Source organism: Rhopalosiphum padi, chromosome 2, assembly GCF_020882245.1.
Source record: "Rhopalosiphum padi isolate XX-2018 chromosome 2, ASM2088224v1, whole genome shotgun sequence".
NCBI classification, from domain to species: Eukaryota; Metazoa; Arthropoda; class Insecta; order Hemiptera; family Aphididae; genus Rhopalosiphum; species Rhopalosiphum padi.
The window spans coordinates 42,879,156-42,930,697 of NC_083598.1; the positions used below are offsets into that span (position 1 = coordinate 42,879,156).

A 51,542-nucleotide genomic window follows, 5' to 3' on the forward strand; every position below is an offset into this window, starting at 1 on the left:
ATTATATTTAACCAATATGTTTCATTAATTAGATTAATTTATTTTTATTACCAGATGGAAAATATACTACCTACATAAATATAAGCAATATCATTGAAATATAGGTATGAACATATGAAATATACATACATTATGTTGGTAAATAATTCCTAATAATTATACATGGCTAAAATGCTATTTATTATAAATTATTTTTAATAGTATATAATATCCATGTTTTATTATATACATACAATTGTACATACTATAATAGTCCAATATGTGTTTCGTGCAGATTGATTGGACAAGATTGTCGGTTGTATATAAGACACTCTGGAGCAAAAGACCGTCTACCTAGTTATGGCTTTGTTCGAGTTTTTCTCTCGTAGCGCGATAAGGCGTGTGTGATAACGGCGAACACGAATCCGTTTAGTGATTGACAATTGTTTTCGTTTACAGAAATTCGGTTTTTCGTTGATAGTTTGATTAATCCAACTTCAACTGAATAATCTGAGAAGCCGACTTCCGTTGATTTGTAGATAGGCTCTGTCTAGTCTGTCCGTCTGTCCATACTCTGTCGTGGGTCAACCGACGTACTAACAGCTCAAAATGGTAAGACTTACTAGTTTGATAAAGAATTTATTTCGTTTTCCCGAGGTGTAAAATAGTAATAGTGAACACCCGTAAATCGTAAAACTACGCACAATTATAATTTTCTATTATTTTCAGTGTTCGGTGTTAGTGATTGGAGATATGCACGTGCCGTTTCGTAGCAGTGGACTACCAGCCCAATTCAAGAAACTGTTAACTCCAGGTAAAATACAACACGTATTGTGTACGGGCAACCTGTGCACGAAAGAGATGTATGAGTTCTTAAAGTCTATTGCCAATGATGTGCACATTGTGCGTGGTGATTTTGATGAGGTAATGTATTTGAAAACGGTGTGCATTGACATTTTAACATATTTGATTCAATTTAATATTCTTAGAATCTCAATTATCCAGACCAAAAAGTAGTTAATGTTGGACAGTTTAAGGTGGGCTTATGCCATGGCCATCAAGTGATACCGTGGGGCGATCCAGAATCCCTTGCATTACTACAGAGACAGCTAGATGTAGATGTACTGGTGTTCGGTCACACTCATAAGTTTGACGCGTTCGAACTTGGAAATAAATTTTTCTTAAATCCAGGATCAGCTACTGGAGCTTTTAATCCATTAAACCCGTAAGATCTTTTAACTTAAACATATTAGTTTTCTGTAATAAATAAAAATTGATATTTAATTATTATATATGTCTTATTGAGCACAATGTTTTTATGTCAAACAAAGTATTATTGGATGGATAATTTCTACTTATAATATAATATAGTACATACTTTAAAAGTCTAGGTATTTTATGATATTATTAGTTCCCAAAAATAATAAATTGCAATAGGGTAGTGCTGTCAAAAAATATATAAAATTAAAATACATTAAATTGTAGTTAATTAAAATTGTACTTAAAATTATTAATTCTGAAAAATAAATATATTTTTTTGTTTTTAAAAATTAATTATTATTTGTTATAATTTATTATAATAATTTTAAAGCGTGCGAAAAAATTCAAAACATTTTAACAGTTATCCTAGCACTCGCTATTAACTTAACCAATACTTTCTTTGTATATAAAAAAAAAATAGAAGCCTATATTGATTTATCTAACCAGTATTATAAAATATGTAGTAGATAGAAATGTATAAGCTTATAACAATTGATAAAATTAATCTTATAGATATGTAGCAATCGCTTGGTGTTAAAGTAAATACAGTCAATTACAAATTAAAATTATTACAGATGTATGTATAATGTTTTAAATGATACCATTTTTGAGATAGGTTTAAGGGTTTAATATTTTTAATTTATAAAATATTATGGTATTAGATTGGTTTAAAATATTTTCAAACAATACTTATGACAGCTTCACACATTTTTATAATTATTTTATTTTGTTTTATTTTATTTTAATTAATTATACGGGCTGAGCCCTTTTACTAATCATAGTGTTTTATTAATTTGTATAATATAAAAACTACCTTTGAGGTATGGTGAGGCGCAGTGTTTGATTGCAGTCATATTATAGTGCTGTGGTCAAGCACTACCCAGCTTTATTTACTCTTGGATGGGTCATGGGTGACCATTCCTAACCAGATTTTTTAGGAACAAAGTCATGTTCATCATGCGAAAATACGTGTTTCAAAAACCTATTGTACTTTACCTTATAATAATAAACATACTAATCCCATAGCTAATGGCCTGAGTTTTTGAAGTTTTTAAACATAAATAATAAAAATATTATTATATTATACTAATTAGCCGTTTTTTGATTTCTGGATGGTTTTTTACTGAATAGTGAAGGTCTTTTTTTACTATCAATATTATACTAAACTAAAAACTTTTGCTCAATGTTAGGTATTGTATATAATAATTATTTATTACATTAAATAAAAAAAAAATATTTTAAATTATTCATAATGTAATTTTTATTTTTTTTAGTGACATTATTCCCTCCTTTGTGGTGATGGATATCCAAAGTTCAACAGTGGTATCATATGTTTACAGGTTGGTTGATGATGAAGTAAAGATTGAAAAAATTCAGTACACAAAAAAATAAACTGTGATATTTTGTACCAATAATTTTCACATAATATATTATTTTTATAATGGCTACAAATTGTTATCATCCATATTATTACTTTTGTTTGTACACTTATTTATTTATTGCAATTTTTATAAACTATATTATAATATAGCTTTAACTAAAACATATATAATTATACTATAAACATCTTCTCATTATACAATTATATTATATTTCCAAAATTACACTATTTTAGTTTGTAAAATTGTGTGTAAATATTAAAAACATAAATTGAATCTATAAAAGATATGTTTTCTGATTATTATCTAAGAATTGACTTTAAACTTCATACCTCAGGGTTACAGTTGTATTTCACCTTGTCCTTTAAAATCATATTTTTTTAATTTAATAACCGGTTTTTAGAAGAAAACAAGTTGGAATTGACTGCCACATTATTTGATTTGTTAGTTTTACATTTTACAATAACGCCTATTAAACACGTTTTTGTTGAATTAAAATTATATCGAAAATAGATCAAGTAGTTACTTATGAGATCGACGCCCAAGAAAAATTTGTAGTAAATTTGTTAAAACAAAATATATAAACTACGGTATTTCATAGATTTCTATGTATATTTTTTTAATTTTTATTACCGACTTGGAGGCAAAATAAAGTAAATATTTTGTGACTCTTCATAAAAAATTGTTTTCATCACTGATTTATAACTATCGTCGTCCGTCCGAAGCGCCGATTTACATAAATTCGATCAGTGGTCGTTCGTTGATGTAATGGGTGGAGACATGGAGTATTTGGTGCACGTGGTCTTCCTACCTCCATAATCGAGGCGTGGCGAGGTGCCTCTGTACATAAATACGCTTAACCCCACGTACCCCAAAATAATAAAATTATTATAATGACTGACGAACACAATACTACAGTCACGACGACGGTGCACTATTTATGTCACATGTGACCTGTATTAGAATAATATTATGTTGTTGTCGTCGAACGGCGCTGAAAACGAAAGTCTATCGTCACAAATCGAATGCTGTTGCCCGCGACAACAATATTATATTCCGCGCGGCGGAAGATCGTGACGTCGCGCAAACGCCGATCCGAGATCACCTTCGAAAACCCGGTCTAACCGGATAGATTTTATTTTTATTCACGCATTTAATATAACGTAAGTACAGGTATATAATATACATTTTTGTGTTATTGAATTTTGGCGGAGGGACAATTATAGCCGCTCGCGTCCAAGGCCTACCGCAATCCAACAGCTCTGGCGCGATCGTGAGTCAGAGTGCAGCGGCGACCACGGTGCAACAGGTTTTCTGCCGGTATAGTTTTCGTCGTGGACTCGAATGCAACGCGATAGTGTAAAATGACTACTGCGTACGTTGGTTCATTGTGATTGCTTGAGCAGCTCCGTTGTCGCAATTCGATCGACTCGGGCTTTTCGGGCTATCCAATATCGCTTTTCCCGTCTTGCTATCGATCGCCCTCATCAATCCTCCCGATAGAAGCGATTCCGTTTCTTGCACATCGTTGTCCTCGGGTCTTCCGCGGCCGGGGAGGATGTCCGAGCTTTTCGGAAGCGCGGGCAACTGTAGTTGTTCGTAAAATTGATATAGTGATCGTGGCATCGTCGTTATAATACAATAGCAGCAGCTCCAATATGAACCGGATGGGTAAAGACCGGAAGTCGGCGAAATCCCTTTCGCTGGAAGAAAAGAAGTATCTGTTGGCGGTACAGCGGGGAGACGTGGCCAACGTGCAGAGGTAAGTTTTCACGTGTCCGATACCGTTAAAATAAGACTCGCAAGGACTTCTCGTCGACGGTATAAAATATATAATGCTCTCTTTCTCTACCTAAACCCGTATAAAAACTCTAATTGATAATATTTGGTCACGGAGACCGTAATCTCTGTATCATCTGTACAGTTCTTAACAATATCGTAGGTAGATTTTTCAGGCGAAATATCCTCAACGCCAATAAGAGAAAAATAATTTAGCATCTCCTGTGGCGGATTTAAAAAACAGCCGGCAAACAATCTATTTGTTCTAAGATTGTAAACGAATAGAAAGCATTGCTGATAGAGCCATGGAGGATAAACTCAAGATAAACGGGGGCCCGCCGAGTCTCGTGCCTCCCGTCTCACTAATCCTCCCCTCAAATAGTTATGTGACCAAGTGGATCCATCTGTAGGCGTTCCGATGACAGGCGCAAAAATCCTTATAATTATTAATTATTATCTAGACGATGAGATCTACAAAAACACAATGTAACGCGATAAAATCGTTATTTTTACGGATGGCTTACCATATGGTCCATATGACATTAATACACCCGAACGAGGATCGAACGCAGCGTTTTATCGAGGAGAAATTACGTAAGTAAAGTATAATGACACAATGTTTTATTAAGGGGCTGACACACGCCCACTGGACCCAACTCATCCATGTTTTCGAACGTATATACAAATCGTAAAGCACAATTGCACATTTGCGTATAGCAAAACCAATATTTTGTTTAGCGATAGCCTTATATATACGTAGATTATAGTTTTAAATTTTAATATTAATGTGATTTTATCTAATATTATCAAACTTAAAAGTAAGAACATTATCTGTGTTTGAACGACTATTTTTTAAGCGAGTTACCAGCTAAGATAAACAATGATTTAAATACATATATTAAATTCTTACTACTTAACAGGTATATACATTTGCTAAAATACGTATTATAAAGCTAATAACACAAAATTGGATCTGGTTTAAATTTGCTATATTGTACGTTATTTAACACTTTCGGGAAATCGATGTGATGTCCTGTCTTAATACCATCGAACGCGGGGTAACGTTATGACGAAGCACGAAGGACGTGTTTGTATCGCATGTATAGATTATTAGAATGACCTAGCATATTTAATTTTATAATTAAGTAGGTATACCTAGTAGGTACATAGTGTTTACTTGATGGTGAAAACTGAACTATATATCTTTATTTAAGCTAAGCAGTAAACCTATACAGTAAACATTTTATAATTTCGATGTTATAAAGAATAAAAATCAATAAAAAAACCTTAAAAAGCCTTTATATTTTTTCGAATAGACAGTTGCCTTATTTTGTGTTCTTTTTCCTCCATAGAAATTCGGAAAGATAGGAGTAGAGTATGACCTACGAGTTCAAGAGTGTTTTTTTTTTCATTTTTTTCGCCGATTTCCGTACAATTACTCGACGATGTGGTGTAATTTAAAGATATTTTAGCTAAGATAAATATATTTTTATGACCTATTAATTTGTTTATGGTTTTAATAAACATGAAACACGATATTTGCGATTTTTTAAAATAGGATAATTCACAACTATACCTAATAAATAAGTATCCATTTAGGCAATATTTTTTACTATAGCGCACGCAACTCACGCAAACATGGTGTTGATGTTTCTTTATAGTTGTTTAACAGTTTAAGTTTAAATATTCTGTGTTGATACACTTTTGTGGATGTACTTCCTATTCATTAATGTATATATGATATTGTATATTATATATTTGATTTGTACATTCACTCGTTTTAAATTATCAACGAGGCCAAACAATAATAATATATTGAGTGCTATATTATACAATTGTCTATAGACGTTATTTTATCGGCACCTAAATTTACGAATTTACATCTTTAATACGCATACATAAGGTAAATTATCATAAAATCAAATCATTGCCGATACGATAATGATATGCAAGTAGTTTATACCTATTGGTTTTTATTGAATTATTTATGATGTCAATGTGGCATTTATTTAAGTCTACATTGTACGGACATATTTTTTTATAAATTTATAACTTTGAATTGCGAAGATTTGTGTTCGTGTCCAACGAATTTATATGAATACGAATCGTCGCGATCAAAACATGTTATTGAAATTGATAATAAATTCGTATGGAATAATATAATTTTAAAATAGTACCTACCTATATTACATTACACAATATTATAAATATTAATGGCATAGCATTTAAATATAAAAGCCGAGACGTGTAAACGTTTTGATAACAATAAAAATCATCAGCCGTTATTCGTAATCGGTTATACATATATATAGTAATTATAGCATGAGTTAGACATAACTATTTTAAAATATATCTGCAACTTACTCTAAAAGTAAATACATATGTTATATAATATCAAATGGTGATATTGGAAACCGCAGTGAGAAAAGAAAACAATTGTTTACATTTCGATAAACTATTATATTATTTATCGTATACGTTCGACCTCTTGCGAATTATGCTCGAGGTCGTGAGTAGGTACATATCAAGTATATTATACATTCTGTCGGTGAGATATAGGTACTCGCAGCAATAAATTATAATTTATTTAACACCACTTAACCACTGTAGAAAACCCCGTTCGCCTATATAATTCATGTTTAAAGTTTGGAAGCTGTACGATTCTACTTAACGTTCCTTCGTTCCCATATACATATTAGCATATGCATTACATATTATTATTATATTTAATAACACGCCCACTCACACAGATAGGCATGTACATATTCCTATGTTGTGTTCAGGATCAGTGACGTGTGCGTCCGTCGACTCCGTCGGTTGTTTAATTAATTGGATTATGCCTTTGGTCGTACCTAATGACCGCGGCTAGTGATATCCGATCCCAATATTGTGGGATAAATTAAAACTACTCGTCAGTGTCTAACGAGTCAAGGTTACGTGCACGCGCTATAAATTACGTTAAGTTATATATACAATAATAATAATTAATAACATTTTATAATATGTAACAAATGCGCACTTATAGAAACAGATTGCAGCCATCGACAATATGTCTACGGACTGCCGTACCATCACAATATTATACCACACTTGTGTTCTATGGCATACATAATTGGCAACGGGTTAACAGATAAAATAATCCTGTTAAAATGTTAGAAAACATTATAGTATTTAAAAAAAAAATGTATTCAATCGTTTAGAATAAATTTGTCTGCTAGATAGTAGCACGTGAATACATAATTTGTGCAATTCTAGAAGCCTAGAACTAGCTGCAGGTATTTAAACAATTAATATTAGTATTTAGTACCAGATAGCCCAAAAATATAAATACAGTTATTAATATTAAATAGGTAGATTAATTTAAATATTTCAATTATAAAAAAAAAAAAATCCTTTTGGGAAAATCATTAGATTATTAATGACATTATGGCAGGACATAAAACATATTACTGATGTTAGATATGTCCTAATTTTGAGGTTTATTTATTATATCAACAGAAAACAAGTAATATTGTAAAGTAATGGTTTATTATAGGAAAAGTACGAAATATAATTGTATGTTTGTATTACATATTTAACATGGGAATGTTCGAATGTATATTTGGGAACATATCACTTCGTTAGTTTTCACCTCGCTAAATAATTCGTTGCTACGTTCTCAAAACGTTCTATTTTTTCGTTATCTACTCAATTTTTTCTTGGATCCCAGACATAAGGCATTTTATTGTCAATAATTGCTATTTAAAATTTGAAAATGGCCTAATATTTTCATGTAGATTTCTCATTATATGAAATTCATGATTACTGGTCTCATTAAAATTTAGGCGATGTACGACAAATGACAATGTGTAAGAGAGTAAGACTATCATTTGTGCATTGCAAAAAGGACATAATGGAGTTTCAGTTCATGCGATGACTACTTGATGATACTTACCCGTATGAATATTTCAAGTAACTGAGAATTCAGTATTAATAATATTAAATAACTATTAAAATGGACGTATCACCATTATTACTAAATATACTAAATTTTATTATTAAAAAAATAAAAATAAACCGTGTTTTGAACAGCTTTTCTAACGTTATACACCTTACATATTTACTTTCGACTTGTAAAATCTATACACACCAATGAAATTCGATCTATAAACGGTTATTAATTATACTTACTTATACAAGCGGTAATTACGTCCGCTATATTATACGTTTATTATTACGTCTACAGTCAGGCAAACATAATGTCTTTAGCTGTAAAAGTGAATTTAGATTCGGGAAAGAAATTTTTGTTTTTTCTCAAATTAAACTCATCCAAACATCGCTATGATAAAATGATCAATTATTTTTTACGTCTAAGTTGTTATTACGGCTTTAAAATATTATTATATATACACCCGTTGAGTTAAAAATCGTGTAACACAATTAAAAGTCCTTCAAAATATGCATATAGGTAGAAATTTAAAAGCTGATCTTACCTATATGATTATTTAATATTGAAAAATATTTCACCGGCCTTCATTATAGCGAAATTAAATCAAATATGTTTATTGATTTGTTAGTTTGTTACACAAACGTATGTTCTAATTTTATAAAAGAAATTTTAATAAATTGTACACATAATTTTTCAATTTAAATTCATCTTATCTTTGTTGTAGGTTTTATTATTTCGTTGGGCTAAGTCGCTAAGTTATTACTTATTGCACACGGTGATTTACCGAGCATGATCACTTCCATTTTCATTTAATAATGAATTTATTCAAATTTTGATCTTAGGACTTTTTAAGTATACTTAATGACTGTATTTTCCAATTTTTGAGATTTGTCGTACTAATTATTATAAGGAATGACCTGTGGAGATATAAATTTATGTTTAAAACGACAACCCCATTTCCATTTTGTAAATTATTTAGCAGATCATTTTTATAAAAATGTCAATGTGTCAAAAGTTTTTGAGTTGTTTAACTTTATGTACTAAGGATAATATAGGTCTACGATAATGAGTTATGGGGTTAAGGTAATATGAAAATTTTAGTAATTTATATTATTATATTGATTTATTAATATTTATTATTTATTAAAATATGTTTAAGTATAATAAGTATTAAATCCAATATTTCATCTATATTTTTTTTTGGCAAATCATTTATTTATTAAAAAATCCTTACTATAATCTATAATCAAAATAGTACAAAATGTAATGGTAAAAACAATAATAAATAATAGTAAGTAATGATATTTATATACAAATCCTCCAATACTAAGTGCATATAAATATATTAATATATATATATATTGTCATTTTGATACTTAAATCTGTTGGATAACTATTGATTATCTTGAAAATTGAAATAAGTATAGTAAAATTTTAAAAACTACAAGTTCATTTCAATGTGCCCCTGTACTACAAATTCAACCACATCCTTTTGAAGGGACTTTGGGTAGTTTATATCACTTAAACAATTCAAAAACCTTTGATAAATGATGTATTTTATCACTATATTATATTATATAGAGACGTAACACTGCTACTGTTATTTTATGAACGAAATGAAATCACGTGTTATTGGTTCCCAATATCACTGTAATTTATACAAAAACAAATATAATTACTTGTAAGATTGATAAAATAATTAATTGAGGTATGGATTCAACCGTAAAGGATTGGATGGACATCGATTATGCAAAAGGTATAATCATAGCACCTGCGGCGGCATTAATAACGAAGCCGTCAAATATGATACGTATTATGATAAAGTTATAAATCGTGTGTTTACAGAAGGAATTGGAATAATTAACAATTATTCATTATCATAGCTAAAACATTGTTCATGCGTCTGCTTCAGTTATATATGTGCTATATACAGGAATTTGTTATAGAAAATTTATTTTTTAAATTAAGTTCAAAGGTATTAGAGAATAAACAATTCTCCAATTAAGGCGGTGTACTATCATAAGTTAGCGATACAATTATTAAGAGAGATATAATTTTACTACACATTTTATTTATAACCCAGTAATGATTATAGCTGATAATTGGTATACCTAGTGTAGTTAAAGAGTAGTTAATAGTAGGTAGGTACTATACCTATCATGTTATAGATGATTATATTTGTATAAAGCTTAAGTCCAATGAGATATGTAATAATTAGATATGTCTAGATAAATTTTGTTTCTATTAAAAAAATTATAATCTTTTTAGTTTAATTTTAGTATAGTTGCTTTTTAGTTTAATATGTACGATTTCACTCATCAACGTCGTTAAAATCTAGAAGCTAACGAATAAAACTAATAATGTTTGACTAAAAATAAAGTTATAGTATTTGAGCAAAGAAAAAATAATAATATGTATACAAATTTGTTTAATCCTGGAAATCCTATACAATTTAAAACTGTACAATTAACAAAATATATTGAATAATGAAATGAAAACTAAAACAAATAGTGAAATGTATTACGCTGAATAATCTACAAAAAAACAAGTTGCACAACATATAAAATATCTATTATTATAATTATTGACAATCAAGTTTTAAAATATAGTTTATAATTTAATAAAAATGATAACCTATCAGCAACGGGTTTAATATCTAAACACTTCAACAAATGTCGACTAAATGAATAACAAATAGTTTACGAACCGTATTTCAATCATGCGTATAATTTTATAATAACATTTAATAATTATTTTAACGTACTTTTGCACTTATTCCTAAAGTATATTTGGTGAATAAACATAAGATGGCAACCTGTCTTTTATGTTGTTCTTTGTAAGATATGAAGACCAGATATGGATCACAAAATAATTACAGTATTATATAACTATTTTCATTGTAAATCACAAAACAAATCATTATGTAGATTGTAAATTATTGTTTAAAAGTGGCAACACATTAATAAATTATATTAATATTTATCTACACATAATTTTAATGACATGTATAAATATTAAATGTGAAAATATTATATAGTAATATTTTAAATATAATTATCAAAATTCAAATAATGAATACCTAATAATTATTATATCCAATTAGCCCCCATATCTTCAAAGCTAATTATCTTTAGTACACAAAGTTAAATAACTCATTAACTACTGGTACGAATTTTGATTTTGATATGTCAAAATTTTCAGAAAAATTATTTGTTAAATAATTCACTATAGAAAATAAAAAGGTCTCGGAGTCGCCATTCAAAACAAAAAATTGTATTTCCACAGAACACTCCATTAAAGTAGTTTGAAAAATCTTAAGAATTTGAGAATGTGGTATTTAAGTATTTTTGAAAATTCCAAAGACTAGAATTTGAATAGAATACATTTATTATTAAATGAAAAATGTGAGTGATCATGTTTGATGAATCATCGTACACAATAACTGAGTCCAAAAAAATAATTAAACATTTTACAAAGATGTTTGGGTAATTTAAATTTATAAATAATTTGTTCTGTATTTTCTTTTATACAATTAGAGTATACGTTTGTGCATTAAATCAACTAAGATTTTTGATTCAAATTCGTTGAAAATAAGTTTTTACAATTTGTAATACCCGTATTATTATTGTGATATAATTTTTAATATTAAATAGTCGAAAGTAAGAGTTTTTAAATTCTGATTGTATGCATATTTGTAAAGGATACTATGATATACTGTTTTCGTTTCCGATGAGTGTATATTATAATGATTTAAAATTATATATGAATAATATGTATATTAAACGAAGAATGTTTATGGGAAAGATAGTACACTGTATATTATTTATAAGGATTTTTATCATCCCTGTCGTCCGGGCGGCGCCAATTATCAAAGTATCCAAGATATAATATGACTGATTATATTACAGCATATTATTATATTACGTTGACGTCACAGTTCATATAGCAGATAACAGTATATATTATAATATTATCATCCCCAAACACATGCCACACATCGACTATCTGTTGAATAATTATCTGTACTTGTATTAGGTATATCGTGTATAATATAATAATAATATATTATATTACGTATATTATAGTCAACGAGTATACGCAATAACCGCCGACGAAAACGTGCACCTGTAGTTACACGTCGATTACGCAATACGGATTTTAGTCCGGTGCGCACGTTTTCATTTGGTGTAGTATAGACGTATAGTGAATGTGAGTATATCTTAAAATGATATAGGTAACCTAACCGATATACGTACAATTAAATTAAATCATTAGATACATACGTTATTAAAGACAAAAAAAAGTAAAATATATTGGGATAGGTGTAGTACCTATACGAATAAACGTTTAAATCGTAAAGTCAATACATTCATCTAAACATTATACTTATACATATTAAATGGACGTACATAAAACTTACGATAGAACGTCTGATTTTATATAAAACAAGAATGTTAATAATTTAGATTTCTGTCAATAATTCAACAACATATTATAATATTTTATTTATTACCTAATATTATGTGGATCACGGAATCGAATAATTGACAATCGTGTGACCAACAATGGCGTTGATATATTTTTAATAGCGATTCTTATATAAGCGATCCATCTAAATTATGTTATTTTCAAGCAATGATCTCTCGAATATCGACACGATGCAAAACATTATAAATTATAATTATATTTTATACAATACAATTTTAACCAATGGCATGTACTAAATCACGCTTACGATGCACTGGTAGTGCACATGATGCACATTTCGCATTAAATTGGCTATTGAGCGTAATAATTGATTGTAAACACGTTTCGTATTTTATTGTTTTTAATAATGATAATTATATTTTATAATTATTTACAAACTAAATCAGCCATACCTATATCAAAAGAATTGTTTTTGCGTATGTACTAGATACTCCTACTTAGTCATTAGTATGTTCTTAATCTTAAAATATTTTATTTGATATTTAAATCACGAGTCTAGTTTTATTAAGAAAAACAAACTTGACAGAAACTCGATTGTAAACCTTTATTCTTATTGATTTAAAATTAAATGAAAGTAAAGTATATTGTTCACGTGGTTATGTGTACAACTTTTAAAATCTTGCATATCGGATAATTTTGGTCTTGAGATTATGGTCACACCGAAACCAGTTTAGCTTGCAATTTATTATAAATTCTGAAATTCCAATAAATCAACGATATCAAAATATTAAATGCATAAAATATAATATGGTTTGTTTATTTACCAACTACCGAGTGAATACGTTTATATTTGATTTGTGTACCTATTTATAGTATAAAGAGATTTATTTTACTTTCTAAAAACTATATTTTAGGGAAATAAAAAATTAATTAGTTACCAACCTATGATAATTATGAATTATTTTAACACAATATTTTTCCAGTTTAAAAATTCAATCATAATATTAAATTAATAGATTATTCTAATCTCATACTTGAAACTACTAAATATTTATATAATTTTATTATATATTTTTGTAGTATAAATTTTGGTTTAAGCTATGTAATATGAAAACAAGCAAAGACAATATCTTTAATGTTGTAAAAAAAATTAATTTGCATCCAAAGTAAAATTTTGAACACAATAAATTATACATTTTTACACAAAAATAGTTCCTATTTATACTCTGATAATTATTATTTCACTAGATTTGTAATGTATTACTTCTTATGAGTAAATACTCATAGGTATACCTATTATTTATTTTTATAAAGAAAACACAGAAACAATTTTTACATTTATCCTTAATATAATAAACTTAAGCTAAAAATTGTAAATAATAGTAAATACTGTTAATATTTTAGTTTCAATTTATATATAATTGTATAAGTTGTATTTAATATTTTAATTTTATAGTAGGTTAGTAACCATCACAATCTTTTGTTAAAGCCTTAATAGCTGTATAATAAAAATATGTATTTTTCTTTTTCATGTTTTTATTATTAATTTCCCAAATTTACATTAAATGAAGTGTTATTAGGTTAATAATATAGTTAGGTTGGTTTTTAATTTTTAATAATACAAATAATAAATTCAATGAAAAATAATTAAGATTTATTATTCGAATGGTAGAAAATTATAATACATATTATTATGATACAAACAATGCTAACTAAAAAGAAATATTTGAATAATATCTTTTGTAGTACTTATTCAATTTAACGCACATAATAATATATACTAAATTATCCAATTATTCAAACTATTTATTTTTCTTATAATCTTTATAATTTTTCAATCGTTAGTGTTTTTTTTCAACTAATTAGGTTTACATATTATTATATACGATGAACTTTAACACTGACATGCAATTTATAATACTATTATTTGTAATTTATTTAAAACACAATTCGTTCGTGGTCTAAAGTTTCCAATAATTTAAATTAGGTACACTGTATATTCCAATTACCAGCAGCTGGGATAAATCAATTAATTTACTACGGGACCAATAAAAATATCATTAAGTATAATTATTTTTGAGTATTCATGTTATAATTGTTTTATTTAGATACTTCTTTAAACATATTATGTAATTTATATAAATTACTGGTTTGGTTTGTTGGAATATTGTTATCGTCATTAAGACATGTCCGACCTAATCATTAAATCAAAATGTTCAAACTACGCTCAATCCGATAACTCTATAGAACTTTATTTTATATTAAAATTGCATATGTGTTTCGATTAGCTTAGTATCGCAATGGCGTTATTAAAAAATATAAAAATAAATATAAATACGTATTTTTATATTATAAATTTGTGTAGTGTTTAAATTTGTAACTATTTATTCACTTGGAAAATATCTTATTTTCATATTATAGTTATTTACTTTAAAAAATTAAATATTTTTTTATTATGTATTATAATTTTAGCTATATGTCAGTATGTAACTATTTGAATAAAAATTATAAATTGTATATATTAAAAAAAATAATTATTCTCATGACCATTGACTGATATTATAATTATTAAATAGAAGCTATATAATGATCGGTATGAGTGCAATCCGAACATTACTTTTTTTTGTCTTGAGTGCAATTCTACCCTCACTCGTTCACCCACACGAGCTTATTATATTTTTATCAACTATATTTACCACACTTGCGTTACACAACAGTAGTATGTTGCATCATGTCACAATGAAACATTACAGATAGGTTGAAACTTAAGCTTAACAGTATGGTATACAATCCAGTATTGCGCTCAATTTCCTTTTTGCTTTAAGTTGAGACTCGTCGAGTGTCGACACCTATAACTACTAAGTCTTGGCTTAGAATTTATTTATTAGAAGGATGTTTTATAATACATTTATTTTATACGACGCAGATTAGACACGTTTAAGGTTTATGCACAAAGATATCTACAATTTTATAGCAATCATACAAACAAAATTGTTAAAAAAAATATAACAATAATAAAGAAATATGATATTTACTATACCTGAACGTAATGGGGTTAAATATTTATTTATTTTTAAATGTGAAAATATTAATATACCTACATCAAAAATTTAAAAATATATTATTTAATTATGAAGATTTTTCAAAGAATTTTCATTAATTAATTAATTAATAAAGGAAAAAGTAGGAAGGAGTATACTTGATGAATTATTTTTAATACGTCATGCATAGTTTTAAGGAAAATAATTTTGTTCATTCTTGTTTTTTAAAATTGGTTAGGTGTCTATTTATAGAGCGGAATATAAAAATATATAGATAAATTTAATGATACTTTATTGGTTTTGTTATAAGGATAGTCCTTGATAATTTGTAACTACCCTCTAAATGTGTAATAATAGATCATAAAATAAGGCCAAGTTACCTAACGGTATTTATTTTGTCATAAAAAGTAAAATATCACAACTAAGGTTGATCGTAACGAAATCGGTTTCTAAACAGTATTAATTTCACAGAAAATTGTTTTTTTTTTGTGTATAGGATGATTCAACGAGCCTTTCGATCAGGGCACATAGACATCAACTGCGTTGATTCTTTTGGTCGAGGTGCCATCAACCTAGCGATCGAAGGTGAAAATTTGGAAATGCTCGAAATGCTGGTGGTAATGGGTGTGGGACCCAAGGACAATCTGTTGCATGCCATTAATGCAGAGTTTGTCGAGGCTGTGGAGCTTCTTCTCCAGTACGAAGAGCTGGTGCACACGGAAGGTGAACCATACGTGAGTGATTGTAGATCGTCTAATTGTATTCAATAATAAATTGTTGTATATAACAATTGTCATTTTTAATCTGTTAAGTATTAAAAGTCGATCAAGGTCAAAATTATTATTATCCGCTTGGAAACATAACCATTTATTTAAAATAATATTTTTCAATCGCTTTAAAATTATATAAATCATATATCATATATCATATATTCATATGTCTACATAATTATTGCGAAATACCTTAAATAATATTTTGATTACTCTATGCACACTATGCACAAATTGTAGATGCTCATATACTAAACATATTATTATTTATATGGTAATTAATATTTTATCTTATATATTTAAATATTTAATCTTGTCACTATTAATACGTTCATTTATAATAATAAAATAATAACATTGCAGTTATTTATATTAACACTAATTATAATTTATAATATGTATTTATTATTTATAAACGATGTATAATATATACTTCTATTATTACGGTTCTTCTCAATTACTAAATTATTTATTGGCACAATTAGTACATAGAACTTAAGACAAAAACATTAAAAACATAAATTCATTGTAATAATAAATACTTGACACTTAGCAGTCGTTTTTGTTCACCCCCCCCACCGATTTTTTTTGTATACGTGCCTGATATACACAATATACCACACTAACACCCACATTCTTTTGAAAATTCAAAAGCATCCGCCCTTACAATAACTCTTTAGAGTTTCTTCTCGCTACCACGAGTTTGACCCACTGACCAGTTAGACCAGTATAGTATTAAGTAGGTATTTTATAATATATATTTGAACTGGTAACTACGTCCGATAATAAAGTGTAACCAATATTGTTTTTACCGAATGTATGTCGATTATGCATTTTAATATTTCCTGTAGATATTCTTCAATACACATTACATATAATAATATATCGGATCATGAATTGTTTTAATAATCACCTTCAGTTAGTTAATTAATCATAATAATATTTTAATAGAGTTGGGAAAAAGTCGACTGGAACACCGCTTATTTCACTCCTGATATTACACCACTCATTTTGGCTGCACACAAGAATAACTATGAGATCATTAAAATGTTGCTGGACCGAGGAGCAACACTTCCGATGCCACATACGATCAAGTAAACTTATATTATTTATCGCGGTCGTCTTAAGAGGACACCATGCCCGCATATTATATATTGTCTCCGTCCAAAAACATAATACAATAACATGGCGAATACTAGCGTTTAGGTTCAGCAGTTCCGATTTTGTTGTTTGTTATATACCAGAGTAAATGATCTGTGTTGTCTTGCTGGGTTTTACGAAATTTATTTTTAAAGAAGTTATGTACCTAGTTAAAGTATTAAAATTTAAAATCTCTTTTAAAAATTAAAATATCGTAAAAAGTTAATGATAAAACATAAATAATGTTCTTAGCTTTGAGGTTGATAATATGTCAATTAACTCTAATAATATTTAACTAACAATATAAAATTAAAACAGTTAAACGAAAATTGTACTCGTTATCCGTTTTAGAGACAGAGACAGTATAATATACAGGTGTGGCTTCTCTTTTAAACATTATTTTGTTTTATATTAAATCATGTTTTCTAAAAATTCGCGTGCTTAGTCCAACAACACTGTCCGATATATTATTTTTATTCTTTCTCCCTTTTTTTTTGTGTTGCCTTATTAATATAGTATTATAATATACTATCAAATAATTTTTTTCTAGATAAATTCTCTTATCTTCAATTATCCGCGTCTTTAAATTGTTTGAACTACATCCCAGGCTTACTAAACGTTTACTACATATATTGTACAATTACGTCATAAATACTACGAGTATAATCTCGGCGTAGTCAGTAACTACCATAACTGTTTAAACGTATAGAACTATAGACAGTTATAATATTATACGCATACAGAGTGGCTCATTAAAAATTGACTAAGTAATATTATGAGAATAAGGGTACTTTATATATACAATGTATTATGGATAAGATTCAAGGATCTTAACTTTGGTGGCTGACAAAACTTGAATTACAGAAAAACTTCATCATTAAATTATCATTCATATGAGCTCAATAGTTATGAATACTGTATGATAGTGAAAAAATTGTGATCAAGAAATTACGTACACGACATTTTGCTAATTATTCAATTTTTAAATATATTATAAAAACTTTGACACTATTCTTGTCATCGACCGATTCATTACGCTATAACAGTTACACTTAAAAGAACGCCATACCCGCATGTGTTGTCTCTGTTTTACTAACGTACATCATAACAAATTTTCGTTCAGCAGAATACATTTCGTGAAGTTAGCTTTAATATTAGAGTAAATTTACTTATTATCAAATTTAAAGATAAGAATATTATCTAGACAATTACATATGATTTTATTGATATTATCATTTTAAAATGAGTTATGAACATGTTAAAGTTGTTATATTTTACATAGCTGTAACTCACTTTAAAATAATAATATCATTAAAAGCATATGTCATTGTCTAGATAATATTCTTACCTTTAAATTTGATAATAAGTAAATTTACTCTAGTATTAAAGCTAACGTCACAAAATGTATTCTGCTAAACGAAAATTTGTTATGATGTACGTTAGTAAGACAGAGACAACACATGCGGGTATAGCGTCCTCTTAATAAGATATAGATATATGCATAGTATATATATATATTCCATAACATTTAAAAAATATGATTTTCTATAGTTTCAAGTATGATATAGTCATCACATTCAATAATGCATGCGTTGTTGTATATAGTTATAGAGTGAGTATCATAGTTGTACAATTTAAAGGTCAAACTAATCTGAGCTAATGATTTTAAAGTTACCTGCCATTTGGATTGTTAACCTTTTAAATACTACTTACGTTAAGTAATTATACGATACGTGAATGAGTTAAAATTGAATTGGTGTTTATAATCAATCGATATATTATTAAACTTAATATAGTTTCTCAAAAATCGGAATAAAATTATCTTTTAATTCGCTTGTTAATATTATTATATAATTATGCAGTGATTAGCCCGTAAAAATTGTATACACATTTTAGTCTATACGTTGAATAGACTAAATATTTAATTATAATATGTATTAATTATTTTTCGTGCAAACATTTCCTACTATGCCGATAGAAATATTGCTTATTTACGTAAATAAATAAATAATGTAGATTTTATTGTTTTTGCCCATACCGAATTTCACCATTATTTAAATATGAGTAAAATAATATTATAGTCTCGAATTAATGAACCTTAGTTCGAAGAGCACATTAATTATTTATATTAGTAATAAACCAAACAACGGCTCACACCCAATGCCATAGGTTTCTTCCTTGAAATGTATATTAATTATAAGTACCTATTACCCACAACCCGTTCGTCAAAATACAAGTTATATAATATTTATCAATTTTTTTTCCTATTTTATCTAACAGTTCATTTCTTATATTTATTACGTTTAAATTGTTATTATTATACATGCTAAATCACCAATTTAAAGGCCTATAACTTTAATATACACACCATATATAAACATGTTATCGTTTTCATGTACGTCACAAGTAGAGCACGGGAGAAGATGACTTTTTTTATTTTTTGAATATCTCAAATAATACTTTCATAGCTAAAAAATATGTTCAATATTATTTGAATCTAAATAACGATTTTTCAATTTGCATTTTCCGACTCTAAGTTAATATATGTTTGTAATTTTATATTATTTTTAAATAATTTTCAGTAATTTAAAAAAAGATAGTGAACTTTTTAAATGTATTATTTATGTCAAATTTCATGGTTAATTTTTTTTTAAATCAAATAATTTTTATACATTTTAAAACATATCATATTTTTTAAACAAAGAATTTTTAATTGTTTTTTCATAAAAAAATTTAAGCATACTTTGAAGTATAAAACTAAATGTATTTAAGTAAGTTTTAAAAAAAGTGTTTTTCATGACTTTTTAGAAATTTTTATTGAAGTTAGGTTATAATTGACTGTTTTTTAATTTATGAACTAAAAAACCCTATAATTATTATTTATTACCAAAAGTATAATATTAGAGTTGTAGGTACCTATTATATTATTGATATTATTACTATTATTTTAATTTTATTTTTATATAGCTACGGGCGTTCGATATTTAAACGATGTTTAAATTTTTTTTATGTAAATTTATTTTAAGATCATGATATTATGGTAACGGAAGTAAGAAAATAAACGACGATAATAACAATAACGTTTTATTCAGGTGTGGATGTGATAAGTGTATTACATCTTCGAAAACAGATTCGTTGCGATACTCGATGTGTCGAGTGAACGAATATAGAGCACTGGCTAGTCCGTCACTGATTGCACTTTCATCAGCTGATCCAATACTTACTGCGTTCCAGTTATCCTGGGAGCTGAGAAGATTGGCTAGAATCGAGAAAGAATTCAAAAACGAATACATGGTAAACACATTTCCGATTCATAAAATCGCAAGCACAGTGGTATTTTGTTAGATTTCACATAAAAAAACTGCATGAATAAACGACTTTAGTTATCGCCGATAGACGCTTACGTTTTATTTTTTTAAGATTCTGAGTTGAGCAATAAATGTATTTATATTACAATGATTTGTTGTTTTTTTTCATATATGTTTACAAAATGTATAATTTAAAAAAAATGCATTGATTTTTAACTTAAGTATTATTTTTATCTGTTAGAAAAGTGAATCTAGTTGGTGCTTTAGGAGAGGGGAAGGGGGAATTAAAAATTCTCAGAAGTTTTAAGTAATTAAGTAGTAAAAATAAATAAATGAAAGCTTAAATTTTGATACAAAACTAGCTTTCAACAAAATTGATTTTCTTATTTTGTAGTAATTCAAAAATGAATAACTTTGGATTCTTGATATTTTTAGCAAATGTATATGTATTATGTTAGCATACTTAATACATGTTAATTTCATGTATTAAAGGTTTCCCATAGTAATAAAGATATTAAAGATAAATAAGAAATAATTTTTTTTATAAACATTTAAATTTCAAATTTTGTCAAAATTCAACGAATTCACAAAAACTTACAAAATATTTTATATATTCAACTTTACTATACTACAACTATACTATAGGAACTCCGACAACAATGTGAACAATTCGCCGTTGATCTGCTTCGACAAACACGAAGTTCCCACGAATTAGATGTGATTTTAAAACATGACTCGGAAAATGCTCCTAGCATAGGATCGATGAAACTAAGACTCATTGAACTTGCCATAAAATACAAGCAAAAAAACGTAAGTTGGTAATTTTTCAATTTAAACATCAAAAATCATTTGATATTTTTCGATTTGTAATATTATATTTAATAAAATATAATATATATAATATATTTTTATGCATTGTAACTATTAACATTTTAATATTTTAAGAAATAAATAATAACAATAATATAGATTATAACTTATTGATACTATTTTGAAGGTATAATAATAGATTAGCTCGAACATTGAAAGTAATTCATGTATACAAAATAATACGAGTATAATATAGGTAACATTTTTTTTTTAAATTGTTCTTATAGTTTGTAGCACATCCATATATACAACAACTTTTGGCAACTGTCTGGTACGAAGGTCTTCCAGGATTTCGTCGTTTACGACTTTATAAGCAAATAATTGAAATCATCAAAATCGTTTACTTTTTTCCATTCTATTGTCTTGTGTACTTATACGCACCTAGCGCTCAGATTGGAAAAGTAATGGAAAAACCATTTATGAAATTTTTAATTCATTCATCTTCCTATCTTTCATATTTAGGTAAGTAAATATATTATATCATAATATGCATTATGCATATTACAATATTAAAAGTTGATAACAGTATGTACGTTTCAATCATACATTTAGAATTTTTAGATAAGCAAACTATTACGACGTAGGTTAGGTACTACACTCGTTATATTAGTTATATTACGTATTTTAATTATTTGACATTTTTTTTAAAATTATGTTGGTGAATTTTTTCCCGTAAACGATAAGTTCTATGTCTCCAATCGCGATATTTCCGGTAGTTTAGAATGTACTTTGAAATATTTTTTTAAATTACAAGACTTAACTATATTTATTAAATTTATTATTTTTCATCGTAGTAATATTTTAGATTTTACTTTTTAAATTTATTTTGTAAACACTTGTTTAAAGTTTTTTTTATCATTAATTGTATACCTATAGATATATCTAGGTATCATATCTAGGTATTAATTTCAAAATTCTTAGTATTTTTTTGTTTAATCATTTAATATTTTTATGATCGAAGAAGTACTGTGAAAATGTCTTAAAACTATATTAGCTCAACTGCCACAATATCACACTTCTCTTGCTCTTTTATGAATATACGGAGCCTAATAGCCTATATAAATAATTAATCATTAGTTCTATGTTCGATATTTTAAGATTATAACCTTATTGCTTATATTTGAAAATGTCTATCACTATATCTATGTATAAAAAATTGAAACCTTAAATAAGTAAAATGACTGTAAACATTAAATTTGGAAAAACAGAAGACAATACCAACAATATATGACTTTAATAGTACTATACGAATATTATCAAATATTATACATTAAATTTTATCAGTAAGTACAATAAGTACATAGTTACTTACAGTTTTATAGTCGTTATAAGAAACAAAAATATTATACAAACATTTAATTTATGAGACTTGGATCATTATGAAGATACCGGTCAATTTTTGTATCGTTTTATAACGTCAATACCTATTGCTAATTTTCCTGGTTAATTAATCTATGCGTTGTTCTTCATTGCGTCTACATATTTATAAAGATAATTATAATATTATAGTCATACAACTAGTGAACGACCTGTTTATCGTATTATATGGTCCAATTGCGTATTTGTTATTGTTTAGTAAATATTTTGAATAATAAATTCATGTTTTTTTTTTAATAATTTTAGTTATAACTTATATTACCAATGTATAACCTACATCTTATGTTTAAATATAATGTTTTAATAGTAGTTTGTTTACAAGTTTTAACTAATAAATTGATAAAAATTATAGCCAATACTTTTATACATTTTTTATAACAAAAATTAATAATGGATGAAATAAAAATAAAGTCATTAATTAAAACATTCATAGAGGATTATTATTATCACATCCCATTATTGTCCGTAGAATGAAAACTTAACATCTATCTATGTTTAAAAAATATTATATAGGTCAAAACAATAAATAGTAAAATATTATGTAAATTTGAATTTTTTAAATATTCAAATATGACGTTTTATATCATACAATGTTTATTAACAAAATGATTTTTCACTAAAATAGAACAATATAAACACTGTGAAATTCATTTACTTTCGGATAGTCAATAGTATACTTAGATCTCGCTAACTGTTTTTGTCATTATTATTTTTTTTACAACCCATGCTTCATGTTTATTGTTTATATGTGTAAAACAAAATTTTTAAAATCAAGTTATTGCTGTTGTTATTATTATGTTAATTTTATTTGTTTTGCACAATTGGAAAAATACATTCTTTTTAACTATTTAATATAAAATAGTTGCCCTCGATGATTAACCATCAGGTAGTTCATAATTCAAAAAAAATTTCACACTACTATAGTTACATACACAAAATATAGTAAATACTAGGTACAAAAATAATTATAAAAATAATTTTTTTTCTGTGATAATCAAGATACTTAAAAATTATAATTTTAAGTGTATGACTAACTAATAAAATAATCGTTTAATATAATTCGATTTAGAATAACAGTTCAAAAACTAATTACCATACTGTAATATTATATTGTTAGATATTAAATATTTGAGTATGTTTCCATCATATTATGCACAATTAAAAGACCAAAAACCGATATTGTATAACATTCATCCATATAGAAAGTCGTATTTATAGCTCTAATCAAAGACAGATTGCGTATTTAATTTTTTTTTTTTACCTTTTTGTGATTATTTTTGATACCTATTTTAGAAAAAAAACGTAACATATGTTACGACTAATAATACGTACGAAGAAGATTTACAATAGTTGCTCACGTGGTTGCCGCACGAAAATTCTAGAACGTTCAATGACGGTATACCATAATATTCAACTATAGCATAGAGAGATATTTAAAATGAGATAAAGCTCTACGGTATTATTATCTTTTTTTTTTTTGGGGGGGGGGGGTATTTGTACATTAGGTGATTTATTACGGTAAAATAATCTATAATAATTGTATAAATAATTGAATGGTCTACCGACACCAAGTATAAACTACACCGCTTCGTTATACTTGCAGTAAAATGTTATTAAAACATGATAATTTATTATTAACTATTATTGCTATTATGCATGCACCGATTATAATTTAGAAAACATTTTATGAATTTTTATTCCGATAAAAAGAACTTTTTGAATATGTCTGTTAAAATAATACCTACATAAAACAATATCAATTATTTGCTGTTCATGATGCTTTAAAAAAATAGTAATATAACAAGCTAAATGTTTAAAATCCATGCATTTTTGAAAAATAAGAAAATATTCTAAAATATATGCATTACGCATAGTTTTCTGAATAACTCTTTGTTCATACGTATTAAAATAATAAAATGTATCATAACTGATGACTAGTTATAATAAATTAATAAATAATAAATACGTATAATTATAAATTTTAACACAAAACAAGTATAAAATGTCTATAGTCTTACAAATTTTACCACAAAATGTAGTCCCCACTACTTATACAATAATTAACTATTAAGTTATGTATAATTATAAGTACACATTGTTTCCAAATACCAATAATAATCAGGAAGGAAAAGTATGAACTCACTTCGATAAAAGTGCCGCATGAAATATATAATAATAATAATAATTCGTCATGATTTAAATTTCAAACCATATATTGTATCGTATTATATCTATGATTAAGTGCGTACATATGTTAGGAATTTATTTAGTATATTTTCAAACTTAAAAATTAAAAATTAAATTAAATTAAAAATAAAAATACACTTAATATTAATATGCACAAGAGCTTAACCATTAACCTTATATACACTTGTTATGTTTTACTATAGGTCTATTGGTACTTGTGTCGCAGCGGGCTGAAACGCAGTTTATAGAGCTCTTCGGGTCTGAATCAATGAATAAAAGTCTGCAATTGCGACAACTTCGGCAACGCGGCAACGGACCGTCGTACATAGAGCTCTTGATCTTGCATTTTGTCATAGGTAAGATGAGTGGATCTATATATAAATGCGTGTCGCGTAGAGTATAATATAAGGCTACAATTACATAGTAGTTTAGGACAAATTTTTGCTACCAGTCAGTGATCGTTATTTTTGATAAAATATGACGTATGTTGCAAAAACCACGGGCTTTGATTTAAAGAAACTAATTCTGGACGTAAAATCGGGGAAAACGTCAGTTTCGCCGCCAGACCTTTTATAATAGAAGGAAAAGTACATCATTTCCGATAGTATAGATATATTTAAGACAATCTATCATTTTTACCAATTTGAAAATTTAAGTTTAGGCTAATTAGAAAAATATATGGAGAAAATAAAAATTTCCCGAACAAAAATTACAGTTTGATTTTACTTATATAATGTTTAATGTATATTATACTAAAATGACTTTTTATAACGTATAATATATATAATTTAGGGTGGCTCTTATTTTACGATATTGGATTTTTTTCAGTCTTACCCCCTAAATTAGTTTCAATATATGTACAATTTAAGTATACAACATTTCAAGTCGATCGGTATATATGTAAATTTTGATTATATGTATAATATCTATTTTGTACGTTATTACTTGTAAGTAAATAAATTAATCATTTTCGAAAATGCAAATTTACATTTGATATTTCATTATAATAGTTTCCACTGGAATGCAATATGTATGGAAATAAACAATTATATTATCATATTTTATACTGATTAATTAACTAGTTATATAATTAAGTCAATTTTAAATTCATTTTTTTTAATAAATTTAAGAAGGATACAGAATGAACACAGGAAAAAATTGATTGGTGGTTAAATGGTCTCTATGAATCAATATAAATTATTTTATCATTTGTGTTTGATATCAATCATTCAGATAGACTCATTGAACATTTTTTTGATAAGACTTTAATCGTTGATCATATTATGTGTTATTTTTAAAAATTAAAAATGTCTTCATTTATTATTTATAGTATATTACTGCACACCTATCATATTGAAGATTACGACTGTTTATTTGCAAGATAGAAATTTTTTTAATCAAACCATATAATTTAATACAATTTAAGTACTAGAGTAGCTTATGCTGTATAGTTATCCTATACTTATAAGTCCTAAAAAAGTGGCAAGAGACATTTAATATTTATGTCCACGATATTTGTATACCACGATAAAAAACACATGGTTTTCAAATAACTTTTGCTGCAATTAAGAAACACAGTAATATAATATAGTTAGGATATCAATTGACCTATTATCCCAATTATAGGTAGTATTTACCGTATTTGTAATTCTGACTGACGACTCAGATGGGGGTTCTTATTATTGCTGCAGGATACATATGGCAGGAGATACTGGACGTGCGCAGGGATGGTCTGAAGAGATATCTGGCGCACAACGCATGGAACTACGTAGAATTTGCCAGGAACAAGATGTATGTGACAGTGATCGCGCTGCGAGTTTACGCATACGTGACCGAAAACTCACAAATATCCAACGATCCCTCTTCGGCGTTCATTCCCAGGGAGAAATGGGAAACTTTCGACCCTCAACTCGTAGCCGACGCCCTTTTTGCTGCTTCCAACATACTGAGGTGAGCATTTTTTCAGTGTTTACAAAAATATAGAGCTATTGAATAAATCGTTGTTTTATTTCATCGTTAGTACTGCAATTTCAACACAACAAATATTTTCACTCAAAATCAATTTATATTATATTATGTTTTGTTTACAGCGCTTTAAAGCTGATCCATATGTGTTCAATAAGTTCACACTTAGGACCGTTACAACTGTCATTGAAACGCATTCTGATCGATATACTCAAGTTTTTCAGTATTTATAGTTTGGTTTTATTTTCATTCGCATGCGGTCTTAATCAGTTAATGTGGTATTTTGCCGATCTAGAACGAAAAAAATGTTACAGTTTAATAGAAGCGGGATCGGGCGAGTCATGCTCGAAATGGAAGAATTTTGGGAAGTGAGTCTTTAAATAAAAATACATTTTAAACAGCTAACCAGCGTCAGATTAAAAGTCATTAGATTAAATGGTAAATTTATATTGTTAAAAAATATTTCTTTTATAGCAAATTGTAGTTCTATAATAGTTGGTTGTAACGAATTTATTAGAAATGAATTAGTCCTCGATTTTGGAATAAAATAATGAACACAATTATAAATTTCTAAAATGTATTCAAAACTCAAGGTTACCAAGTACACAATACAAATAAAAAAAATAAAACCGGGAAGTAATTATTAGCCTATTGACCCAAGTATAGTAACAAGTTTGTTTGGTATATGTTTTTAGATTAAGCTATAATAATATAATCAAAACATTGATAGCATAAAAAAACATATTTGTGTTAAAACTATGATATTCTTACAATCATACATTTTTTTTTTTTTTTTTATTAAGATTAAGTATAAAATGATATATTTATTGCTAAATAATTAGTACTTTGTAAACTTATTGAAAATCAATTATAATAACATTCAATAACAATAGTTTTTGATAATATTTAATATTTAGTTCTTTAATACTTACTATTATAGACTTCTACATAACTATTACTTTAAACATAGAAACAATGGTACTGTTAGCATCATAAGTTTTAATACGATCCAAATGACCAATTGATATCTAAACGGTTTATATGATTCTACTATCAAATGGTTAAACTGATTTTAGAGGTGTTTACAATCAATATTTTTCCATGGTCAGTTCAAGATTCAGGCCAAATATCTTAATTATAAAGTATGTACGTATATTATACGCACACTTATTAAATGGATTATTATAAAAACAGTCGAACTGACACCTCTTCTCTAAACTGAAATTACCTTTTCATATTGTAATCCATGAAAATTGTACATCGAACTAGTTAAAAGGCTTTTAAAATGATTAATTATTTTCCAATACCTATTGTTCATACCTACATACCGATATGGTACCAGCTATAAAGTCAACCCCAATTTCGCTTTGTTAATTTATTATTCATTAGAATCGTTTCATTTTAAAAACGCCATTAGTAATTACGTCTTTTTTTTAGAACAAGGTCAAATATGATGTTTACGTATATCGCGTGATAAAGATAATATTATAATAAGATGGCCTTATTAATTTCTAATTATGACTTTAATAAAAACAATAACTACGTAGTAATTATATTATTGATTGTTAAAAAATATAATTGGTTTTATATCCGAACGAATAGGGGTTTTTTAAATTCACTGTAATACCATGTAATTTAATATAGTGGAGATTTCGTTTTAAAAAGTATAAAAAATGAATATTTTTAAATAAAATTTTGTTAAACAGCGCTGCAGAAATAATATAACTTATTAGTTCTTAGACAGTAAGTAAATGTGATAGAACTTAAATAATATTATTTTAACTTGGTAGTTGGTAAGAAAAACAAATATACTGATATGAAATCAAAATTCGTACATCAACGACACTTGACAGTTGCTGTATTTCTTCACAGCAACTATTTTAAAAATAAATACACTAACAATAATATTTCTCTTTACGTTCATACTCTAAAATCCGTTAAAATTAAAAAAAACTACAAGTGATATTTAATCAGATTCTATGTATTTGATGTTAAAAATAGTTAAAGCAGAAAGTTAATAAATGATTTGAGCACATTTTAAAAATAATAAAAACAATGTTGAATGATGGTAGTTTATACATTTTATACAATAAGAAATAACTATAATTTCCTCGCGAGATGCGTACATATCACGTTCAGACATTTCAGGACTCGTGATGTTATGCCAGAATATATCAAAATTCATATTTTGATAATTATAGCAAATCATTGAGTGCCCGAGTATAATAACAATGAACTAATTATAAATCTCAGCTTGTGTAACTCCAACAATTTTTACGAGTAATGGTTAGAAATAAACATAATATTTTTGTATAATTGCAGATATTATATCACTCAATTTTTTTTTTGTGAATTAATTTGGTCTGTGGTTAAACACAAATAAAATATATTATTATAGATTCTAATTTTTAATAGGATTCATTCATTATTTTGATTAATATGGATTATACTGGTCCACGGTATGTTATAAACCCTGAAGTATTTAACAAAATACATAATATACTGCTAACATCATAGATTTAAAAAAAAAAAAATATTTTACTTTAGCATAATGGTTATTCAGTTAATTTTTGTTGAACAATTATGATGTACAGTGTATTTATTACAGAATCTATATGCGTCTGATTTTAATATTTTGTTATACTGTAATCTATGTATTAATGATTTATTCTTTGAGTTCTCTATTGTTATCTACGTGATTTATATTCCGTTGGATTTAATTTTTTATACTTATTTACTTTATTAATTATTGCATACTTAAAAAAAAAAAAAAATTAGCCAACACAACATAAATAAATATACGTGACAAGCAAATATGTTAAATTTTTTTTAATTTATTAATGGATTTCAAATGTATAAGAATAAAAACATAACATTAATTAATTTGTTTTTACAATTATGTAGAAACATTATAACTGTTACTAAAACAAATTAATACAACAATTATTATACATTGTGTTAATTTTAGACGTAATAAAATTATATACATCCCTATATGTTTTGTTAAATACCATAATTAAAAAATTAAAATTAAATTAAAATTGTAACGTTTGCAGTGTGTTTGAATCTATACACACTCTGTTTTGGACGGGTTTTGGCGAGGTCGATCTTGAAACCTTTGATCTACCAGGAATGAAACCTTACACGAAATTCTGGGCACTTTTTATGTTTGCTACTTACTCGGTAATTAATGTTACGATTATGTTGAACCTGCTCATTGCTATGATGTCTAATTCCTATTCTGTCATTGAGGTATACATTTTTTGTTGTCATAACTCATTAATAATATTAATATTGCTTTACAACCATAATGCTGATACATTACATGATAAACTGCAGGGTCAATCAGACGTGGAATGGAAATTTTCCAGATCGAAACTGTGGTTAAGCTGTTTTGAAGAAACACCGACTCTCCCCTCGCCGTACAACGTGTATCCAACGCTGAAACACTTCAAAAAGCTTTATCGTTATATATGGAAGTCTAAGAAAACTGATTCTTGGCCTCAGGTAAAAATGTTTAATTTCGTAATTGAAAAAAAAAAGATTTTCACAAAGTAGTACTGTATTGAATCTATATCGATAAAATATATTTTTTTACTCGGAAATGGGGAAATCCGTTTTCTCTTATCCAGTATTGCAGCTGATGAGTCATATTTAAAGAAGACAACTTAAATATTTGTATAAATATTAACTTTATTTTGAATTGATAAAAATGTACAATTATTGCAGTGTAATGTGTAACTACCTATTATACCTACTATAATAGTTCAAAACGTTTTTCGAACTTTAATCAATTGATTGTATATAATAATTATATGGATATTATTACAATTATATTAGATACCTATATTATAATAAAACTATTATACTTTATAGAACTATGTTTATATCGATTAAAAGTTGGCGTGGCAATTATCTATGTTTTTGCAAAACATTCGTACAATAATAATAATTGTATTATTTGTTGTTGTATGCAAAATTTATTCTTAAAAAAAAAAAAATGAATTCTGATATTATAATGGACTAAAATAAATATAACCTAACCTTGTATGCTGTTTAATGTATGTCTGTGCAGCATATATGAATCATAATAAATGTTATATTATATAGATATGATAATAATAATATTATAAAGTACATTATCTCAGACAAATTGATCTTTGAGTATTTTTTTTTTAACCCATTAAAGTGTCTATGATTTCTGGGGCATTAGCTATGACTTAATATATTATTTTATTGAATACGTAATGAAAAACAATTTGTAATACTGCTCTAAAACCATCTTCGATGTGCACTCATATGCGATCATAACAATGAAATTGAACATTTTAAATTAAAATATTATGTATATTTATTTTTGGAATATTACGTCGTTATAAAATTATTATTTACCTATTGCAAGAGATATCATTTTGAATTAAAAGGTACAACCTATCCTATCTACTGTTATTTATTTTACCAATTTTGTGCACTAATTATAATGGAAATTAAAAACTAGCTTCTTTTTTTTAAATTTTTTTTCCCAACATTGCCCCGTCACAGAAACACTTCACTAAACATTCATATATTTTTATATCTGGATAAAAAGCTATTAAAAGTCAATCATTCAGAAAATATAGTGCATAGCTTTGTTGCAATCTTTATTGAAAATTCTATGTAAGTACTTCCAACCACTTACAAATTATTATCATGATTTGTGATTACATACAATCATGTACTATTAAAAATTATAACTAATTAAACATACCCATTACTATAGGCGATTTTTATTTACCTCCACGTCATAATATTTTCAATGCAACGTTTCTTGATTAGTAAGTGCCCTTAGTGGTGACTCTAATGCTAAACCAAGATTTTGGGGATATCGTTGAAATAATCCTCATCATCGTTTTATATAATATTTTCGACATAAATAATTGTAATGTACCTACCTACTCTCATCACCAAACCCTTCTTCTTTATACATTATCCCCGGTAATTAAATCACATCTCACAGACCAACATTTCTAAATGCGTAAGGGTTCTTCCATTTTAAATATAACTACAATTAATGTTGGATTTATAAACAAGGTGATTCTTTCATCAAACAATATTATTTCAAAATCTATTAACTTTTTTGAAAATATTTTTTACACAGTATGCAGTCAAAATAAAAATAAAACATTTTTTAAAAAGATTATATTTTTTAATATTTTTTATATCGTTATAATTTGTTGAATGATTTTATACATTTTTAATTTCATATTCTAAAGCAAAATATTTTTCGGAGCATTTTGATACATAAAATTTGAAATCCAGAAGAGTACTTTACTACTTAGTAGTAGTTATAACTTATAAATATTTAAAGTTTAGGACAGCGTAGTAGAACAGGGTTACTCAGCAAAATGTTGGTCTACTACTCCAAGGAAAAAAAAATTTATTAGGGTCTGGTAATGAAAGTAGGTAAATTAAAATTATTAGTTTCGACAACATTATATAAAACAATGCATGGGGGTTATTTCAGCGACATCCCCAAAAAATGTACTTAGCATTAAAGTCACCACTAAGTAATCAGTAACCTATTTAAAATGATGATCAAATATTTTTTTAAAGGTCAACTTTAAAGAAAAAAAATGAAATCAAGCGATTTTTTTTTAATTTTCAGAATGATAAAACCAACAGTTTCATTAATCGAAGTCAAAGAGAGAGTGAGTTTGCCACTGTGATGCGAGCTCTCATCTGGCGATATATTTCCATGAAACATCGAGAAATGGAAAACGTAGGCGTGACTGAGGAAGATGTAAACGAAATAAAATCTGAGCTCAGCACGATGAAATACGACTTTTTAGAAGTACTACGAAAGAACGGTATGGAAGTGCCTAGTGATCATCGTAAAAAGACCAGTAAGTACACTGAATAGTTATTCATTATAAGAATTTTTAAAAATATCCAAATCAATTTTCATTTTTATTAGAACAATAATTAATTTCAAGTATAAATCATACACAATTCTACTAAAATGTCAAATTTTTCCCTCACTCTAAGAGTATGAACTAAATTGTTTAGTATCAGTTCATGATAAAAAAAAAATCGTTCAGTCTGTATCTAAATAGGTTTGATTAAAATATACGGATAATAATTACTACCTATTAGAATAACAACTAACAACATGAACTACAGTGTATGTTGTTAAACCTTAATAACGAGTATAGTATCTGACTAGTATTTTGTGCGTGTGGTATTAAAACACACGCATATATATATAAATTATTCAATTTTTACGAGCCAAAATGGAATTCATATGTTAGTAATCTGTACCATATCAACCTATAGAGATTGAAAAACGAAGCAAATAACACTCCCCGGGTATTATTTGTATGTGCAAAATTCAATATAACCTTACATTTATTTTCATACTTGTATATATATTATATATAAATTAAATTTATGTGATACAAAACTAGGTACTTGGTTATAATCAATACAAATAAAAACGTAGAATTATACATTTTTATTTGTGATGATTCAGTTTAGTTTAAATTGTGATTAGACATTTGTACATCTATTTTAGTATTTTCAACTATCTACAGAGTGTAATTACAAATTTAAAATACGAACTTCAAAACTGTTTCTACATTCTACATTAATTGGTTTTAAAATAAACACTTTGCTTATACTGCTTAAAAATATAGATATAGATATATAAATAACTACTGAAAACGAAATATTAATCGATCTTCTTAATTTGAAATTTCAACCATATGATGCATAACTTATAAAATAAAAACAATATCAAAAGTAAATCACTCATTACCTATTATTTTAAAACATGATTTAATTTATATTGTTTACACTCTTAAATAATCATTTAATCGAAAGTATTAATACTTGATAATTTAATATTTTATAATTTTATGATAAATATATAAAATCTATCCATCTTTCTCAATGCCATATTATAAATAATTTAGAACAATTATAAAACCATTTATTTGCAAAATACAATTCTTTGAAACAAATTCAAATATTTACATATATTTTAATATTTATTTAATTTATACGAAAATTGTTGATATAATACTCTATTTTAATCACTCTATATAAATTTATATAATATTATTAGACAAGTAAAGAGGAAAGGTAATGAAAAATTATCATTTTTGTATTATCTTTTACAAAAAAAAAAATATATACATTTTATCTCAAACAAAAATAATTAATTGAAATTATATTCTTTAATTTTTTTTATTTATTTCAACACCTTATTATGTATAACAGTAATAAAAAAGTGTACTTATCTCGATTCATTTTAGCTTATCGTATATTTGTCTTATACGTACCTATATATTGTATTTAAATAATTGTTTTGCTACCTGCTTAATTGTTTACCCTTAAATAATATTTATTATGTTTAAATATAAATATTAAATATGCTCAAAAGTATCATAATATGTTGTGTAGTTTTGATTACCACCTACCTATTAAATAATATGTTTGTTTATTAATCAATTAATTTATATATATATCAAAAGTAACTGTTTACAGTTCAAATTTTACGCGTTATTAAATTGTCAACAGTCATAATTTGATATTTTTTTTACGTGTATTTAAATTTAAAATTTACATTTTTTACCGATGACATTATTCGAAATAATAATAATATACCTATTACATACATTATATTTTTCTTCCTATCTTCGAGTAATAAAGTGTTTAATTATAATATGAAAATGCAAGTTAAGTTTAATTTTTTTGAATTAATAGTACATGTAGAATATTATTTAACATATTATTACATAACTATATGTGAAACATGAAATAAAGTAAACAAAAACATTCCTAAATTTGTTGATTGAAGTAGCGCTTCATGCACCCTAACTAGTGACAATAGAATACAAAGGTTTATAGTATTATTTTTGATATTAATTATTTTAAATTTAAGCACGATTCATATTAGAACAGAAACATAATTTTGAATGTAGCTAAGTCATCACAAAATAGTATAAGCATTATATTTTCTTCTCCGTGTTAAGTAAATTATTTTATCAATTTTAAATAGGATATTATTTAAAACTAAAAATAAAATATATATTTTCATAGGATGTATGTAAGATTATTTATACATACGTATTTCTTTTTTTTATCGATTATTAACGCATTTTAGCATATTATAATTTATAATATAGTGTTGTAGCTTCAATAAAATAAATGAGTAGACCAAATAACCCTACTCTCCCACCATTAATACACACACACCATTCATAGATTAATTTAGACCACTTGAAATCTTGACAATAGATACTAATATTATAGTATATGAGTGTATGTAGGTGGTCTACAATACGATATTAATTTTTTATTAAATAAAAAATTATTTAAAAAATGCATTAATATACGTTTATGGCCAACATTATTAATGAGAATTTCATTATTTTTCTTCATAATCCTATCACTGTAATATTTCTAACAAGAATACAAAAAATAAATCTGAACGTTATTACATAATATAATTTAAAACTATGATAAGAAAACGAAAACACGAGGAAACAGGAGATGTGGTTCCAGTGGTTAACGGAGATTAATTAATTAATTAATGTTAATTAACCATGGTCTTAGCTATTAATACTATTATATTTAACTATTTAAAGTTCAATTAAAAAAGAGTTACAACATTAAAAAGTTATCATTGAAAAAAAAACGATTTGAACCTATAGGTACTTAAATATTTATGCTGGTATACCTATAGTATATAGAGAGCCGATATCGACTGTAGGTACGACAATCGACGAGTTTATCAATTCTTTCTAAACATTAGCGCCGAGTATAAATAATAGGGTGATGAACTATAAATCTATTAACTAAAATATTTAATTAATATACATGGTTGATGAATATAATTTTATTTAACGTTTTAGTGATTTATTGAATTGTTTATTGTATCATTCGTATAAATTAGTCCGCTCAGGTCCTAAGAAATTGTAGATATCATATATGATGAACTTATTAATTCACTGTTAAAAATGTATATATATATATTTAATGATATATCATAAACTATAGCACTAGAATTATAACGTCATTTACCTATACTAATTTTAAGAATAAATTTAAGTATAAAATCAAATCATTTTAAAGCATTTTTACTATAGCCAATAGTCACGTATAACATTATTATAAGTGCGTGCATTTGAAACACGTCTTGTACTTACTCTTGTCACCTAAAGATATTAACAATAAAATCACTAAAAAAATTAATACACGTTATTAATTATTATGAAGTATTGAATTGAAATAAGGGATTCAATTTTAAAAATATAAGGTATTATAATATACTTATATATGTACTATTATCGTTAAATTCTTATAATACATGTTTAATCAAAATATTTCATGAATGGTCAATACAATTTATTTATAAGTATCTAATTTGTTTTTATTATCATAAATTAAAACAGTCTAGATGTTCCATATAAATCACATTTAGTATTTTTGGTTAATGTAGAAAAGTGTTTAGTTGAAAGTTACATTTGATTGTCTATACTCTATATCAACATTTTTTAAACTGTGGTCCATGGTCATTGGAAGATCCGTGACACTCGTATCGGATGTCCGCATGGGCCCTATTGGTGGTTCCTGTCTGAACTGTTGAGTAAAAAAAAAAAGTATTCGAAAGAATATTGGTAGAGGGGAGTGATCCGTGATTTCTAAATGTCTTTCATCAGAGGTTTGTGTTTAACAAAAATTTAAGAACCACTGATTTATATATTTATCAGCCATGTCTGGTGTATATACATATACTTATGATACATATACATATATTTTAACATATATATATAATATATATGTTAAAAAACGACTCATATGTTGCACAAATAATTTTTTTCGTCTACATCATTCTAGACATTTGTTGTCTTAAGACGTAACATCCACAATCATTCTGTAAGGTTCTTTCTTACTTGAAACATAATTTTTTTATTATTATTATTATTATTATTATTATTATTAATACAAAATCATTCTTCTGGTCAGACGATAATTCAAAATCCAATTATAGATACCCCTCTAAACCCATCCCCTTTATTGTCTGAAAATCGTATTAATAAAACATAATTATTAGTTATTATACTGTTGTAGATATTATATTATTATATTTCGTTTTCTCTCACAGTGGATAAAAAGTCAAAAATCTGGGAACGGCGGTTGATGTCAGACTTTTACGTAGCACCAGTGTTTCCTGGTGGCAGTGCTTGCAGTAGTAGCAGTAGCATTGATAATTCACTTGAACATCGATTGCGGCCGATCGATCGGTTCCGTAAGGCTGTCCGAATGGTGGCAGCCAACTCGGCGTCCGGCAGATGGCGGACTACCATATGTGGCGTGTATCAAAAGTAAGTATAATATTATATTATGAAAATTATTCGATTTATTGCCACTTAATGTTCTTTTGCGGGTGATATTAATGTCTAAGTAATTCTTATTTGTTATAATTTTTTATGATCAGTGTCCGGTAGGTTAGGAACTATTGGATATATTGGAATTATATTATATATGCACTAAAATCATAATAGAATTAACATGATCATTTATTTATTACAACAAATAGATTTCTAATTGACATTAGATGATGTTTTTGTATGCGGAAAAATCATTTTTAATCAGTCAATAAAAATTTAAATTGTTTAATTTTGACAAATTTTCTTAAATAATACGTAAAAAGTGAACATTTTTTTAAAAAAAATACCTTGATTTAACAAAATCCATAACGTATTAAATAAAATATCATAGTTGAATAATGCTTAAAGCCATATAGATTTTTGTATACTAACTTACTTAATATGTCTTATTACAACCAATTCAGTTATATGAAATTTCTATAAATCCCTATATTATGACAATATCCAAAGTGTTCGGATAGAACAAATCACCAATCCATATGAAAATTGAATAATATGGATCTTATAATATAAATTTATGAGATTATATAGCTTTTGCACATCCATTCGATATTATTGAGTTATAATTAATATTAAAATTAAAAATTATTGTTAAATCATATCAGTTTTGTTTTTTAATATTCATATTTGGAAACTTAAGTAACTTTTTAAAGTGTTTTTAATTCACTTCCAAATTCAAAACCATCAGGGTTCTAAATTGTTCATGATTTTTATTAAGGTATATTGTGTATATTAGATTATTATCTATTTTTGAAACGTTCGAGATGGTTTTTACTTACAAGATTTTCATTGTATTAATTGTAAATTGTAATACAATTATTTGATGATTATGTTTTTCAGAATAACGTTGCGTAACTAGGTATATGATTTGATAATATGATTATCTAAAAAAAAAATTATTATTATTATTATTATTATTATTCAATAATTAGTTATTACTCATTATACATTTATCTTAATTACCAATATTAAACAACGATTTTCCTGTATAATTATGATTGGCCGCAAAGAATAATTACATTTTTTAAATATGATCATTGCTTCTGAGAGATCAAAACGCGTGTTACTCATTTTTTATATAATATATATATATATATATGTGTATATATGACTATTTAAAATGAATATAACATTTTTTATTACATTTAAATAATATAATAAAAGTTGTTTAACATTATCCATGATCATCAAGAATCTAAAAGACGTAAAAAACAACTATAGCTAAAGTTGTCCAGCTGTATTTTTTTAAATATAATAATTTTATAAATACTGTCGTTGTCGTACTATTATATTCGTATAATATAGGTGAATGAATTCATCATATTACACGTACCTATGACAATAGTGTGTGCGGTCGTTGAATTTTGCAGTTCCCCGAAAACCCTATGTAATGCCTATTTTTCGCATCGTGATAGTATCATCATAAATATACACGAGACGGTATTGTTTATTGTTCTTGCAAATATTATAATAGTGTCTATCTCCGTGGGCATGCTATTTTCGCTCACGCGTAAGTACATGTACTATTATTAATATAGTACCTATATGATCTATTATGTATAAGTACTGAAGTCACCCGATCTAATGTTCGTATTATTAAAACAAAACATTAATACAGTAATATCACAAGACAATTATAATTATTAATTTTATAATACAGTGAAACTTCCATATAACAAAGTCGACTAAGCAACAAAAAAAAATTCGTAATGTGGAGGAATTCGTTAAATAGAATTACGTATTTATTAACAATGGAGGTCATAGTTCTTAAAAATATTTCGTTAAACAGAAAATTTCGTAAAATGGAAGTTTGTTATATGGAAGTTTCACTGTATTACTAATAAGCAATTTAAAAAGATGTAATTCATCATAGTTGTTTTCCGCCGATTTCGTGAACGATTTTTAGCAGTTTTTGGGAATAAAATATTACAGCAAGTAACATATAGGTGAATTTTCGTGGGAGCAAGATCGTTGATATTTTTTAAATCGTGTAAAATATTGCTGCAATGTCAGATCAAAAGTATTTTCCATTGTGATAAGATAATTAGGTACGTTTTTCCGACATAAACAACATACACAGCTTCTGTCTGTCAGTCAGCTGATAAGTTAATGGCGTTAATGGGCCTAATTTATATTATTAATTTTAAACTAATTTAAGTATAACTATTGAAGAGCACGTTATTTTGGTAGAAAATTCAAAAGATCCTCGTGAAGTTATACAAATAATAATTGTGAATAATTTTAAGCATGTAAAATTATTTTCTAGGAAAAGTTTTTAGTAGACGCAATGTTTAGTTTTAATGCGATTTAATGAAATTATGACTATGACAAGTCAGACAAGTACTATAATATTATAATATATGCTACCATTTTTGTTTACATTATTTCGATGCAATTATTAGGTTTTGGGGTATAATTATATTTATGTGACCAATCGTTATTAATCGTTATGGTATAATATAATATTTTTCAGTTTTCAATCTAAACTAATTTAGGCACTAAGTAGGCTCAAAACTGAGAATCTTATCTGGATTGAATAACAAAAATTCAAAAGAAATCTTTATCTCCGTGGTACAATCAATGACATGTGATAAAATAAATAATTGAGTAATAATCAAAATTAAAAAAATTCAATACTTTTTCTTAAAAAATGTATAAAGATTTGATCAGAGTATTTATAATAATGACTTATTTGGGAGTTGGAAATTTTGTATTTTTAAAAATTCGATTAAAAGTCGATTAAAGAAACCGCCTGAATCAAGAGTTAAGCAATTTCAATCTCCCCCTTGATTAAGCTTTAGATACACCACAGTAACTTCAGAGTGTCACCGAATCTAATCTAAACGTGGATCTGATGCCGAAATATAGGATCCTATATAGTATATACAATACATATATTATATCATAATCCCGAACACGATAACATTAATAAATATCAAATTATTACTTTTTTAATAAACACACTAACTTGGTTATTAACTATAATTTAAATTATATTAACTAAACTAACATTCTCTCTTTATATTATTTTTATCAAAAACTAAGCATTATCTATGTTTGATCTTATTAATTTTTCCTCTTTTAGCGACACTTTCTCCTTTAAATGTATTTTCATTTCCATTGTCGGGTCTCATTTAGAATATGCTTCAGTTATTTGGGACTTCTGACTGAGGATATTGTTTTTTCTACAGCTCACAGATAGGCACCACAGCTGGGCTTGGGTCTTTCGTCAACAAGCAGAATTTGCAATGGGCTATGAACGAGGTGTGGGCTCTGCGTGAAAAACGGCCATCGATGATTTCCACGCCGACAACGAAAGCGCAAACGGTGATTACGTCCGCGTCGTCTACTTCGTACCCGTTCGAACTACCGGAGCGCCGGAGCACTCTGCGCACGCTCATCGACGAGTTCCGCCGCGGTGAGCACCAACTCCACCGCGGGCCCGGTGGGGACGCTACATCGTGGGCGGCCCCCGCGCCGGTCCGCGGGCAACTGCTGAAAGCGCCTCCGCCGTCACACCAACAACCTCAGCAGTCCGCAATGAAGAAGTCCGCGTCCGTCTGGTACGCCGCACCACCCGCGCCCGACCGACCGCTAGTCACCCGAATGAGCATGCCAAACTTGCAATCTGGAACCACCTTCGACCGTCGACAGCACCCGCAGCAATCCTCTGGATCCATACCCGAAGAACACTAACGTATTGTATGTATATACCGCTGCAGTGTTGTCGGTCCTTAGATTTTTCCAACTTTAAAGGGCTTATTATTTGACCTAGACGTTTTAAAAATACCTTTAATCCGTTAATTTGTGTTTTTAACAACGTTCCATAGATTGCAATGATAACACTTATAAAAGAAATATAGGTGAGGAAACTACAATATTAGATGTACTATTATAGTAAAGTACTAAAGAAAGCATATAATTTTATGTCACTCGAGTACCACCCTACTATATTTTTCCCAAATCAAGCACCTACTTTATTGAGGTGACCCTCACAACCTACTGAAAGTTTATATTTTACAGAAATAATAGATCTTATATACATATATAATACATTTATCTACTGCATAACTGAGCAGACGATGCGTATCGCCATCTATTCGTCTGACTTTTGTTTTTTAGTGATAAAACCTAAAAATTATTGTTGGAATATTCATGTCCACCAGTCACAATGACTAAATTATTTATACTAATGTAGTAATAAAGAGATAGATAATCGAAAATGTTATCTTCATATAAATTTATGTATATTCTTTCTTTTCGATCAATAAAAATTAAAAAATTAAAAATACCCAACACTGAAAATATATATATTTTTTTTTTTATTTTTTTTATTTTTTTTGAACCTTGATAAAGCCCGTAGCTCTTAATTGTACAATTTTATTTTATTGGACAATGTGATTTAGATAGTTTACGTCAAACAACATTTTTTAATTTATTAATTTCATGTTCATGTATATTTGTCTCTTAATTAAACTTGTACGTACAAGTTAAAATCGTTTTTTTCCAATGTTATTCAAATGCTTACATTATATTTGTATCCTTCAGATAGAACCTTACAGGACACAAATAACAGTAATTAGAAGGTCAGTTTTATTCAATTTGTTTTTCTGGTAATTACATCACAGTGCAGTGCAGTAAATTACGTCACGTAACGACGTAACTTCAAGATATCGATTTCTATATATTTTTGTACTCTTATTATTAAGTATTAAATCTGTAAGCTAATCCGTAGTACATTTTCTACAAAATATTTTCATCTTTATTATATCATTATTAATTTAACATATAATATTATTCTAGAGAAATATTTTAAATCATAAAAATTTTATTGTCTTTTTCAAAGTTAAATTAATGTTTGGGAAGATTCAGACTTTACGACTAGACTACTCGTCTCTCGGATTAGACTCGAACGTGTAAGCTATCGGTAGTTTGAAATTGGTTGGTCTCATTTTAATATTTATAAAATGTCAAATTTACATTATTTTTGTATTTATTATTTTTATTATTATTATTATTAGGTTATCTGCACATAAAACTATGGTTTTTCAGCTATTATTTTACTAATATTATGTATTTATCTATAGATTATAAAGATTATTTTTAAGTAAGTACGATCATTTATTAACAATATTTTTTCTCGATAACATTATTATTTGTAACTATTATAATAATAATAATCAAAAATCTTATATAATTTTTACGTTGTTACATTTTTAAAAGATATGTCATTGTAATATTATAGTTTTAGTAAGCTGAATATAATTAGGATAAAAATTAAAATCGTTCAGTTTCAAACGCTAGAAAAATTCAAAACTCTGCATTAAGGAGTTGCATAATTTTTAAATCATCAAAGCTATATCTTAAAATATAAATCATATTTTCTAAGCCTATTATCAAGAAATATTATTCTTATTACATACGCTTCAATAATTCAGGTATTACTAAATTTTAATTGTGGTATAAATACATGAAAGTATAAAAAAATCATATAGATACTTAACTATTTACAGTGATAAAGGTTTTTGCTACAGAACATACTTTGAGTTTTTAAATTATACTAAAAATTTAAGTATTTTAAAATAGGTCTTTAAGTATGCTTTGTATACACAACGTGATAGCGGTTCAATATGTATGGTCAGCTTCCCCAACCTATTTTTGCTTTTAACAATGTAGTTATCCAAATTCTGAGTTTTCAATTGTTAAGTATACTTAACAACCATATTACCCTTCAAAATATTGTTATCTCTTAATAGTATTAATTTTATGATAGGTATATTTACTCTAGAACCAAAATTGAGCGAGTTCTACTCATACTTCGTAAACGCGTTTTATCTATGTCGTCGTGTGTAAGACGGAGACAACACATGTGGGTACTACGTCCTCTTAAGTAGTTAAGTTATAATAGCAAAATATAAAATCAAACATTATAACGACAACAACTTACTTAATTTATTTTCATGTATCGAAATCATTATATAGGTACGTTTGCATTTTACGGCCGCAACGACGAGAACTCAAACTTCTATGATTTACCCAGGTCTAAAGGTTTCGCTGTTATCATAATAAAAAATATATAGGTAAGTATTTATTTTAGCGGTTCCGTGTGATGAAAAACCATCGGCCTTTCCGATTATTATGATATACATATAATATATAATGCATTAATGCGCATTGCACACATTGCAGATTTTCAGTACACCTATATATTATTATTATTATTTATGTATGATACGAATTAGTGTCTTATAATTAAAGATTATTATTATTGTTATTACCTGTATGGCTGTAAAGCAGTACGTATTCGTAGTGGTATTTCAATTATATTTATATGATCATAGCCCGGGCGCGTGTTCAAAAAAATTCATACCAAATTTTTGTCTATATGTGGTTGCTGATGTAAAATAGATATAATTTTTTTTTTATTATTATTATAATTATTATTCAAAAATGACAAATCGTACACGCACGTGTTATACAATTCTATAATATTTATATCTTAACTTAAAATGTATAATAATATCCGTGTTATCAATCGCGAGTTATTGTTTTATGCGAAAAGATAACATTTTAGTAGTATATATAATAATACTAATAATAATTCGTGACAGATAAATTGCGACAAGGACATACATTTATAAATTTCATACAACCAAATACGAAATTAGCTCGGGAGCCAGATGCTGTAAAATTAGCGACATACTTGTTATTTTTGCAACCCGATTGAGCGAATAGCGGCGTGTCAAAAAAATGCATTTTTTATAAGCTAAACTATAAAAAATAAATAATAAACACGAGCTAATGAAAAAAAAATTGTCAGCGTAACGTTGCCAAATCGAACATTTTCCTACTGAATTAAATTTTTTTACCCCCAAACGAATTTGTGTATTGTCACTCCAAAATAGTTTTTTTAGAAACCCACCCTTTACTACCATGACTGTATTGCATAAAACTTAATCGAGCTAAATAAAAATGTACCTCTAACCGAGAAGTAAGATTCCAAAAATATAAAGAAAAATTCTTTAGTTACCTATATTTATCATAATAATCATCATTTCTAAACAATTAACTATATTATATTGCTATACACTCGTGTTAAATCAACATTACAACAGTAATACCATGGTATTTGTTGATGTTCAAAAAAGTTTATAAGCCCGCTATGAAAGCAGTAGTTATTATAAATTATCGATATCTCTAAACTCATCATCACTCGTCATGTGTACTTAAAAATAATTGGAAAAATCAAATACGTTTGATTAAAATATTATATCTTTATATATGTAATATGTATAACTATTATATATATATATATATATATATATATATATATATATATAGATTGATCTTCGCATTTGTGTTTTGCGCTCAATAATAATTGTGAAGAAAAAAAGGCACCTACATATATTATGATAAAATGTATTATATGGTTATATGTAATATATAATAATTATAATAATAATTTATCATATTATACAGGTAGATATATATGCTCGATCTGCGTTCACCCGTAAAATTCCCTTTCTTCCCTGTTCTGTTATTCTTATTTATATTGAATACGTCCAAGTCCAAATTCCAAAACAATAACGTTATAATATAGCATTGTGTGTAATAAGTAATAACACTAAGAATTGATTAATTTAGATAAATTGATATATTTAAAACCTATTAAATACTAATCAGTTTTTATTAAATACTGCTATATATACAGAAAATAAAATTTGATAATTTGTTTTGTTTTGTTTGAAATAAACTCGAAACACGTATTGTATTTAATATTAATAAATATAATATATACGTTTTACTATTATTATTTTATATTATTGTTGTTTTTTTCGTTGTACATAAATCCTTGGAACAAATCCAGCTGATGTACTCTTGGGCAAATTGTAATCGTTTGGTACAAGGACCCTGCAGAGTCATGTGTATGTATATAATTGATCAAATTATATCGTCTTACGTCACCACCATGCGCCACTGAAGACGTATAACGCCTGCAATTCTATGGGCGGATCTCGTAAAACTATGCGACGAATATCGTGAGTGTAATATCGCACATGGTTATCTTCAGTGCAAGTGGAAAAGATGAGTACATTTAGCTCCAAAGGTTTTATACATAGAAAAAATTTAGCAAAAGTTATAATATATATACTTATCATCAGTCATTGCCCATTGGTATTATAGTCAAAATAATTTAGTGGCGTACGTATGGCGCATGCAATTATTCGAAAAAAAAAAAAATTCGACCATAACGAAATATAGGTTATAATTATACGCATACGATGTGCTTATACACACAATAATATAGCGTCGTAGGTCAAAATCGTCTTAACTAATTTTTTCAATATTTACTTGTTACATCGTATTAGGATACATAATATTTGAAAATAACAACATCTAAGATAACTAAACAAAATCGATGAATTAAATAACTATTTATTTTTTAGAAAATCGGAAAGAACTCAAACAACGACGTAGTATCTAAATATCACTAAGCAGAATAATCGGATGTCGACTTTAAAAAGGAAGAATCGACGATCGATGAATCTCCTAATACATATAAGCAATAAGTATATTATTAAGTATATATATATGCGCGCGTGCGCGTGTGTATAATGTGTATTGATAACCACTACACTTTTATAAAGAATTCATGGTCAAATACTGTATACGCGAAATCTATAAAAAACTGAAATATTATTACGCTAAATAACTTAGAACACGCTTTAAATGTACAATGTCTAGCCCATATAGTGAGTACTGGGTAGTTATTACGACGTATAGTATTGAAATAGATAGATATCCCGATTTGCATACAAATATACAATCGCTTGAAGTCTATTCATTAATTATAACATAATTTACTAGCAGAATTCTCTTCGCAATCAAAATATTTAATTCGCATCATAGATAATTGGTATATTATTATAATATTGTATCAAGCTCAGAAACAAATCAAATAAAATAAATACCTAACAATGCATTTTTATATCACATAATGTATGTTATAAATAGATTAGAAACAGAATTAATAAAGATTTGAAAAATCCCCTTATTGGTGTATTGAGTTGATAATTTACATTGTTTTGAACTAGAATATATAATTTGCCTTGAACAGTAAGTTATTTATCTTATTGTACAATATATATTATTAATTATATACCCAGTCGTAAACTTGAATCATATATTTTTTTTCATATCTGACTATCTAATCATTTTTATAAATAATAATTGTATGATTCTTTTTTTTAATCCTATAGAATCAGATGAGAGTGAAAGCTGCATTACTAAACGGGGTTTTTTTTTTTTTACTTGACTATAAAAACACTACAATCAATAATTACTCATAAAATCGCTTACATTCTTAATTTCTTGTTAATCCTCTAATCTACTAATCAATTCTTGAATTCGTAATATAATTGATCCTAACTGATATCTGTACTCGGGAGAAAAACCTTGCGATGATTGTAATTATTATAACATTATTATTACGTAAATCGTAGTTTTATACATACATATTGCATATGAAGAAATATGAATTTTTACTAAGATTTTATGATTCTTGTGAACTTTTTGGATAAACGTTTTAGTGCCGGTTTTGTTATTTTATTTTGAAATAACTCATTCTAAGACTCATTGTTATCGTTTCAATGGGTAAATGTAGTTATAGATTCATAACGATGTTTCAATCAACGTAGGTTACCTAGCGTATACATATTTTGTGTTTAATTGTGATTAATTTTTAATTGTCACAGTAATATTTAATATTACTACCTATACATAATTTATGGTAGTTTTTAAGCATCGAATTATCATTAATTCGTATAGTATCCAATTACTTGCGGATAAGTAAATTATTTTATCGGAATAAAAGTTTAATATACTTTTTAGCGGTTAACACTCACGTAGTCACGTTAATCAAAATGCGATAAATTTAAAAATTACAAATTTATATTAATAATATTATAATACATGAATTCTTGAATAATTCTAAAGATGTGTGAATGCAATACGCGCTGATATTTCCACACACTATATGTATTTATGGAAGTGTTGCATCGTCACATTATAGCTGCATATACGTATAAATATTATAATACAACTATGACAATTCTATGTGAAATGGTTTTAATGCTATACCGTAGTCACGACCACGAGTTGCAGTCGTATATGTTACAGTATAAAATTAACGGACAACGAATGATAGATATTACTTAGATATTTATCAAACACGTCACTGATTTTGGTAGACTGAATTCCGACGACTGACCGTATAGCCACTAGGAGGTCGCCACATGCAGGCGGAGGTGGCAATCAGGATTTCTGTGCGCTAAAATTAAATTTGCGAGCAATGAACACCACTGCGACGAAAACACAAACTTTGTCGGGGATTGCGACAGTATGAGAAATAAATAATATAATATAAACAAAATTCAGTTCATCGTTGCATAAATATTTTCAAAGATTCGATGAACGCAGTCGGAGATACTTAGATAACTCTACTTGAATTTAGTTGCATATATTATATACTAATGACTATGAAAAATCTTGAGTACACAGTGATGGTATTTTATTGCTATTATTTGTATGGTGAATTCTTAATTTTTAACCTTTACAGGGTAATTTATTTTAAACTACTGTTCCTATTTTTCCGTTAAAAACACAGTTATTAAAACAATTTTTTAACAATTTAAATAATTTAATATATTTTAATGTTATTTCTACGTTAGCTTGAAATTGTGTTAACATAATATATTATGCCATTATGGCTATTAAAATTATTTAAATTTTTTTTTATAATTTTATTTTATCTTACAGAATACGAGTAAAATGAAGTTAGTAATAGCATAAAGACTATATATAGATAATATATTATAATATTAGATTAAAATCACATAAAATCAATATGGATTAAGAATTTGCTGATACATAATTTTATATTTCGTATTAATTATTATTATGTTAAATTCAAAACACAATCAACACAAGTGAACCACAATTTGCCAAAAAAAAAAGTTATCTGAAATATTTTAAATAGTTTTTCATTTGAGTTCAAATACAATCCAAATAATAAATTCTTATATAATGTTATTATTTTGTTTAAATAAAACAATATATCTCTGTATATTGGATATATATTATAGTAAATAAAAAGATTAGGTGATATTATATACACTTGTTTTGGTGCTCTTGAATATGAATATAATAATTTATATATAATAATCAAATGATTGACATGGAAAGCTGAATATGGACATTAAAAATACAATAATAAACAATTTATTGTTATTTATTTACGTAATTTAATCACCAGAAATCATAACATAGTTATAAGTTATTACAGATAAATTAAAAACTAAGGACCTACCACAACAATATTTGTGAAGTTTATCCATGATAGTAATTACAACCATATAACTAATAAATATATTTCGTATTATTCAGTTATTGTACTTTAGCACTCGTACAGTCGTACATTAAATCGAGGTCAAATATGTTCCAGCCCCGATCCCATTGTATTTAATTATAATTACATCGTAAAACCATTCATAAATCCAACTGTAACATTAAAATAAAACGTTATGTAAAAAAGTAATCAGTAATCAATGATATGTTTAAAAGATCAAAATGTTAGGACGTCCAAACTTAATAATGTTTACACTTTTCTTTTTACAATTGTTCATAATGTATACGATAGATACCATATAGTTTACGATACCTTAAAGAAATATTGTTGTATAAACAGAGTACTAATAGAGGAATATAATTGTATGTATTTTATACATGCCATTTTCAAATAAAGTAATAATACAATACGATATAATCGAATAATTAGTTTAATGGTTATTATTATTTACATCACGTAATAATTTAATTTATTATATAGTTTCACTATATATATTAATAAATGACCCAACAAACGTTGTATTGTATATATATTTTTTTTTGCGGCAGTACTGAAATATAACAATAACCGCACCAACCGAACCTCATACATGACGTGTGATATGACTTCGATAGCTTTTATGGTTTTCGAGTCTACCGAATACTAACAAACGTACAATCATTTTTTAATATATATAAATAAAAAGAGATGAATTTCTTTAATTTAATAGTAATAAAAAGTAGCGATAAACTTTCCTAATTTCTTTAAATTAATTTTAATAATAGTATACAAATATATTTAATTTAGGCGTATAAATAGTTTTGAATCAATATTTGATCTTTATATTTTTATAGTTATATAATATTTTGTTGTTTTAGACTTTGTGTTGTTGAATAACTGTTATAAATACAGCATTCATATAGCATCATAAGTGTTCAACAATTTATAAAACTAAGTATTGTTAATCATATTATTTATATCACTTCTATAAATTATTATAATGGCATTAAATTTGAATTTTTTATTAATTCTTATAGTTACACTCCTACATATACCTAAAATCAATAATGTAAAATGTATATGATGTATGTTTCGAAGTAGAACGTTTTATTTACACCACAATTCATTTCATCGCGCGTCGGTGTATTAAGGGGCGAAAATCCAGATTCAATTTCTACAATTATGTTACACGATGACCACATAATAAACCATACAGAATAATAGAATCAAACCATTTAAACTGGTAAAATAGTTAAATTTTGATAATTTTTTTTTTTTTAATTGAATAGAGGAAAAATTTAATCGGGTCATATTGAATTTTGTATTTTGAATTAACTTTAAATAATGCCAAAAAAATATGTATTATATTAGATGATAAATATTCATAATTTTATTAAAACTTCTTAAAAGAGAGTTTTTAATAACATATCATGATTTATTTTTCTGCATAACGTCTTCATATTTTAAATTAAAAAAAATATCGAAATCTGACACTATTCACGATACATAAGTTTTTTCTGTAAATGTTTGTGTAAGATTTATAATAAATACGTGTCGACTCCGACACCATAATTAACCGTAGTTTTTGTACATGAAAACAGCTATAGTTCACCTTTCAGATTTCATCGAAAATTTCACTATTTCCGTAGTTTCAAAAAAAATGTATGGTTCTGAGTACTCATATATGCTGACCCTAATAAGTATATTGTGTACTTGTATCGCGTCAAAATATCAATAATTTTTGTTTTCATTAATCATCATAGTATAATGTATACATAATGTCTCATAATACTTAGCCGCATAGACCAACAATTAAATTAAATAATAAACATCACTCGTCAATCGTCATGTAATATTTATATTGTACATGCCTACTTATATAACTAAATAATATAATATTAACGTATATTATATGATACAAATGTAAATTAAAACGTCATACGTATCGAAATAAATAATCTATATAAATGTATACATAATATTATGTTTAAGAAGACAACGTCTGCAGTGCCTGCACAGTACCATTTCGGTGTTTACAATGTTTATATAATCATGTCTGCAGTTTACTTTCCGCACTTTAACGTTTTAAAAACGATATCGAGAGTATAAAAATTTTATTACACCACAGACGTATGGATAACTTTAATTGTTTTTTTAGAACCATTATTATCTTCAAGATATTTTGCGAAAAGTTTTGTCTAACAATAATATTATGCTTGGTAAAAAAAAACCACAATATCTAAAAATAATTTATTAATCTACTGGAATATTATAATAATATAGTAGATACGTTAATATGATTTAACTTTTTG

At 26.6% G+C, this 51,542-nt stretch overlaps 2 protein-coding genes across 4 annotated transcripts; both read left to right on the plus strand.

The window, feature by feature from the left end:
• Nucleotides 1-385: 385 nt before the first annotated feature.
• On the plus strand, nt 386-2,903 carry LOC132919739 (vacuolar protein sorting-associated protein 29). Its single transcript, XM_060981548.1, has 4 exons — nt 386-591; nt 709-903; nt 969-1,204; nt 2,514-2,903. The coding sequence occupies exons 1-4, from the start codon at nt 589-591 to the stop codon at nt 2,629-2,631; spliced, it is 552 nt and encodes a 183-aa protein (XP_060837531.1). The 5' UTR covers nt 386-588; the 3' UTR covers nt 2,632-2,903.
• Nucleotides 2,904-3,613: 710 nt separating this feature from the next.
• Nucleotides 3,614-43,042, plus strand: LOC132919737 (transient-receptor-potential-like protein). 3 transcript variants are annotated; one of them, XM_060981546.1, is made up of 15 exons: nt 3,614-4,380; nt 4,859-4,991; nt 16,291-16,528; nt 17,516-17,658; nt 20,797-20,998; nt 21,658-21,822; nt 22,110-22,344; nt 25,650-25,802; nt 27,138-27,396; nt 27,537-27,779; nt 30,468-30,663; nt 30,751-30,918; nt 33,056-33,293; nt 37,559-37,778; nt 41,036-43,042. In XM_060981546.1, exons 3-15 carry the CDS (start codon nt 16,292-16,294, stop codon nt 41,538-41,540), a joined length of 2,964 nt encoding a protein of 987 aa, XP_060837529.1. In that variant the 5' UTR covers nt 3,614-4,380; nt 4,859-4,991; nt 16,291; the 3' UTR covers nt 41,541-43,042. The 3 variants fall into 3 exon arrangements, with proteins under 3 accessions (XP_060837529.1, XP_060837528.1, XP_060837530.1); XM_060981545.1 differs by lacking the exon at nt 4,859-4,991 and having other exon boundaries at nt 3,615-3,781; nt 3,845-4,380; XM_060981547.1 differs by lacking the exons at nt 3,614-4,380; nt 4,859-4,991; nt 17,516-17,658 and having other exon boundaries at nt 16,394-16,528.
• The last annotated feature ends 8,500 nt before the right edge of the window (nt 43,043-51,542 follow it).

What these genes read in the sequence shown, in the direction of transcription:
- LOC132919739 (XM_060981548.1), top strand. An exon ending in TGCGTGGTGATTTTGATGAG is followed by an intron (nt 904 to 968) that starts GTAATGTATTTG and finishes TAATATTCTTAG; the next exon opens with AATCTCAATTATCCAGACCA. An exon ending in GCTTTTAATCCATTAAACCC is followed by an intron (nt 1,205 to 2,513) that starts GTAAGATCTTTT and finishes TATTTTTTTTAG; the next exon opens with TGACATTATTCCCTCCTTTG.
- LOC132919737 (XM_060981545.1), top strand. Translation starts at nt 4,277, where the DNA reads ATGAACCGGATGGGTAAAGACCGGAAGTCGGCGAAATCCCTTTCGCTG. An exon ending in TAAAATACAAGCAAAAAAAC is followed by an intron (nt 21,823 to 22,109) that starts GTAAGTTGGTAA and finishes TTGTTCTTATAG; the next exon opens with TTTGTAGCACATCCATATAT. An exon ending in AAATGGAAGAATTTTGGGAA is followed by an intron (nt 27,780 to 30,467) that starts GTGAGTCTTTAA and finishes TAACGTTTGCAG; the next exon opens with TGTGTTTGAATCTATACACA.